This window comes from Gopherus evgoodei, unplaced genomic scaffold, assembly GCF_007399415.2.
Source record: "Gopherus evgoodei ecotype Sinaloan lineage unplaced genomic scaffold, rGopEvg1_v1.p scaffold_39_arrow_ctg1, whole genome shotgun sequence".
NCBI classification, from domain to species: domain Eukaryota; kingdom Metazoa; phylum Chordata; order Testudines; family Testudinidae; genus Gopherus; species Gopherus evgoodei.
This window is the reverse complement of record NW_022060060.1, coordinates 2,983,747-3,055,629: the sequence shown is the minus strand read 5'-3', so window position 1 is coordinate 3,055,629 and position 71,883 is coordinate 2,983,747. Positions and strand designations below refer to the sequence as shown.

General features: G+C 47.2%; 4 gene segments (V, D, J or C); all 4 read left to right on the top strand.

The window, feature by feature from the left end:
* Positions 1-17,880: 17,880 nt before the first annotated feature.
* Positions 17,881-18,565, top strand: LOC115642299. The segment is given in 2 exon segments: positions 17,881-17,995; positions 18,243-18,565. Coding segments are annotated over 2 exon segments (372 nt in total).
* Positions 18,566-38,395: 19,830 nt separating this feature from the next.
* LOC115642298 lies at positions 38,396-39,551 on the top strand. The segment is given in 2 exon segments: positions 38,396-38,470; positions 39,106-39,551. Coding segments are annotated over 2 exon segments (492 nt in total).
* A 446-nt stretch (positions 39,552-39,997) lies between these two features.
* On the top strand, positions 39,998-45,847 carry LOC115642356. The segment is given in 2 exon segments: positions 39,998-40,503; positions 45,285-45,847. Coding segments are annotated over 2 exon segments (372 nt in total).
* On the top strand, positions 42,552-44,263 carry LOC115642362. The segment is given in 2 exon segments: positions 42,552-42,915; positions 43,330-44,263. Coding segments are annotated over 2 exon segments (366 nt in total).
* Positions 45,848-71,883: the final 26,036 nt, after the last annotated feature.

Here is a 71,883-nt window from a genome sequence, read left to right as displayed (position 1 = left end):
GAGACTCAAGGGATTTGGGTCTTAGGGTCCCCAGGGAAGGTTTTTTGGGGGGACCAGAGTGCCCCAAAACACTCTAATTTTTTGGGTGGTGGCAGCTTTACCAGGTCCAAGCTGGTAACTAAGCTTGGAGGTTTTCATGCTAACACCCATATTTTGGACGCTAAGGTCCAAATCTGGGACTAGGTTATGATAGGTGCTTCCGCGCATGGCATGGCTGCCTTGGTGTCACACTGCCTTCAGGGCCACTAGGAGTTCCTGGTACCACTCTGTGGAGCCCCCCATCCACCACACCTCATGAGTCCTCTCGCCCCACCGCAGTAACATCCCTTACTACATACAAACTTTTAATGAACACAACAGTGCAAACAGAATTCAAGGTATAACAGTAAGAACATTTTTTGGGGGAGGCTGGGGCATAAAGTTACAGGTGAGTTTACACCTGCCTCTTCTTGTTCACATGGGTTCTGGGATAGAGTACCATGGCTCAAAATTTTCAGGGGCACTGATGCTTGACAAATCCAAGGTAGAGAAAAGGCTCAGTTTTTTCACAGTGCTTCCATCTTGTAAAACAGCAGTTTTAAATAAGGACAGCAGTTGGGATTTTCTTTTCCCTTTCAAAAATGAGTGCTGAAAAAAAAAGTGGACAGTGAGTGTCAGGTTTTCAACAAAGAATGGAATGCAAAATACTTTTTCACAAATCTGAACTCGAAGGCTGTATGCCTGATATGTCAGGAGAGCATTGCAGTGTTCAAGGAGTACAATTCAAATCACCATTTTTCAATGAAACATCCTAATTATGGCAGCTAACAACTGAGGAAAGGGCAAGAAAAGCTGAGAAACTCACCACGAACTTAAAAACTCAGCAAAATATTTATGTGCAACAGTCTGCAATTCAGGAAACCACTACTAAGGCAAGTTACGTTCTGGTCTTTAAAATCTCTAAACAAAATAAGCCTTTCGCTGAAGGGGAGTTTTTTAAAGAATGCACGGTTAATGTTTCTGGCATGCTGTGCTCGGAATACCAAACAAGTTTGAGAACATTACTTTGTCACGAAGAACTGTTACTCACTGTGTAGAAGTGATTGATGAACATTTGGCTTCTGAGCTGAACAAGAAAGCACAGGCCTTTCCATTGTTCTCATTAGCTCTCTATGACCACACTGACATTAAGGACACAGCACAGTTACTGATTTTTGTCAGAGGAATTGATAACAAAGTTGAAATCACAGAGGAATTTTTTATCAGTGGAATCAATGAAAGGCACAACTAGGGGATTGATTTATATGAGAGGGTGTCTGGGTGCCTTGAACATCTGAAGCTCCCCTGGAGTAAACTGGCAAATGTAACCACAGATGGATCACCAGATTTAACTGGGAAAAACATAGGACTTTTAAAAAGAATTCGGGAGAAAGTAAAAGAAGATGACCCTGATATGAGGTGATTTTTCTGCATTGTATTATACATCAGGAGGCCCTCTGCAAAAATGTCCCTGACATGGATCTCCCCACTTTAAAAGAAGTTCCGCACAGGCATCTTTCAGGTTTTTTGGAAAATAACAAACTTGTGGTTCAGGTACTGGCCTTATTACCCACCTGAGGACCCATAATTCCCGTGGAAGATGATCATACTTGGTAAGGAGTGATCGTCCATCATCATCATTCCACTCTGAGGACGGGCATGACCCCCGGGCTCAGGGATTGTGCTGCTTTTTGTTTTGAGTGAGTGAGGTTCCCGTTTCCCCACCTCTCTCTTTTTCTAGCTCCATCTGCCCCAACACACACACCGACTTTCTCTCTCTCAATCTCATAGACTCATAGACTTTAAGGTCAGAAGGGACCATTATGATCATCAAGTCTGACCTCCTGCACACTAATACCTTCATAGGAATTACTAATCATAGGTATAGTAATAGGTATAACTATTCTAACTAATATAACTAATATAGTATATATTATATAGTATAGTACAGATCCCGCTGGGGGAAAAGGAGGCAGCACTAAGGATGTGTGGCTTAGAGCCCCAGAGGAACAGACTTTGCACAGCACCAGTGGAGTTAGTGAATCCCATCCCCAGGGTGTAAATATGCAGAGCTACACAGGAGTCAATGGGCCAGATCCCAGACTGCTGGAACTGGGTGGAGCTCAGAGGAAGCAAATGATCCAGTTCCTCAAAATGTTTAAAATCAGTGAGGAATTGCACAGGAGTCAGCTGAGCTGCACTGGTTCATATCAGCTGAGGATCTGAGCCATTAAAATAGGACATTGGGGTCTCTAAAAATTGAAATGTTCTACATTCCTAGAGAAAACAAAATATAAATCTCGTTTAATTTTTCAACAATTTCTGCCTCCCATAACTGCCTTTGTGTCTGTTGTGTGAAGGTTTTGCTGGTTTCAGAAATGTAGTGATTCAGAAATTGAAGTGAAGTCAGGAAAGATAGAAATATTGAAATTACAGATGTGCAGCAGACCAGACAGCCATCAAGCACAGTATTTGCTTTCTGACTGTAGTTACTACCAGCTACTTCACAGGAAGGTGAAAGGCGCTCTAGAGTGGGTAGTTATGAAGTAACTTCCCTTATAGCAGGTTTTCCCTTAGCTTTGCGTAATTATAGACTCATAGACTCTAGGACTGGAAGGGACCTCGAGAGGTCATCGAGTCCAGTCCCCTGCCCTCATGGCAGGACCAAATACTGTCTAGACCATCCCTAATAGACATTTATCTAACCTACTCTTAAATATCTCCAGAGATGGAGATTCCACAACTTCCCTAGGCAGTCTATTCCAGTGTTTAACTACCCTGACAGTTAGGAACTTTTCCCTAATGTCCAACCTAAATCTCCCTTGCTGCAGTTTAAGCCCATTGCTTCTTGTTCTATCATTGGAGGCTAAGGTGAACAAGTTTTCTCCCTCCTCCTGATGACACCCTTTTAGATACCTGAAAACTGCTATCAGGTCCCCTCTCAGTCTTCTCTTTTCCAAACTAAACAAACCCAATTCTTTCAGCCTTCCTTCATAGGTCATGTTCTCAAGACCTTTAATCATTCTTGTTGCTCTTCTCTGGACCCTTTCCAATTTCTCCACATCTTTCTTGAAATGTGGTGCCCAGAACTGGACACAATACTCCAGCTGAGGCCTAACCAGCGCAGAGTAAAGCGGAAGAATGACTTCTTGTGTCTTGTTTACAACACACCTGTTAATGCATCCCAGAATCACGTTTGCTTTTTTTGCAACAGTATCACACTGTTGACTCATATTAAGCTTGTGGTCTACTATGACCCCTAGATCTCTTTCTGCCATACTCCTTCCTAGACAGTCTCTTCCCATTCTGTATGTGTGAAACTGATTGTTCCTTCCTAGGTGGAGCACTTTGCATTTATCTTTATTGAACTTCATACTGTTTACCTCAGACCATTTCTCCAATTTGTCCAGATCATTTTGAATTTTGACCCTGTCCTCCAAAGCAGTTGCAATCCCTCCCAGTTTGGTATCGTCCGCAAACTTAATAAGCGTACTTTCTATGCCAACATCTAAGTCGTTGATGAAGATATTGAACAGAACCGGTCTCAGAACAGACCCCTGCGGAACCCCACTTGTTATACCTTTCCAGCAGGATTGGGAGCCATTAACAACTACTCTCTGAGTACGGTTATCCAGCCAGTTATGCACCCACCTTATAGTAGCCCCATCTAAATTGTACTTTCCTAGTTTATCTATAAGAATATCATGCGAGACTGTATCAAATGCCTTACTAAAGTCTAGGTATATCACATCCACCGCTTCTCCCTTATCCACAAGGCTCGTTATCCTATCAAAGAATGCTATCAGATTAGTTTGACACGATTTGTTCTTTACAAATCCATGCTGGCTATTCCCTATCACCTTACCACCTTCCAAGTGTTTGCAGATGATTTCTTTGATTGATTACCTGCTCCATTATCTTCCCTGGCACAGAAGTTAAACTAACTGGTCTGTAGTTTCCTGGGTTGTTTTTATTTCCCTTTTTATAGATGGGCACTATATTTGCCCCCTTCCAGTCTTCTGGAATCTCCCCCGTCTCCCATGATTTCCCAAAGATAATAGCTAGAGGCTCAGATACCTCCTCTATTAACTCCTTGAGTATTCTAGGATGCATTTCATCAGGCCCTGGTGACTTGCAGGCATCTAACTTTTCTAAGTGATTTTTTACTTGCTCTTTCCTTATTTTCTCTTCTAAACCTACCCTCTTCCCGTAAGCATTCACTATACTAGACATTCCTTCAGACTTCTCAGTGAAGACCGAAACAAAGAAGTCATTAAGCATCTCTGCCATTTCCAAGTCTCCCGTTACTGTTTCCCCCTCCTCATTGAGCAGTGGGCCTACCCTATCCTTAGTCTTCCTCTTGCTTCTAATGTATTGATAAAAAGTCTTCTTGTTTCCCTTTATTCCCATAGCTAGTTTGAGTTCATTTTGTGCCTTTGCTTTTCTAATCTTGCCTCTGCATTCCTGTGTTATTTGCCTATATTCATCCTTCGTGATCTGACCTAGTTTTCATTTTTTATATGATGCCTTTTTATTTTGTAGGTCACGCAAGATCTCAAGGGTAAGCCAAGGTGGTCTTTTGCCACATTTTCTATCTTTCCTAACCATCGGAATAACTTGCTTTTGGGCCCTTAACAGCGTCCCTTTGAAAAACTGCCAACTTTCCTCAGTTGTTTTTCCCCTCAGTCTTAATTCCCATGGGACCTTGCCTATCAGCTCTCTGAGCTTACCAAAATCTGCCTTCCTGAAATCCATTGTCTCTATTCTGCTGTACTCCCTTCTACCCTTCCTTAGAATTGCAAATTCTATGATTTCATGATCACTTTCACCCAAGCTTCCTTCTACTTTCAAATTCTCAACAAGTTCCTCCCTATTTGTTAAAATCAAGTCTAGAACAGCTTCCCCCTAGTAGCTTTTTCAACTTTCTGAAATAAAAAGTTGTCTGTAATGCAGTCCAGGAACTTATTGGATAGTCTGTGCCCCGCGGTGTTATTTTCCCAACATATATCTGGATAGTTGAAGTCCCCCATCACCACCAAATCTTGGGCTTTTAATGATTTTGTTAGTTGTTTGTAAAAAGCCTCATCCACCTCTTCCGCCTGATTAGGTGGCCTGTAGTAGACTCCCAGCACGACATCACCTGTGTTTTTTACCCCTTTTAGCCTAACCCAGAGACTCTCCACACTTCCATCTCCTATGTCCATCTCCACCTCAGTCCAAGTGTGTACATTTTTAATACATAAGGCAACACCTCCTCCCTTTTTCCCCTGTCTATCCTTCCTGAGCAAACTATACCCATCCACACCAACATTCCAGTCGTGTGTATTATCTCACCAAGTTTCAGTAATGCCAATAATGTCATAGTTGTATTTATTTATTAGCACTTCCAGTTCTTCCTGCTTATTACCCATACTTCTTGCATTTGTATATAGGCATCTAAGATACTGGTTTGATCTTGCCTCCCAGCTTTGCCCTGACCCTCCTTCCTCTCTGCCATTATAGCCCGTGCTCCCTCCTGTTTCCAACCCATCTCCCAGGTCTTGTTCCCCACTTACCTGTGGGCTTTACTCACCTGTCCCCGTTGAACCTAGTTTAAAGCCCTCCTTACTAGGTTAGCCAGTCTGTGCGCAAATAAGGCCTTTCCCCTCTTCGAAAGGTGAACGCCATCTGTTCCTAGCAGTCCTTCCTCAAATAGCATCCCGTGGTCGAGGAAGCCAAAGCCCTCCTGGCGACACCGTCTTCGCAGCCAGGCATTCACCTCCACGATGCATCTGTCTCTGCCCGGACCCCTACCTTCAACAGGAAGAATCGAAGAGAATACCACCTGCGCTCCAAACTCCTTAACCCGTACTCCCAGAGCCCTGTAGTTACTCTTGATCTGCTCAGTGTCACACCTCGCAGTATCATTTGTGCCCACATGGATGAGTAGCATGGGGTAGTAGTCAGAAGGCCGGATAATCCTCGACAATGCCTCTGTAACATCTCGGATACGGGCCCCTGGCAGGCAGCATACCTCCCGGGATGAATGGTCAGGGCGACAGATGGGTGTCTCCGTCCCCCTCAGCAGAGAGTCTCCAACCACCACTACCCTACGTTTCTTATCAGTGGTGGCAGCAGACCTCCCAGCCTTAGGGGTACGAGGCTTCACCTACTTAACTGTGGGGGTGATTTCTTCTCTCCTGTATCAAGAAGAGCATAATGGTTATCTTTTACCACAGCAGGAGGGTTCACAGCAGCGGTGAAGCACTGCCTGCTGCTAGAAGTAACCAGCTGGCTGTGTCCACCCTGAGCCTCCTCCTCCACTGGTGTGTCAGATACACCCTGAGGCATCTCCTCCTCCACTGGAGTGTCGGTAGTCCTGTCAACTGGGACAGCACTGTCAGCTGTCTCCACATGGATACTGTCCAGGAATTGCTCATGGATATGGATGTTCCTCAGCCTAGCCACCTCCTCCTGTAGCTCTCCCACCTGCTGCCTGAGAGATTCCACCAGTAGGCATCTTTCACATTGGATGCCACCCTCAGCCTGGATATCAGTAAGTGGAAATTGCAAATTACAGTCTTTGCAAGCCCACACCAGAATCTGGGTAAAAGCATCCATGCTTTGGTAGTCTGTCTGGCTACAGGCGCAGGTGGAGGAGACAGAAGCAGTGCTGGCACAGATGTTGCGGGTCCTCCTCACCATTGCAAGCCTCCCTCTGTCAAACTCTCTCAAATTCCCGTCTACAGCTCCCTGTCCACTCTGCTCTGCTGTAAACAGAAAGGTTTAGGATGTGGCTCAGTTTACAGGTTCAGGGGACCAATGGGTCACAGATGAGACCGACAAGGGACACCCCCCCTTCCTACTCCCCTGCCAAACTCCCTGTTAGCAGCTCCTGTTCGCTAAGCTCCCTGGTCGCTTGTGCGCAGCTTTATAAAGCCCTGGCCTGAGTGAATGCCCCGCCCACTGGTTAAGGCTCAGCCAATTACCAGAGGCTTCTAGCTTTCAAACCTTCCTAGTAGCTCCACCTCCAACTGCCAGCTACAGCACACGGTCCTTCAACCAAACAAACCAAACAGACTGACAAACACAAGCTCAGCACACAGCAAGTAACCCCCAAACACAAACATAAACACTGCAGACAATCACTTACCCCACAGATGCTGTATGTGCTCCTCCTTCACCTGGAGAACTCCCTTGCAAAACTCCCTGTTAGTGCTCTCTATTGATTTATGTCTTGAAGAAGGATTTATTTCACCATACAAATTTTAAAGTTCTTTTAAAGTAAATTTGGAAAGTTTATGTTTAAAATCTCTAATAACATCCCAAGGTTTATTTATCCTGGCACGCTCACTTACATGGGCATGTCTACACTACAAATTAGGTTAATTATATAGAAGTTGATCTTTATCAACCGATTTTTATACAGTCAATGGTGCATGTCCCAGCGAAGTGCATTAGGTGGGCAGAGTGCCTCCTTAATACTGTGGGTAGCATCGAGTCATAGAGCGGTGCACTGTGGGTAGCTATCCCACAGTCCCTGCTGCTCATTGGAATTCTGGGTTAAGTTCCCAATACCTGATGGGGGCAAAAACGTTGTCACGGGTGGTTTTGGGTACATGTCGTCAGTCTCTGCTGCTTCCCTCCCTCTCTCCTTGAAAGCAATGGCAAACACTTGTTTTGTGCCTTATTTCCAGGAACTTTTTACTCCATCTATGACAACACCCCGATTCCCATGCTTTGGTGGTACGAGCAGTACCCAAATGAAGCCTCTTGCAGACACAATATGAAGCATTGGATGAGGAAGAGAGAAAGATCAGGCAAGGGTTCTCTGCCACACCTAATGAACAGGAGAGCTTCCAGCTGAAAAAAAAATCCAGTGAACTGAGCGACTCTGCCGTCTACTACTGTGGCATGAGTGACACAGTGATTGCATCCAGCAGGGTCACTGAAGAAAAACCCTCTAGGGGAAGATGATGAGACACAGATTATTGTGGCCTAGCTGACCGAGTGATATACATTTGTATGGCAACTATGGAGTGAATATGTCAGATTCCTAGTGGTGGAAATTTGCCTGTCTGTCTCCCCTGGAGTGATGGGGCAAAGCCCAAGCTGGTGTTAACTGGCCATAGCTCCACTGAAAAATGGTCCCATTTCTTATTTGTTTTGAAGCAGTGCACTTCACAGGAAACAGTTGAGCTACTCCAGTTCACAACAGCGGAGGCTCTGACCAATTAAATTATGTGACATTGTGAATGAATTGCAATTCATTCCTCCTGTAACTCTCCTGGTGTCTCCTATGTAAAGGCTTTAGAAATGGAATGAGGTAGAAATTGGGAAGATAGGAACACTGGATTTACCACACTGGATCAGGACAGAGGGCCATCCAGTTTAGTGTTCGCTCTTTGACTATCTTCTACCAGCGGTATCAGCGGAAGGGATAAGACACCTTCCAATGGGTAGTTGTTATGGGATTATCTCTGATAGGGGTGTTTCTCCCCTAAACCTGGACAAATATCAGTTTGTCTGAGATTGGAAAGTTTATCCATCTTTCAACTTTTAAAGTCTTCATTAGGGAAACTCTGAATTTATCCATAAAATTATCCCACTTTTTTTTAAAAACAAAAACAAGGTCTGGTAAACTGTTGACATCACTTATATTTTTTATACCAATGAGTTCCAAAGGGTCATTAGCTAACATGATAATGAATTTCCATGAACCATTTACCAGTTTAAACAAGACTTGTTCATTGGAAAGCTACAATTTAAGGGCCAAACTATGAACTTTCTACTCAAATGTTATTTCTACCTTAACATATAAATCTGAAATCTGAAAATCTACTGCAGTTAGACAGACATCTAAATGCTTTGAAAGGGCTATTCCTCGGGGAACTACTAGGCATCATTTGTAATAAATGACTAGATTGGTAAGGAAGCTGAACTTGTTATCTCACAAGATACCAGAAAAGAGGGAAATGTCTGGGACATGAGTGAATAATGAAGCTGGAGCTTGCATGAAGTAACACATAAAAAGAACTGAGCAAAATAATTCTTCCTTTGAACACTACTGGGGGGGGATAACTTAAGGCATTTAACAACAGAGGCCACTAGCTAAAGAATTGCCCCCATGAATCCCTTTCCGTAACACAAGTCAGGTTTTGCAGCTATTAGACATGAGAATAGGTAGAAAAGTGTGACAGAGGCTCAGACTCACAGTGCTGGTGCCTTCTGCTGGCCTTCCTTGAGAATTAGTTCTCACAGTCCAGGAGTGCTCTCTTCTGGCAATGTTTCACCTGCCATTACCTGTCCTTTCCAAGTCTCCACCAGCTTAGGCCCCGTGTCCCTCTCAGACCACGGTGCCCTTCCCCAGGTTACTGCTCTCTGGCAGTGCCTCCCCTCCAGGGAATCAGCTACCCCTAATCCCACAACTCACCTCAGTGACCCATTGCCATTCTTCCTCTAGCCCCTTGCCTCAGGGGTAAATTGCAGTCTGAATTGGCCCCTCATCATTGGCAAGGGGGGTAGACCTGTTGCCTATTCTTATATTTAGAAAAATGTTCCTATTATCTAACCTTAATCTCCCATCCTGTAGATTAAGGCCTGGGCTACACTAGTGGGGTTGGGGGGGTTCGAACTAAAATATGCAACTTCAGCTACACTATTAGCATAGCTGAAGTCGAAGTATCTTAGTTCAACTTACCTGGCTGTCCTCACGGCGGCGAGTTAACCGCCGCGGCTCCCCCGTCAACTCCACGTACTCCTCCTGCTGAGGTGGAGTACAAGCGTCGACTCGGGGATTAATTTATCGTGTCTAGACAAGACATGATAAATCAATCCCCGATACATTGAACACTACCCGCCATGTACCCTTAGATGATTACTTCTTGTCCTACACTTGATGGACATGGAAAACAATGGATTACTGTCCTTTTTATAAGAGCCCTTAAAACATATCTGAATACTGTAAACAGATCCCCATTCAGTCTTCTTTTCACATGATTAAAGACTGCCACTTTTAACATTTCCTAAAACTTTTATCATTTTTGTTGCTTTCCCCTGGATTTTCTCCAGTTTGTCCATTTTCTTCTTAAAGTATGATGCCCAAAACAGGACACATCAGTTTAGCTGAGGCCTCACCTTTGCAGAGTAGAGCAGAACAATTACCTCTAATGTCTGTTAATTCATCCAAGAACGATATTAGCCTTTTTCGCAATTGCGTCATATTGTTGACTCGTATTCAATTTGTGATCCACTATAACCCCCAGACATTCTTCTGCAATACTACAGCTTAGCCTGATAGTCCCCATTCATAGTTATGTATTTGATTTTTCCTTCCTAACTGTAATACTTTAAACTTGTCTTTACTTAATTTTATCATGTTTATTTCAGATCTGCTCTCCAGATCAATGTACAACTATGATCTTACCAAAAAATTGCACTAATGCTAACCCTTTTGTATCTAAAATCTAAAGTTTTATTCTAAAAAGAAAGAAATAAAAGTGAGAGATAAAATTAGTTGAAGGGATCAAATACATACAATAATTGCAAAGTTCTTGGTTCAGGCTTCTAGTAGAGATAGTATAAACTGCTGGCTTAAGTCAAGTCTCTGGAGTACATCCACAATCCTTTGTTTGAAGCTTCAGGTTTGTAGTCCAGTTCCTCCAGAAGAAAGAAGCAGGATTGAAGACAAAATGGACATGTTCCCAGGGCCTTTTATATCTTCTCCCATGTGGAGGGAATCCCATTATTCTTATTGTGGAAAAGTATAGCAGAAACCATTACCCACGTTCCAGTTTGAATATTTACCTGACAGTCCACTCAGTGTGATGGGCGTCTCCCATGGTCCATTGTGGGTTAAGTATCCTTTGGATGGGCCACTCAATTTGAATGGTTCCATGAAGATGTGCAGGCTGATTACCTTGTTAGTTACTCCAGGAGCAAATATTTGAAATACAGATATAGAGCCAATACTCATAGATTGGTTATTAATGACCTCTGTTTCACATGTGTGGGTCCCCGCCACTCCCTGGGGGTATGCACATGTGTGAGTCCCAGCTGCTCCCTGCCCCTCTCATTGAAGCAGGTGTGCAGGGTTACTGCTCTGGGAACTGCAGGGCACCAGTGGACATGGGGCTGCTTCGAGGCAGGGCAGGGGCTGACTGGAGGCAGGGTCTGGCTGCAGGCAGGGCAAGGGGTGCAGGGCTGGCTGCAGACAGGGGTGTGTGGGATGGGCTGGCTTCAGGCACAGCTGCAGGGGGGTGCGGCAGGGGTTGGCAGGGCTGTGCGGAGGAGTGCGGGACTGGCTCGCGTCAGGCAGGGGCGTGCCACAGGGGTTGGCTGAAGACAGGGAAGGAGGTGCGGGGCTGGCTGCAGGCAGGGTAGGAGGGTGCAGGGCTGGTGTGGGCAGGGCAGGGGGTGCAGGGCTGGTGCAGGCAGGGTGTGTGTGGGGGGCTGGCTCTCTTGGGCAGGGCTGCAGAGGTGTGTGGCAGGGGTTGACTGGAGACAGGGCAGGTGGTGTGGCAGGGGCTGGCTGTGGGCAAGGGGTGCAGGGCTGGTTGCAAGCGGGGGGGGAAGGGCTGGTGCGAGCAGGTAAGGGGGTGCAGCAGGGGCAGATGGAGCCCCCACCCTTAAATAGCCCCCAAGCTCCCAGTATCCCAGAGCCCTGGGGGCTATTTAAAAGGCCCAGAGCTCCCCTGCTTCTACCCCACCCCAGACCTTTTAAATAGCTGGGGGAGCCCTGGGGAAGCGGTAGTGCTCTGAGGGCTATCTAAAGGACCAGGGTGGCAGAGGCAGCTGGAGCCCCAGCCCTTTAAATATCCCCCGGAACCCTTCCCCACTCCAGGGTTCTGGGGACTATTTAAAGGGCCAGGAGCTCCAGCCGGGAGAGCTGGGTCTCAAGGCAGGGCTTGCCGCGCTCTGGATGGAGTAGTGGGGCGCAAGTCATGGTGTGCTTTGGTCAGGGCCGGGGGGGGGGCTTGCCGCGCTTCGGCTGGAGCTCCGGCCGGGGCCGTGTGGCCGGGGGCCTTGCCGCGCTTGGACCCAAGCTCCGGCCGGGCCCGCGGGGCCAGGGGCCTTGCCGCGCTTGGGCCCGAGCTCCAGCTGGGGCCACGGGACTGGACGGAGCTGAGGCCGGGGCTCCTGCCGGGATCCTGGGATCACAAGGCTTCCACGCTCCAGTCGGCGCTCTGGCCAGGGGAGCGGGACCGCGGAAGACCCCAGGGGTCCGCAACCGGGGTAAGTAAAACAAATTGAAAAGGCACCTAAGGCTTGGGGCCCTCTTAGGCCCGAGGCCCTATTCAGGGGAATCAAGCGAATAGGCCTAAAGTGGGCCCTGGCCCCAGGCCACCTGAATCCTCTGGGGTCCCTGGTTCCCTGGCAGGGCCGGCTTTAGGAAGTGCGGGGCCCAATTTGAACAGTTTCGATGGGGCCCCAACAGGGATGACTTAAAAAAAAACCAAACCAAAACAACAACAAAAAACACCTGTAGAAAAACAAGTGGGGCTTGTATTCACCAGGCAGTGCTCTGAGTCTTCGGCGGCACTTCGGCAGTGGGTCCTTCACTTGCTCCAGGTCTTTGGCGGCACTGAAGGACTCGCCGCCGAAGTGCCGCTGAAGACCCAGAGCAAGCGAAGGACCCGCCGCCGAAGTGCCGCTGGAGACCCAAAGCGCCACCAGGTGAGTAAAAATTAAAAAGGCGCCTCTAGCCACGGAAGGGATTCTCACTGGGTGCGGGGCCTTCTTAGGCGCGGGGCCCGATTCGGGGGAATTGGTGGAACTGGCCTAAAGCCGGCCCTGTTCCCTGGGCAGGACTGAGTCACCGAGCACAGCACCTGCAACAAGAAATAAAATGTACTAACTATATGCAGTCTGAGCGCTCACCACTAGATTGAGAGAGAGGAGATAGGGAAACAGAAAGAGAAACTGCACAGAGAGGGAGAGAAAGATGGGAATAGAGAGGCGGTGTGTGTTTGTGTGTGTACAGAGAGAGAGAGAGAGAGATTCGGGCTCAATGGGACAATCTGTACGACCAACTACCTGGACATAGAGTGAAAACAAGAAGTCCAAAATCAAACGTTTGCTCATAATTTTAAGCAAAGTGGCTCCCATTTCAATTCCGCCCTGAACTCTTCAGCCCTGAAGAGACAGAATCCTTCCTGAATGTGACGGACTCGCCCAATTTCTGCAGCCACTGGCCTAATGAGGGGCGTATGTGAAACTCAGAGCCCTCGGAGCGAAGCATGGTTGGTTTCGCTCGTGAACGGCGTCCTCGCCTTCCTCAACCCTTCTTTAACGTGTCTTGATTTGCTGGTAAGTGTGACTCTCTTTGCAGGCTGTTACATTAAGTAGGAAGCACAGTGACTGGTTGTACATAGAGTAAATTACATGTCGGAGAAATCTAGGACCCACCTCCCTACGACCATTTTCTCAACAATTTTTGGTTACTGGTCCACAGTGAGGAGAAAGTCCCATGGATTTTTTTTCTCAGTAGAAATTGTGCTTCTAGCTTTCGCGCCTTGGAAAATCCCTGCTTCCACAAACGTCACATTTAAAGATTAAAATTGAATCACTCTCCAAAGACCCCCTCCCCCCGAGGATAAATTACATCTGAGTGCGCACAGGGAGCTCATTCAGGGAAAGTCTGGGTTAATACACAATGGCTTCAAAGGATTTCCCGAATATCTGAAAAACAAACAAGCAAAAAAACCCCAAACCAAGGAATAGTCCCATGGCACCTTACAACAAACCCCAATAAGTTTCCAAACAGCATTTTTCTTAACTGAATTTTACAGCTAGGCAAAGGGTTATCAAGGGAAGTACTTGTACCCGAGCTTGTCTGGCACATGGTGAAATGCACATTTTTTACTTCTACTGCTAAAATCGAATCCTTCTAAGCCTACATATAAGGCATATAGAGGACTCATTTCATGGATTTATTTGGCAAAGTTTTATGGCTGGCTGCCAGCCTGATGCCAACTCTCCAGCTTTTCCAACCCAGCTTGGGACTGGCTATGGCAGAGTTGCAACCACTGATACCGACAGTAATTTACACTAAGCAGGTTTTAAATGGTGAAGTCTAGTGAGAAGACTTTTTTTTCCCTTAGGAAGCAAAGAAACACTTTCTGCACTCTTGTAACTAAGGAATGACTTGTAGAAATAACCAAGTTCTTAAAATAACCTCTTCTGGAGACAAGTAACACAGAGTTACACAGATTTTCAAGGTCAAAAGGAATAATTATGCACATGCCATTTAACATCATGCATAACAGGGCCAGAACATTTCTCTCAATGTTGCCTGCACCAAACCAATAACTGATGATTCCTCTGGAGAAACATGAGAAATTAATGTGAAAATAACCCTCCCCTCATCTAGAGAAACATTTGAATGGCTCATGGAGGAGAGGTCCATCGGTAGCTAGTAGCCAAGATGGGCAGGGATGCAGCCCCATGCTCTTGGCATTTAATTTCAAAAGAGGGAACTATGCAAAAATGGGGGTTAGTTAAACAGAAATTAAAAGGTACAGTGACTAAAGTGAAATCCCTGCAAGCTGCATGGATGCTTTTTAAAAACACCATAATAGAGGCCCAACTTCAGTGCATACCCCAAATTAAGAAATACAGTAAAAGAACTAAAAAAGAGGCACCGTGGCTTAACAACCATGTAAAAGAAGCAGTGAGAGATAAAAACATTTTCTTTAAAAAGTGGAGGTCAAATCCCAGTGAGGCAAATAGAAAGGAGCATAAACATTGCCAAATTAAGTGCAAGAGTGTAAGAAAAGCCAAAGAGGAGTTTGAAGAACGGCTAGCCAAAAACTCCAAAGGTACTAACAAAATGTTTTTTAAGTACGTCAGAAGCAGCAGGGCCAGCTTAAGGCCAATTCAACCAATTCCCCTGAATTGGGCCCTGCCCCTAAGAGGGCACCGCGCCCAAGCCCAAGTACAGTGTACCGGCAAGAGCTGGTGCACTGTACCGGGGTGGCCTGGCTTCCCCAGGGGCCAATTTAAAGGGTCTGGGGCCTTCCCCAGGCCCTTTAAATTGCCACCAGAGCCCCACTGCTGGAGCCCTGGGGTAGGGCTGTGGGGCTCTGGGGGCTGTTTAAAAAGTCTGGGGTCCCATTGCTTCTACTGCCCTGGCCCTTTAAATAGCTGCTGGAGTCCCACAGCTTCCCAGGGCTCCTGTGGCTATTTAAAGGGCCTGGACAGTGGAAGCAGGGGAGCCCCGGGCCCTTTAAATAGCCCCCAAGCCCTGTGCTGCTGCTGCTACCGTGGTGGAGGAGGGAGGAGGAGAAGGGGGCACTCACTATACAGTAAGTCTAACTTTAGTACCAGGCAAATTAGTTGAAACAATTGTAAAGAATAAAATTGTCAGACACATAGAAGAACATAAATTGTTGAGCAATAGTCGACATGGTTTCTGTAAAGGGAAATCATGTCTTACTAATCTATTAGAGTTCTTTGAAGTGGTCAACAAACGTAGACAAGGGGGATCCAATGGACATAGTGTACTTAGATTTCAAGAAAGCCTTTGACAAGGTCCCTCACAAAAGGCTCTTACGTAAATTAAGCTGACATGGGATAAAAGAGAAGGTCCTTTCATGGACTGAGAACTGGTTAAAAGACAGGGAATAAAGGGTAGGAATTAATGGTAAATTATCAGAATGGAGAGGGGTAACTAGTGGTGTTCCCCAAGGGTCAGTTCTAGGATCAATCCTATTCAACTTATTCATAAATGATCTGGAGAAAGGGTAAACAGTAGGTGGCAGTTTGCAGATGATACTAAACTGCTCAAGATAATTAAGACCAAAGCAGACAGTGAAGAACTTCAAAAAGATCTCACAAAACTAAGTGATTGGGCAACAAAATGACAAATGAAATTTAATGTGGATAAATGTAAAGTAATGCAAATTGGAAAAAATAACCCCGACTATACATACAATATGATGGGGGCTAATTTAGCTACAACGAGTCAGGAAAAAGATCTTGGAGTCATCGCGGATAGTTCTCTGAAGATGTCCACGCAGTGTGCAGAGGTGGTCAAAAAAGCAAACAGGATGTTAGGAATCATTAAAAAGGGAATAGAAAATAAGACGAAGAGTATCTTGTTGCCCTTATATAAATTCATGATACACCCACATCTTGAATACTGTGTACAGATGTGGTCTCCTCACCTCAAAAAGGATATACTGGCACTAGAAAAGGTTCAGAAAAAGGCAACTAAAATGATTAGGGGTTTGGAGAGGGTCCCATATGAGGAAAGATTAAAAAGCCTAGGCCTCTTCAGCTTGGAAAAGAGGAGACTAAGGGGGGATATGAAAGAGGTATAGATAATCATGAGTGATGTAGAAAAAGTGGATAAGAAAAAGTTATTTACTTATTCCCATAATAGAAGAACTAGGGGCCACCAAATGAAATTAATAGGCAGCAGGTTTAAAACAAATAAAAGGAAATTCTTCACGCAGTGCACAGCCAACTTGTGGAACTCCTTACCTGAGGAGGTTGTGAAGGCTAGGACTAAAACAGTGTTTAAAAGAGAACTGGATAAATTCATGGAGTTTAAGTCCATGAATGGCTATTAGCCGGGATAAGTAGGGAATGATGTCCCTAGCCTCTGTTTGTAAGAGGATGGAGATGGATGGCAGGAGAGAGAACACTTGATCATTGCCTGTTAGGTTCACTACCCCTGGGGCATGTGGCATTGGCCACTGTCGGTAGACAGACACTGGGCTAGATGGACCTTTAGTCTGACCCAGTACGGCCGTTCTTATGTTCTTGATGTCCCTAAGCCACTTTGACTTCCAGAAGCTGGGACTGGATGACAGGGGACTGATCACTCGATAATTGTCCTGTCCTGAAGTATCTGTCACTGGCCACTCTAGGCTGGATGGACCATTGGCCTTACTGGGCCTGACCATTCTTATGTTTTCTAGATAGTTTTTCAAAATTACTTGCATGATTTATTATCTCTACAAGGGGGCGCGCCTTCCGTTCTGGGAATTACATTTTACGTTGTGTTTTATTCTGAATCCAACACTCCCCTGGATAGCATCTCTTTCGGGACTGTTGTGTCATACAGAGGAGAAGGAAGGAGGGAAATCACAGAGAGGGCTCTTTTACAGCATATACTTTCTTTTAATACACAAAAGAGGAGGAAGAATTATTTTCATAATTGGATAAAGGGACTAGCTGTTATCTTTATAACACTGCCCCGCCAAGTTCAGTTCCTTCTGCTCATATCACGTCTGGGAGAATCTTTCCGTTTCTTGCCCTGTGTAATGTTATACCCGCTGTGCTGTGCAAACCACACCCGATGGGTTATTATCTCAGTTATGTAAATGTGAGTTAATACATGTATGAATTTACAACCTTTAAATATAAAATATTTGTTGTCAATAAAACAAATCACCCCACAAATCTTGGAAAATCGTAACAGGATTTCCTGCAGCCGGAAACATGCTGTAGAAGACACTGGGCGAGGTTTTGATCTCTGTCCCATCTCCGCAACTCTGGCCGGGCTCTCAGCTGCTGTGTGAAGTGTTTCAGTTTCTCTGAAATCAGCATCCATCCATCCAGCTCTCTCTTTCTGTCGGTCAGGCTTTCTGTTTAACCGGCTTCTCATGCAAGTAAGTCTCTCTGATTTCCCGATGAGGCATAGAAGTCCATTTCATGTCTAAACATTGTATCCATTGCATAGTCACAGCTTCAAACAAAACTTTTTGAAAACTCGAGTGATTAGAAGAGCCAGCTAGCAGACGGTTTCACAGAGGAATCAGAAGCAAACACCACTCCCTCCCTTCATTTCCTCTGGGTTTGGGCGTTGGGTTCAGACTCGCCCCTTTGCACTTTTCAGGGAGGCATGTGGGTCGGTTTATAACATTCACCCGACAATCCCCTTGCTTCGCTGTTGTGTTTTCACCGCCTCTTTGTGATTCTAAGCGCAGAGTCCTCTGTACAATGGAAATGAGTTTTCTTCTAACCCTTTTTATACTCACTCTGTATCCAGGTACTTGAGCTGCTAGCTTTGTTCATGCAGCCTGGCTCGCTGCTAATTAAACCCTCTCTCTCTTCTCCCGAAAACCAGAACCAATCCACCAGCTGTCTCCGTTTCTTTGCAGCGCTCCCTCCTTTTCGGTCTGCCTCTCTACGTACCTAGTTTTATTCTCTCTCTTCCACAGTCTCTTTCCCTCTCTCGGTTCGGCACCCCGCTTGTCTGGAACTGGTACATTGTATTCATTTATTTCTTGTCACAGGTGCTGCGCTGGGTGATTCGGTCCAGTCCAAGGAACCCCAAGTGTCTGGAGTAGGAGGAGGCTCGGTGACATTCAGCTGTTCCTACGAGACCACCGATTCTTCGGGCGTCTCTCTCTGCTGGTACCGACAGTCTCCTAACCGAGCCCCGCAGTACATTCTGCGGAGAGGGACGAAGCTGTACGCGTCTGTCAGCGGAAACGCGGATTTCGCCCAGGAGAGGTTTTCTTCCCACGCTGCTGACAGCTCCACAGTTCTGAACATCACCTCCCTGGAGCTGGCAGACACAGCGGTGTATCTCTGCGCCCTGCAGCGGGCACAGTGACAGAGCCACGCAGCAGAGCTGTACAAAATCCCTCCCTTCCTTCCCATTCACAGGCCCTGCACTGGGGAGAGACCAGAGACAGGCGTCCGCAAAGCCCCGCAGTCTCCCCCAGTCACAGGTACAAATGCAGCTCTGCTGTAGGTGACAGGCAATTACAGACAGGGGCTGTCCCAGCCCCACATCCTGCTCGCTGGCAGGAAAGCTTCGGGAAGAGGAATCTGGTTAAATTATGTTTCACCCATACAGACTTGGGCAAATGATTAGCTGCGAGATTTTAAAGGTTTTAACTGCTTAAAGATGCAGAGAAGCACCTAGGGGAAGGATTTAAAAAAGGTATTTAAGTGCCTCCTGGGATTTTCAAAAGTATCTAGGCACCTAATACCCATTGAAGTCAATGCGATTGAGACACCTATTTGCTTTTGAAAATTTCACTAGATGCCTAAATGTCTTTAAGATCCGCCCCCTAAGGCAGTGTCCCTCAACCTTTCCAGACTACAATACCCCTTTCAGGAGTTCGATTCCTCTTGGGGACCGCCAAGTTTCACTTCACTTAAAAACTACTTGCTTACAAAATCAGACATAAAAACACAAAGATGTCACAGCCACACTATTACTAAAAAAATGTTTCACTTTCTCCCTTTGTCTGTGTGAATTTTAGTTTGTACTGACTTGGCTCGTGCTTTTGATGTAGCCTGTTGTAAAACTAGGTCAAAATCTAGATGAACTGATGTACTCCCTGGAAGGTCTCGGTGCACGCCTGTTTGAGACCCACTGCCCCAAGGGGATTTTTGAAAGCACGTAGGGTAGATTTATAAAAGGTTTTTAAGCATATTAACAGGCAGACAGTTGCTATCTACATAGCTATACATCCAAATACCATCAAAATCTGCTCTTTGGTGGGATTTTCAAAATTTCTTTACCAGGTTAGGTGCCTAGTTCCCCTCGGCTTTTCATTGGCGTGTCTAAGCGCTATAGTGATCTATAACAATAGCTTGTTTATCAGCACCCACCACAAACACTGGGGAATCTCTTCTGCCTTAATAATAAGGAAATGACCTAAAATGGTGGTGAAGCCGAAGGGTATGAATTATAATGCTCCCTGAATGACGGTCACTGACAATTAACTGCAGAACGTGTACTTATGTCAGGGTGATTACAATTACCTGCCAACGAACACAGCAGCAACAATTCATCCAGACAGGTGAGAAGTCTTTAGGAGAGGGGTGACTCTTTTATAATTCTGTGTTTGTACGGTGCCTGTCACAATGAGGTCCTGCTCTAAGCCCAGCCCTCCTAGAATACACTTAAATAACGCAGAATTCTTAGCATAACCGGGTCCGGCCCAGGACAGGGGCTGTGTTGTCAATAATCAATCATAACCCTGATCTTATAGCACGAACGTTCTGTGTAGAGAGGAACAGTGAGATGATTGTTTGTAAAGAAGCGATAAACCAACACTTTGTTCAAAGCGCGTAATCAGGACTGGCTGTTAGGAATCATCTATTTAAAGCAGATGCCTAAAGCAGCTAAATATCACATCTATAAACACAGATTTTAACGGCAGGGGAGGACCATTGTGACCTTGGAGTCTGCTCTCCTGTGTAACACAGGTGAGAAAATGTCACCCAACAATTCCTACTTGAAGCCCATCTTTTGCGGTTGATCTTGTGCAACATGAGAAATTCCATTTAAAAACAAGACTTTGTGGTCTGAGAAAGGTCTCTGAAATGGCTTTCCTGCTGGCTTTTGGTATTTTATTGCAGAGTTTCTTACATCCACTAGTGGGCGCCCCTGGCTTACAGATGGTGACATTTCACATGCCATTAGATATTTCTTTCTAGAACAATATCTGAGTCAGAAACTGAGAAGTTCCCGTGTGACTTCAGCATTATTAGGCGGGCGAGAATCAGAGGAGGAGGTCACAGAAAGAGCGGATCTAAGTTGGAAAACCGGAATTAACATTTAATAAAAACGAAGAGGAATAACTTTATAATTAACCAAAGACTCTCAGAAACAGAACGAAGATAACCTTATGCTGCAAAATGTTTTACTGCTGGGCTCTACAGCTCTATTTTCTGCTCGATTACTCAGGTGAGAAATGTTTAGTTTGGCTGAATTTATATATAGTTAAGGTTTTATAAAACGTAAGACCTACAGAATTCCTGTTGTTACAGGATTTCGAAAGACCTAAAGAGAGTGAGGCACCCAGCTTCCTTATGGGCACACAAAATATTTAAGAAAAACAGAATATTTGAAGTATCAGAGGGGTAGCCGTGTTAGTCTGGATCTGTAAAAGCAGCAAAGAATCCTGTGGCACCTTATAGACTAACAGACGTTTTGGAGCATGAGCTTTCGTGGGTGAAGAAGTGGGTATTCGCCCACGAAAGCTCATGCTCCAAAACGTCTGTTAGTCTATAAGGTGCCACAGGATTCTTTGCTGCTTTTACAGAATATTTGAACTAGCACAACAAAATTCATCCAAATTATCTGTAGGAAATCCTTGCCCTCTTAAAACACAATACTTGATTTAACAATGGAAACCAGTTTCTGTATAAGATATTATTGAAATTACAGACAGGTAGAAAGGAAATGGAAAAGGAAAGTTCTTTAATGACTCTTTATTGCCTTTACAGGTTTTGTTCAAGGTGATTCTGTGTTTCAGTCTCCTATGGAGGTGACAGTCTCAGAGGGACACGATGTATTATTACAGTGTAATTTCACCTCCATTTCTAGCAGCCCGAATCTCTTCTGGTACCGCCAGTATCTGAACCAACCACCCCAGCATATACTAACAGCCTATAAATCTCCTGCTGAGAAGAACACGTTCACCTCTGAAAAATTCTCAACAGTTCTGTTCGACGCTAATAAGACGGTGCCCTTGAAGATTGAGGCTGTATCCGTCCAAGACAAAGCCATATATTACTGTGGTCTGAGACCCACACTGGGGCAGAGCTGCATCTCCGGCGTTACAAGAAGTGATCGAGGTGCTTACACACACCGATGTCTCGGAGACTGTTTTTCTACACGATCCTTTTAATGACACTTCTCTGACAAGTTGAGTGCCTTCTGCTCTTCCCATGTCTGGAAGGATCTGTCCGTTTCTTCCCGTGTAGTGTTATATCCACCACGCTGTGCAAACCAAGCCCGATGCATTATCATCTTATATTTATGTGAATTAATAAATGCATGAATTTACAACCTTTAAATAAAATTTTTGTTGTCAATAAAAGAAATCACCCCACAAATCTTGGAAAATCGTAACAGGATTTCCTGCAGCCAGAAACATGCTGTAGAAGACATTGGGCGAGCTTCTGATCTCTGTCCCATCACTGCAACTCTGGCCGGGCTCTCAGCTGCTGTGTGAAGTGTTTCAGTTTCTCTGAAATCAGCATCCATCCATCCAGCTCTCTCTTTCTGTCGGTCAGGCTTTCTGTTTAACAGACTTCTCAAGCAAGTAAGTCCCTCTGATTTCCCGATGAGGCAAAGAAGTCCATTTCATGTCTAAACATTGTATCCATTGCATAGTCACAGCTGTAAACAAAACTTTTTGAAAACTCGAGTGGGTAGATGAGCCAGCTAGCAGACGGTTTCACAGAGGAATCAGAAGCAAATACCATTCTCCACCCCTCATTTCCTCTGGGTTTGGGCATTGGGGTCAGAGTCGCCCCGCCCCCTCGACTTTTCAGCCAGTGGTCCTGTTGCTTCACTGTTGTGTTTTTCGCTGTCCCTTTGTGACTCTCAAACCAGGATCCGCTTTGCTCAAACCATGAGCATGAGTTTGATACTAAGCTTTTTTATCATTACTCTGTGCCCAGGTAACTGTGATTTTTGGTTTTGTTCAGGCAGCCCGTCCCACTGCTAAATAGTTTCTCTCTAAAATAGAAACCATTGCTTTTAATTATCCGCCCGGACCCCCACCTGCCTTTTCCTCTGCAGTACTCTCTCCTTTTCTCTTTGTCTGTCTGTCTGTCTGTCTCTCTCTGTTTAGGCTGGACACTCTGACCGTGTATAACTGGTATATTTCTTGTTGCAGGTGCTGTGCTGGGTGATTCGATCCAGTCCAACAAACCCGAAGTGTCTGCAGGAGCAGGGGACAATGTGACACTCAGCTGTTCTTACAATACCAGCTATTCTGATGTCTATCTCTACTGGTACCGACAGTTTCCTGACCAAGGCCCGCAGTACGTTCTCCAAAGAGGTGCCAAAGCCTACAGCTCTGTCCGTGATTTTGCAGAGTTTGCCAAGGAGAGATTTACTCCCCAGGCTAATGACACCTCTACAGTTGTGACTGTCACAGCCCTGGAGCTGGCAGACACAGCGGTGTATTACTGCGCACTGCAGAGGGCACAGTGACAGAGCCTCATCCCAGAGCTGTGCAAATTCCCTCCCTTTCTTCACATTAGATTGTCTTCTGTATCTTTTCTCTCTCCTCTTCAAACTCTTTGAGGCAGAGGTACCATTAATAGGTTGCATAGTCTGGGACCTAGTACAATGGAGCCCCACTCTCCTCCGCGTCTGTCTCCTCCTGTTGTCCCTTGTCTTATACTCAGACTGTGAGATCTTGGGGGCAGGTACTTTTTTGTTTTGTATTTGTACACCTGGCACCATGGACTGGAGGGTTCTACACATCCTCCTACTAACTAATAGAACCCTTCACTGGGAGCAAGGGAGGCCACTCTGTTTTACAGAGAAGAGTTGTCAGCAGATCCTTCACTCACCAGGAGCAAGGAACAGGTAAGGAGGGGAAATGCTGGAAAAGCCTCTTTGGAAAACTGTCTGTGCCAAAGCAGTGAGACAGTTAAAATATCTCCCAGCTTGGGTGAAGCTTGAAAGATACCCGAAGAAGAGAATCCTGGAAGAAAATTATAAGCCCTCATGGAGAAGCAGACCCTGCCCCTAGTCATTGTGATCCTCACACTGAAGTAATTGTGGCAAAGTATGTTTAAAGGGAGAATGAGTCAATGGGTGTTAGGCACCTTTTAAAATTGAACTAGGAACCTGTTTGTATCTTTAGGTTCCCAAAAGTCTTGGAAAGTCTGACTCTAAATGACTTGTCCAATGTAAAATGGGAAATCTGTGGTAGAACAGGGAACTTAACCCAGATCTCCAACATCCCACGCTAGTGCACTCAGTGACAGATGACAATTTCCTGCATTTCTGGGGAGCTTACTGTATTAAATGTATCCATCACTGTGAACCAGGGGTTGTATGCAATTCCATGGGGGGAGGGAGACCACAGCTCCCACAGGATCCGAGAACAATGGGGAGCGGGGTGGATGAGAAAAATTCCTTCTGCTTCTAACACATCCCTGTAGGCACCAACTCCAAGAGAGACTTGCATGTACTGATTCAAGCTGGATGCTGTGCAGATCACCACCCAGAGAATGGATTTTTTTAATAAACGGCCTGAGTTTAAACTGACTCAGGGCCCTTTAAAAAAAAATTCTTGGACAACTTAAGTGTCTTCAAGTCACCAGAGCCTGATGAAATGCATCCTAGAATACTCAAGGAACTGACTGAGGAGATAGCTGAGCCTTTAGCTATTATGTTTGAAAAGTCATGGAAGACAGGAGAGATTCCAGAAGACTGGAAAAGGGCAAATATAGTGCCCATCTATGAAAAGAGAAATAAGGACAACCCAGGGAATTACAGACCATTTAGCTTAACTTCTGTACCCAGAAAGATAATTGAGCAAATAATTAAGGAATCAATTTGGAAACATCTAGAAGATAACAAGGTGATAAGTAATAGTCAGCATGGATTTGTCATGAACAAATCATGTCAGACCAATCTGATCGCTTTCTTTGACAGGGTAGCAAGCCTTGTGGATATGAGGCAAGTGGTAGATGTGTCTAGACTTTAGTAAGATTTTTAATATAGTCTTGCATGATCTTCTCATTAAGAAATTAGGGAAATGCAACCTAGATGGAGCTACTATAAAGTTGGTGCAAAACTAGTTGGAAAACTGTTCCCACAGCGTAGTGATCAGTGGTTCACAGTCAGGCTGGAAGGGCATAATGAGTGGGGTCCTGCAGGGATCAGTTCTGGCTCTGGCTCTTTTCAATGTCTTCATCAATGATTTAGATAATGGCATAGAGAGTACAGTTATAAAATCTGTGGATGATATGAAGCTGGGGAGGGTTGCCAAGTGCTTTGGAGGATAGGATGAAAATTCAAAATGATCTGAACAAACTGGAGAAATGTTCTGAGGTAAATAGGATGAAATTCAAGAAGGACAAATACAAAGTGCTCCACTTAGGAAGGAACAATCAGTTGCACACATACAAAATGGGAAATGACTGCCTAAGTAGGAATTCTGCAGAAAGGGATCTGGCGGTCATAGTAGACCACAGTGTAACACTGTTGCAAAAAAAAAACAAACATCATTCTGGGATATATTAGCAGGAGTGTTTTGTAAGTAAGACACGAAAAGTAATTCTGCTCTACTCCACACTGATTAGGCCTCAACTAGAGTCTTGTGTCCAGTTCTGGGTGCCACATTTCAGAAAAGATGTGGACAAATTGGAGAAATTCCAGAGAAGAGCAACAAAAATGATTAAAGAAAACCTGACCAAGAGGGAAGATTGAGAGAATTGGGTTTGTTTAGTTTGGAGAAGAGAGGACTGAGAAGGGACATGATAGCTTTCAAGTACCTTAAAGATTGTTGCAAGGAGGAGGGAGAAAAAATATTCTCCTTAACCTCTGATGGTAGTACAAGAAGCAACTGGCTTAAATTGCAGCAAGGGAGGTTTAGGATGGAAAAACTTACTAACTGTCAGAGTGGTTAGGCACTGGAATAAATTGCCTAGTGAAGTTGTGGAGTCTCCGTCACTGGAAATTTTTAAGAGCAGGTTAGATAAACACCTGTCAGGGATGCTCTAGATGGTGCTGGTCCTGCCATGAATATAGGGGACTGGAGTTGATGACCTCTCGAGGTCCCTTCCAGTTTTATTATTCCTCCACAATGCTTTTACCTTAAGAATAAAACATGCTTGCTGAGTAAAAAGGCTGCATCGTAATTTAAGACTATGGTCAATTACCTTCCAAGAGAATGCAAAGCAGTGGTGCTGGCCTTTTTCGGCAGTCTGTCTAATAGGGGATATCACAGCATAGACAGGGGTCTGTTCAGCCTGGAAATACCCTGGTTAGAGGGGAGAGAGAGAGAGATTTTTCTTTGCCCACAAGAGGTAACAGTTGTGGAGCCAGAAGCCTGAGAGGTGTGCCTGGAACATGGAGGGGGAATATAGGTGCAGTTGCCCAGATCTGTGACCTAGTCGACCATCCTTCTTTGCTTAGAAATATAGCTTAGGATTCACAAGGGGGCCCAAGGGAGTTAAGCACCGGTGTCCCATTGCAGATTTTACAGCAGGCAGGTTTTGAAAGATACATGGAAAATATGGTAAGAAGAATGTTCTGAAAGTGCTACATTGTCAATTTCATCCAAGCCCCTTAGCTCTGCAATGGCTTTCATAGAACAGCTAAAGGCTGTATATAGTGATTCTCTAGAAAAACACCATCCATGAGAAATGCCACCAGAAAATAAATTATTCTCCCTCTTCAGTCTTGGATTTCAAGACATCCTCTGTCAAAGAGTTCCACAGTATGCAATTGTATTTTCACTTGCAATCATATTTCTTCCTGCTATCACTTCATACGTTGCTTCATCTGCAGGGCCGGTGCAAGGATATTTTGCGCCCTAGGCGAAACTTCCACCTTGCGCCCTCTGCCCCCACCCCTCCCCCCAGAGCATTGCATATTATAAACTTTCAAAAATGAATACTGCATAATGTGGCATTGTTCATTAGAATTAATACATATTCGGCTTGAAAATTTATTAATTTCATTATTTAGCCTACATATTTAATGAAAATAGTTGAATAACCTGACAGGGTGTGGGGCTCGCTGGCTCTGGGCAGGGCAGGGAATGCAAAGCTGGTTGGAGATGGGGTGTGGGGTTGGCTGGAGACAGGGGGTGCGGGACTGGCTGCGTGCAGGGCAGAGGGTGTGGGGCTGGCTGCAAGCAGGGCAGGGGCTGCAGCAGGGGCTGGATGGAGACAGGTGGTATGGGTCTGGCTATGGACAGGGCAAGGAGTGCAGCAGGGGCTGGCTGCATGCAGGGCAGGGAGTGAGGGGCTGGCTGTGGGCAGGGCAGGGGGTGTGGGGTGGCTGGAGACAGGAGGTGTGGGGCTGGCTGTGGGCAGGGCAGGAGGTGTGGGGCTGGCTGCGGGCAGGGGGTGAGGGGCTGGCTGGATACAGGGGTGTGGGGCTGGCTAGAGACAGGGCAAGGGGTGTGAGGCTGGCTGTGGGCAGGGCAGGGGGTGCAGCAGGGGTGGCTGCGGGTAGGGCAGGGGGTGAGGGGCTGGCTGGAGGCAGGGGAAGGGGTGTGGGGCTCACTGGAGGCAGGGCAGGGGATGAGGGGTTGGCTGTGCAGTCAGGACAGGGGGTTCAGCTGCCGTGGATGGAGCTGGAGCACAAAGAGCAGCTGCAGAAGGAAGAGCTGTTGGACAGAAGCTTCTGTGAGGAACCGGCTCTGTCCTATGGAGAGGTACCACTGCGGGATCTGCATTTTAAATAGCAGTGGGGACGCCCCTGCAGCCCCTTGCCCTCTCAGCCTCCTGGGCACTGGTTCTCTGCGGTTCACTCCCTAGGGGCTCACCCCGCCCTGCTCCTCTTGCCCCCAGTCCCTCATTAGGCCTGGGGGCACGGAAAGCATGCAGCATATCTTTGTACTGTGTTAATGACTCCTGAACTGGTGGGGGCTATGTCTAATTGCTGCCACTATCTCTTTCTTTGCTGGGCAATTAGATGACAATTAACTTGGAATAGCCCAGAGGGGTCAGAGCAGAGAAGAAGGGAGGAGAGACCTTTAGGTTTCAGTTCTGTGCCAAGCCGGTTAACTTTTCTTTTCAGCTGCCTATAAACAAACCTAGTAGAGAAAAGAGTTTCTTCCCCACATCCCCTCCCCCCAAAAATCGGTTATGATTTTAATGGATCCAGAAGCAAAATAATTCTGTAATCAAAAAGACAAGTTTCCTGCTTTCCCTTCCACAAAGATCTATTTCCAACCCAGTAACTTATTATCTATTATCTGCAGTAACTATGTTCTCACGTTTGAATGATACACTGTAGTGGGGTCGGAGTTCTTTGGAAATCCCTCAGCCCTTTTGCGGTGTTGGGAGTGAATGCTAGACTCTCAGTTAATTACTTTTACCTTACTTCACGTGCCCATCTTTTGATCATTAATTTTTAAAATCTGTCAATCTATTATATCAGTCCCTGTTCATTTTTAATGGGAATCTGGTGTTCAAAACCCAAAATCATTTTAAAATGCGGATACCAAGTATTTCCTAGCACACAGTTGGGAAAATTGATGGCCATGGTGATGGCACTTAGAGCAGGGTTTCTCAAACTGGGGTCACTGATTGTGTAGGGAAAGCCCCTGGTGGGCCAGGCCAGTGTGTTTACCTGCCCCATCCACAGATCCAGCCAATTGCGGCTCCCACTGGCAGTGGATTGCCAGGGAACTCCTGGGCTGCTGGCTGCCGTGGCGGCACCCTGACCCAGGGGACTCCCTGGACTGCGGGCTGCCGCGGCGGCGCCCTGACCCAGGGGACCCCCTGGACTGCGGGCTGCTGCGGCGGCGCCCTGATCCGGGGGACCCCCTGGGCTGCCAGCTGCCGCGGAGGCGCCCTGACCTGGGGAACCCCCTGGGCTGCCAGCTGCCGCGGCGGCGCTGTTAGGTAATAAAGCAAGTCCTCACTCACTTCTCCAGCACCCGAGTTCGTGCGGAGTTGGAATGGGGCACACAATTCTGTCAGAGACCAGACACCAATGCGTTGATCAACGGGCTCACACTATCCTTAGCTCTCAAAGCTTTAGATTAAGTGTGGCCCCTTTATTAGGGGTGAGCATCAATATTTATACACAGAAGTAAACAAAGTGATTAACAAAAGATAATGGTCATGCATAATCAATCAAGATTTTACAGGAAAAGCAAGTTTAACAAGTAAATGCATAGAGATAAAGGCTAATGGCTACTTGAGAAAGGGCGTGTCATGAGTAGTTTGCAGGTCAGTGCTTTGTTCGATAAAGGGTTCAGAAAGGATTATGCAGAGACGGCCAGTCTGGGTGTGTTTTGGCTCCCCAAAGTTCACCAAAAGTTTAGACCCAACATTCCTCCATTTGTAGCTTTGAGATAACTATTAATCAAAAAGATACACCCTATTTCAAGATCTCAAGGGCCGCTTGGCAATTTCTGCCTGGGCCAATTCGAAGAGAGAAAGGCTTTTAGCTGAAGTGGGAAAAGAATAAACTGACTTACATGAGTTTATGAGGGAGGGGACACACTGAATACAGCAACACAGTATTATAAGGACTACTATGGCCCCAACAACACCCACCAAGAGGTTTTTAACCCACCCAAGTCCTGGCAGCCAATTCCATAAGGCTCCCCACCAATCATAAGGTGGCTGGCCAGAGGAGTAGTTTTTAGCCATTTCCCTTAGGTGTTTGGTACGTTGAAAAGTGTCAGAGTAGGTGTCATTTACAAAAACACAGCATTCTTCATTTATGAGGGCGCAAGTTCCTCCCTGGGCTGCTAACATCATATCTAAAGCCATTCTGTTGTGCAAAGCTAACTGGCGCAGCTGGGACATTTCCCCAGCCTGATTTTCAAATAGGGTTGCAGTTTCATTGGTCAAAGATTCTAATAGTCCCTGTAGACGGATGATAGCACCCTTCAAGCTAGTGTGACCAGCCCACCGCTGCCAGGACAAACCATCACGGAGATTAATAGCTCTGTCAGTTTCACGGATGTTACGAACGTGGGAAAAATGAGGGGGAGTGAGGGAGATGCGAGAAGGCGGTGCTAGCCATGCCAAATAACATGACCCTGCCCAATCAGGGGAGAGAAAATAATAAGCCTTGGGCCCGCACACCCAGTATGTTCCATATAATGCGTTTTGGGTATTCCATTTCTCAAAGTAGGAGGTAACCCACCACCCGTTGTACCACTGTTCCCCTGGTAACGCAGAGGGGTCGTTGTGTGAACTGCAGAGGCACAATTTGGTAGTGTTGTCCTCAAAGGGCAGTGTAGTACAGCTTGAGCAGTTGTAGAAGGCAATTGTGTATCCTTTAACAATTAGTTGGACACCCTCGAGATCTGAGCAGGGCTTTTTAAAAACTGACTCTGAAAATCTGCCCCTCCATGAAAAAGTTGAAAAGGTTGGATCGGGGTGAGGGATCCACATATGGGATAAGTGGGATGCGCAAGGCTTGAAGCCAAGATTTTTACTAAAGGCGGTGCCATTAAAATATATGTTGCATTTACTTGTTCCCACCAAAGTTGACCCTTTTTCTTTAACAAAACACAGTGATCCTGTTTGATTGGTTACCCTGAGATATTTGTTAATTGGCACTCCTGTTTTGTCCCATGTAAGATTGGGTTGGACTGGATCTTTTATTTAGTCGGTGGCATCCAAGTCATATTAGCAGTGGTTAGGGGAATGGGTGTGAAGGGGAGTCCCTGTGCTGCATTTACTGGAAATTGAGTACATACCCAGCAATCACTTCTATTTCCTAAAATACGAGTTTTAACCTCGTGGGAATATCTAATAAAAGCATTATCTTCATAAGCAGAAAATAAACTAAAAAAGCATAAAAAAAACATACAGTTGTCAGAATAAAGGGTCCTCTCATTTTTTTTGAGTCAATTTAAGTCTAATGTCTGAGAGAGGTAGGCTGGTCCACTGGTCGAAGGCAGTGTCCTCAGTGGTGACAAGAGCTGCTGGTCCGTCACTGTGGTCCACTACGGCTGGCTTGACGTGGGAGTGGTGGATCCAAGATTTGCGTCCTTCCAGGAACACTGCAGTCTGGGTTGTCAAAAGAACCTGGTGGGGTCCAGTAAACCTTGGCTGGAGGGTGTCGTCACGAACGAACTTTTTGGCCCAGACGAAGTCCCCTGGTTGGAACGGGTGGATTTGTTCCTCCAGCGGCACGGTCTGGGAAAACTGCGAGGCCTTCCAAAGGGTACGGAGGCGAGCCTGTAGGGAGAGAAACTGACACGCGGTCATATGATCCCCTCCCAATAGTGAAACATCAGCACGTGGTAGCGCCCCGCCTTTGAAAGGGGGGTGTCCATAGAGCAGTTCAAAGGGGGATAATCCCAATGCGTGGGTTGGGCGAGTACGAAGGTGAAACAGGACCAAGGGAAGTACCTGAGGCCACTTTAATCCTGTTTCCTGACAGTATTTAGCCAATGTAAACTTAAGTTCCCTATTCATACGCTCAACTTTCCTGCTAGACTGGGGGTGGTAGGGTGTATGAAAGGAGTGTGAAATGCCCAGTCCTTGTTCTAAACGGCCAAGGACATGACCAGTAAAGTGAGGTCCGCGATCCGAGTCGAGCACAAGAGGGATGCCAAAACGGGGTACAATGTCTCTAAGGAGAATCTTCGCCACTGTGGCAGCAGTACAATTAGCAGTAGGAAAAGCTTCGACCCAGGAAGTCAGAGGGCAAACCAAAACAAGGAGGTGCTTTTTCCCAAAAGCCTTTGGCATATCTGCAAAGTCAATTTGAAGATGTTGAAATGGAGCAGCAGGCGGAGGTCTTCCACCCTTAATTTTGTTAAGAGGCGGAGCAGGTCCATTACGCTGACATGTGCTGCATGCTTTCACTATTGATAGGCAATAGGGTTGAATGCCTGGAGCATACCAAAAGCGAGCGATAGTGTCCACGAGGGCGTGCGTGCCGTAGTGACCCCCTTTATCATGGTGCCAGCGAACTGCCACGGGGTATGTGGAGCGAGGGAGGCAGGCTCGGCCATCTGGCATAAACCAGGTCCCTTTGACCAGAGTGGCCCCGAGGCTTTCCCACGATTGTAGTTCAGCAGCGGGTACTGGTACGGGGTGCGGTGGAGTAAAGGAGGAGGTTGCAATAGCCAATGTGGGCATGGCTAAAGGTAAGGTGGCAGCCTTCTTGGCGGAGGCGTCAGCCAGGGCATTCCCACGGGTGACGGGGCTACTATCTTTAGTATGGGCCCGGCAGTGAACTACAGCCAGGACAGAGGGTTTTTTGGAGGGCGTCCAAAAGCTTGTGGATGAGGGGGAGGTGCTGAATGGGTTTACCGGCAGCTGTCTGGAAACCTCGAAACTTCCAGAGGTGGATATGACAATGCACAACTCCAAAAGCATATTTGCTATCAGTAAAAATGGTAACGGTCTTACCAGCGGCCAACTGGCAAGCTCGGGCCAGGGCATAGAGTTCAGCGGCTTGGGCTCCCCAGTTGCCTGGCAGTGAGGCGGCCTCTTGAATGTCCCATTCAGAGGTGACAGCATAACCTGTGAAACGCTTGCCATCAACATAGAAGGAGCTTCCGTCCGAGAAGAGGATGCAATCGGGATTGTCCAGTGGCACGTCAAACAGGTTGTCCCTTATCTGTAAGATGCTGGAAACTACTTCCACACAGTCGTGCTGATCCTGGAGGACTGGCAGGTCAGGAAGCAAGGTAGCTGGATTAAGGGGTCCACACCTTTCAAAAATTAGGTTAGTGTCTTCTAAGAGTTCGGCCTCTAGCTGTTGCTGACGATGGGCTGAAAAGACTTGGGTTGTGCCCCTACGCAGAAGGGCTGACAAGGCATGAGAGGTCCAAACCGTGGTAGAATGACCCAGGGTTAGGCTCTTTGCCTTTGTGATCAGCAGGGCAGCTGCTGCCAGAGTCCGGGTGCAGGATGGGGTTCCCTGAGCGACAGGGTCGATTTGCTGAGAGTAAAAAGCAAGCGGGAAATGGTGGGGCCCGCTCAGCTGGGTAAGGACACCACTAGCAATTCCGCCCCTCTCGTGGACAAAAAGGTGAAAGGGTTTGCTGTAATTGGGGGGACGGAGAGACATGGAGGAGGCCACACTGTCCTTGAGTAACTGAAAGGCTTGAATAGTGTCCGGGGACCACTGCAAAGGGTCAGGAGCAAGGTTAGCAGTGAGTCGGTGGAGCGGTTTGCTTAACTCCCCGCAGGATGGCAACCAGGGGCGACAGAAGCCAATTAATCCTAAGAAACCTCAAAGTTGTTTCTTGGTGTTCGGTAGAGGGCAGTTTTGAATAGTCTTTATGCGGGCTGGGTCCATCTGTCTTCCCTCTGGGATTAACAGGAAGCCCAGATATCGGACCTTCTGTGAGACCCACTGAATCTTTTTAGGGTCTACCTTGTGGCCTCTGGTGTGTAGGTATAATAAAAGTGCCTTACCATCGATGCGGAGGGCAGCTTCTTCGCGATTACCTAATAGGATGTCATCTACGTATAGGACCAATGTGGATCCCTGCGGACTGGTGAAACCTTCCAAGTCGTGGCGGAGGCACTGGCTGAAAATCGTGGGGCTGTCTCTGTAGCCTTGAGGAAGTCGTTGCCAGACATAACTTTGTCCCTCCCAGGTGAAACCAAAGAGATACTGAGAGTCTGGGTGCACAGGAATGCTGAAAAAAGCTGATTTTAAGTCAATAACAGTGAACCACTCAGCATCCCAGGGGATTTGGCTGATGATAGTAGCTGGGTCAGGAACTACTGCATGAAGAGGGACCACATACTGATTAACAACTCGTAGATCCTGTACAAAGCGCCAACGAACAGTGTCTCCGTCCTTTTTAGGAGGCTTTTTGACAGGCAGTATAGGGGTGTTACAGGGAGTGCGCTGAGGGCGGACTAGCTTTTGTGCAATGAATCCCTCGATAATGGGGCGGATACCCTCCCGGGCTTCCAGCGACAGGGGGTATTGAGGGACTGACGGGGGGGTTAAGGAAGGCTTCACCTGAATCCTTACGGGTTCTGCCGAAAGGAGCAGGCCAACATCAGTGTCAGAAATTCCCCAGAGGGTTGAAGGCAAGTCAGTGAGGTCAGGGGAGAGAGAGGGGGGTGTTCCCCAATTACCCTGAGTAGGGGCCGAATCTCCTAACACTGTCATCAATAATCCTACCCCTTCAGGAGTGCAGGTTAAAGTAGCCTCAAGCTTACAGAGTAAATCCCGGCCCATCAAAGGGATCGGACAAGCTGGGGAAAAAAGAAAACGGTGAGGAAAACATTTATCAGCATAAACAACATTCAAAGGCAAAGTGAGTTCCAGAGACTGTGGGTTGCCCTCCACCCCAGTCGCAGTTTTAACCTCAGAGGATAGCCAGGGAGAGGGGGCATGATTTAAAAGAGAGAAAGTAGCCCCAGTATCAATGAGGAAAGAGACAGGCAGTCCCTGGACTGAAAGGGTTAAACGAGGCTCTTTGCTGGGAGGGGAGAAAGTGAGAAAGGAGCCCTAAAGACATTAAGGAAATAAGACCATCACATTGTTTGCCTTCGCCCCCGGGGTACCGTCATTGAGGAGGCTGAGTTTGCTGCGGCTGCTGCTGTTTCCCGTAGTTGATCCAGGCCTGGGGAATGGGCTGAGCTGGTGGTGCAGGGGTGTATTCCTCACTTGTGTAAGCATCTGCGGATGCAACCAGACCCTCTGGGCGTCCCCAGGGGCATTCACGTTTAAAGTGACCGGGCTGTCCGCACTGAAAACAATTTCCTGATGGCTGAGGTCGCCAGGACCCTCTTCCCCGAGCACCCTGGAATCCCCTGCCACGGCCACGGCCTTTGCCTCGAACACCGCCGTGAAAAGCTAAAGCCATCAGCTTATATTCTTCCTTTTTCTCTTTCTTTTTACTACTTTCCCTTTCTTTCTCCCAGGCAAAATCAGCTACGTCCAACACTGAAGTGACTGACTCACCTCCCCAACCAGGGCGAAACTTTAAGAAGTAATCCCTTACAGGGGGCACCGACTGATTCACAAAAAATGAAATAAGAGTAGGGTGGTCTGCTTCTCTCTCAGGATCCATGTGAGTGAACATTCGGGCCCCCTCCAGTAGCCTCGACCAGAACTTTCTGGGCGGCTCATCAGATTCCTGCCGAATCTGCATGAACTTAGCCTGATTAGGCGAGCGGCGAGCCATTTCCTTGAGTCTCTCTAACAATCGCTCTCTATCTGTTCGCAGCTGAGTCAGCCTTGGCTGAGTCCAGTCTAGGGGATTCCAGCCAGCGGCCAGATCCCGCCTATCCATCCAAGTACGATTAACTGCTATCTCCCCATGTCCTTTCTGCCATCCACAATCTACTACGTTCCTCTCCGGTCAAAACTCTACTTAACAACTGATCCACATCCGTATAAGTAGGATTATAACTTAAAAACAATCTTTCTAGAAGTTCTATGATCTTTCGGGGATTTTCCCCAAAAGACCCTGACAACTGTCCCCACTCTTTCAAGTCCCATTCTAGCCATCCTTTATATTCCACAATATTAGCATGTTGTAACCGTCCATCATTGCCCATATAAGGTTGATCGTGCACCTGTAAATGCATCTCTCTAACTATACTTTTATTACTCGCAAGAGATTTGACGGTGACATCCTCTGGGCTATCCTCGGGGGGGGGCATGCACCCTGCTGTACCTGCTTGGACAGTAGCCTAGTAACCACTCCTCCCGAGGTTTGCCCCTCCATTTCCTCCTCATCCTTCTGCAGAAATTCCAATCTGGTATCCTGCATATTCCCCTCTGCTACAAGGAGAGAGTCCCCCTGCAGAGGAATAGGGGCAGGTGCAGAGGGGACCAGCTGACGAGTCAAAACACGCCGTGGTCTACACCCTTCATCGAAATAACCTGGAGGGGGTTCACTCTCGGGAGAGTACCTGACTGCCATAATTTTTAAAGATTTCCACAGCTCTGCTGCTGTGTCCCAACAAAACCAGTAACATAACTGTCCCGGATGGTCTTTTTCGATCTGGCTCTTTACTCCTCTTAAGGCAGCCTGTTCGAAAGAGCCATACGAAGGCCACCTCATCTCCGGGTCGGCCAATACCGCGGTATACCCAGTCCAATTCCTTACACATAGTGTGTACAACTTCTTCCTAGACATTCCTGTCTGTACTGGGAGTTTCCCTTCGTTCCATAACTTATTTACAATCCCCAACGGACTCTCAAGAGGCACGCTAGTCCCTTGACCCATGGTGTCTGACAGGAGCCCTCCAACTGGCGTTTACCCTGCTGTCCAATACACGACCCCTCAATATTGAATTGGCTGGGAGAAATCTCCTGTGGCGCCTTGCCAATTCATATATGAGTGGTCCGACCACTGGACAGAGGTACCGCACCAGAAGGAAACCCGGACGAGCCCCCAAATTGTTAGGTAATAAAGCAAGTCCTCACTCACCTCTCCAGCACCCGAGTTCGTGCGGAGTTGGAATGGGGCACACAATTCTGTCAGAGACCAGACAGCAATGCGTTGATCAACGGGCTCACACTATCCTTAGCTCTCAAAGCTTTAGATTAAGTGTGGCCCCTTTATTAGGGGTGAGCATCAATATTTATACACAGAAGTAAACAAAGTGATTAACAAAAGATAATGGTCATGCATAATCAATCAAGATTTTACAGGAAAAGCAAGTTTAACAAGTAAATGCATAGAGATAAAGGCTAATGGCTACTTGAGAAAGGGGGTGTCATGAGTAGTTTGCAGGTCAGTGCTTTGTTCGATAAAGGGTTCAGAAAGGATTATGCAGAGACGGCCAGTCTGGGTGTGTTTTGGCTCCCCAAAGTTCACCAAAAGTTTAGACCCAACAGCGCCCTGACCTGGGGGACCCCCTGGGCTGCCGGCTGCAGCAGAGGTGCCCTGACCCAGGGGGCACCCTGGGCTGCTGGCTGCCACGGCGGCGCCCTGACCCAGGGGGCACCCTGGACTGCCGGCTGCAGCGGAGGCGCCCTGACCCAGGGGGCACCCTGGACTGCCGGCTGCAGTGGAGGCACCCGGACCCAGGGGACACCCTGGGCTGCTGGCTGCCGCTGGCAGCTCAGACTCCCTCTCTGTCCCAGCAGCAGCCGCTGCTCAACCATTTAAAAAAAATTGGGGGGCGCTTTTTGGCGCCCTCAAATCTCGGCACCCTAGGCAACCGCCTAGTTCGCCTAAATGGTTGCACCGGCCCTGTTCATCTGTTCATCTGTTGTTGACTACTATAAATGCTCCTAGACTTGAAGGGCCCAATCCAGGAGAACACGTAGGAACTTGCTTCACTCTTGTTGAAATGAATGAGTACAAACATTCCTTAAAGTTAAATGCGTTTAAGGGCTTCACTAGGTCAGAGATCTTAGTTTAAAATACTTAAAACAGAGTTTCTCAAACAGCGGTTGCCGCTTGTGTAGGGAAAGCCCCTGGTGGGCTGGGCCGGTGTGTTTACCTGCCCCATCTGCAGGTCCGGCCGATTGCAGCTCCCACTAGTCACTGAAGCGGTGTGGGCCGAGGGACTTACTGGCCGCCGTTTCCAGCAGCTCCCATTGGCCCAGAGCAGCAATCCACCACCAGTGGGAGCCGCAGTCGGCTGGATCTGTGGATGGGGCAGGTAAACACACTGGCCTGGCCCACCAGGGGCTTTCCCTACACAATCAGTGACCCCAGCTTGAGAAACCCTGCTCTAAGTGCCATCACCATGGCCATCAATTTTCCCAACTGTGTGCTAGGAAATACTTGGTATCAGCATTTTAAAATGATTTTGGGTTTTGAACACCAGATTCCCATTAAAAATGAACAGGGACTGATATAATAGACTGACAGATTTTAAAAACCAGGAGGAAGCTGCATTATTATCTGTTTGACTCTTGCACGGCATAGAACATCATCACATAATTCCCTGCATTAAGAAGAACATTTTCAAAAGGCTCTTTTGAAAATGGGACTTAGTGTCCTACCTCACTGAGGTACTTTTGAAAAATGTACTATAAGTTCATAACTTCTATCTAAGTTTCTTTTATGGGCCCCATTACCTGAGCTCCTCACCGCCTTGATTTTTTGTTTAATTTTCACAACACATCTGTGATATAGGGCAGGGTCATGGTCTCCATTTTAGGGATGAGGTCTTCAAGAGCAGAGAATTAACAAGTCATCCATCCAAGATCACAGAGATAGTGTTTGGTAGAGGATGGACTAGATTCCCAAATCCTAGGCTCCTGGCCTAACCACAGATCCAGCTTTCCTCTCAAACCTTCCTTACAAACAGAGAAGCTAGTTATTCCCCCCTCCCCTTCCGTGGCACAGCTGAGAGGTGGGAGAGGGGAGGGCAGCAGCAGCTGGAGTAGCAATACTTGGCTGTACGTTAAAAATACCTATTCCTCATATCAGTATTTCTCCTAACACTGAATCCCTTAATGAGCCACTTGTAATTATGGTTAGGATTTTCAAGAGAGTTAAGCACCCAGTTTCCTCTGAAAATGCCAGTGAAATTCAACTCTCTTGGGCCCTTTTGAATATCCCAGCCCCAATCGCCAGCCAACAACAACAAACACAGAGTTTTCCTGCAAGTCTGAAGTTTGTAGGCCAGGGGGAATTTGAATAATGACTGGGCATAGTGAGAAGTTGTTTTTTAACATGTGCTAAGGTATCGCCTTCCTTAAAGTCTCACAGCTCAGAAAATAATAATGAATAATTACCGGTTTCCAAAAATTCTCCTCTGGAGAAACATCGCATCTGAAATTCCATGCGAATTTTCCCCTTCTGGGTGGTCTCTAATAGTTTTTATTGGCTGCTGTCAATATCTACTAAGGGGCGCTCCAGACCTGCATATTTAACCTTTGACTTTGTATTTTGTTGATATGTACAGTACAATAGCTTTAATGTCACAAGGCAGGAAGGAAATGAAGATTGGCTTACAGAAAAAGCAGGGCTCATTTTTACATCGTGCACAATCATTAAAATAAATAAAGGAAACAACAAACAAATTAACAAAAGCGGAAGAAATATTCTCTTGCTCGTTATAGACACCGAGTAACCAAGAGGTTAGTTTGGAGCTGCAGCCAGCATGCTGTGTCTACGAATACAGCTCTGTATTCTACTTTTGTTGTCAGGTGAGTTCTATTTTTGTGATGTTCATTATGAACGTGTAAAAGTATGAAAATCGAAATGTGTTTGTAAAGGCCAGGCAGGTCCTGCTGTTAACATGTTCCGGGGGAAAAAGAAATTCCCTAAACGGTGACATTGAATATCGCATGGTATTTAGGGAAGAAAATCATTCTCCTTTTACAAAGAAAATATATCATTCTGTATTCGGCTGGAATTAACAGAGCTGCCTACCGGATTTGAGCAGCCAGTTCCCACCCATTTTCAGACATCTGATCTGCTTCTCTTAGTCAGTTTTGAAGATCTCAGCTGGAAATGAATGAGAAAAAAATACAGAGATAAACAAATAGATATGTCTTGCAGAGCGGGAAGGACAAATAAATAGAGAGGGTATATGAGGATAGGTAGATAGAGGGAGTGTGTGGGGACAATGAGCTAGCTAGCTAGAGAATGTGTGTGGGGATAGATAGATAGATAGATAGATAGATAGATAGATAGATAGATAGATAGATAGATAGATAGATAGATAGGGTGTATGGGGACAGGTAGATCACGTGTATTGGAAACCTTCTGGGAACCTCAGTTGACGGCACACACTGCTGTGCTAATTTTTTATCCTCAATTTGCATCTACTGTTTTTCAGGACTAAGTACCGAGAAGAACCGTGTCACCCAAAGACAAGGACAGCTGACCGGGGTACAAAATGACTGTGTCACACTGGGCTGTACTTTCTCGACTGAAGATGCAGGTTATGACATATACTGGTACAAACAGGGCAGCAGCGGCCAGACGAAGTACCTCTTCCGAAAGTCTGTCGGGAGAGAGCACAACGGGGCTGGGAGCCAGTTCTCACTGGACTTCAGGAGAGCCGAGAAATACGTGGGTCTGAAAATCACTGAGTTAGAACTGAGCGATTTGGCGATGTATTTCTGTGCTATAGCTGAGAGGGCCTTAGGTTACCATGGAGGGTGGGTTAATAGAGGGGCCTATGGAAAATCCAGTGATCAGTTTTCTCTTGACTCGGAGACAAAACTGGGGCAGATAGAAATCAGTGTAAAGAGACACAACAAGCCTCAAGCAGGGGTTTGAATCAAACCATGCAGGTGTGACTGAAACCGCACAGGCACTAACTGTGTGGAAACGTTACCCTTTTCCAGAAATCTTCCCCCCACCTCCCCCAAAATACCCAGAACCGCATGAGCCCGATGTCAGTATCTGTCACACCGCAATTCCCATGAATAGCTCTGTCTGCTTTTGGGGCCAGACCCCAGCAGGTAGGAATCAGACCTCGCTCCAGTAGCGTAAATGGGGCAAAGTATCAGCTGATGCAAATCAAGGTTGCCCCATTGAATTCAATGGACCAGACCCCAGATGGTGTAAAGCACCATAGGGTCATTGACGTCAGTGGCCCAGATTCACCACGTTGTGAATCAGTGAGCTTAACTTTGCCTCACTTTGGAGAAAGAATCCCAAGGACAATGTCCTCTGGGCTGTGAGCAGGAAGAGTCCTGACCAGATCTGGGGCAATGGAATCCACGTGCAGCTCTGTGTGTGTGTGCGTGCGTGCGTGTGTGCGTGCGTGTGCGTGTGTGTGTGTGTCTTTTAGCCTTTGAAAAAAGTAAAAGCCGCTCGACTCTGGTGTGTTTCTCGCTGAGCTCCCGTTTCCGAAGATGAGACAGAACTAAGTCGCTCCTATAAGTTGCTAAAGAGCTTTGGAGGTTTGAAAGGTGCCACGTGACAGGAAGAAGCCAAAGCCACCGTGGGCAGGTAAACGCTACCGCAGGGTATTAGCTGTTACATGGTGAGGGAAACAGCCTTCAACTGGGGTCTATAGGAGAGGACGAAATGGTCTTGCCACAGATTTAATCTCTCAGGTTTGATTCTGTGAGAGAAACTTCACCATAAGATTCTATTCTATCCAGGTTCCTGTATTCACCCATCATTGTGGTGACTTTCGCCCCTGAAGATCTAGAAACAACATATTTAACCATGAAGGCTCCAGAAATCCTGCTTTGGACAGCAACAGCATTTCTATCTTTGAGTAAGTGTCCGCTAAAAGGGAAAACGAAAGTTAGAACTTCTGTTACCTAATGGGTTTGAGCAGGGGGTGGAATTATAAGCCAGGATGACTGGGTTCTACTCACAGCTCAGAGAGGGGAGCAGGGGTCTAGAGGGTTAAAGGAGAGGGTCTGGCCTCCTGATTTCTAGTCCCACTTCCGGGAGAGGAGGAAAGTCTAGTGGTTGAGAGCAGTTAGACTGAGCATCAGGACTCCTGGGTCCAATGCCCAGCCCTGAGTGGGGATCATGCTGTAGTGGGTAGAGCATGGACCATTAGGACTCAGGATTCCGAGGTTCCATTCCCAACTTCACTGCTGCCTTACCCCGAGCGTGGGGCAAACCCATTGTGTGCCTGCATCATTCTCTTTGTACAAGATGCTTAAAACCAATCTTTCCATTTCTGGGAGGCCGTGAGTTCTAAAGGGATTCTGTTCTTCTCACACGAGAACGGCTGTAAATGTGCGACAGTTTACATGCTTATTTAAAGTGAACTTTTCCTGCATTTCTTTCCTTCCCTGCAGGTTCTAGCTAGGGGCAAGGCAGTGTCACGCAAACACAAGGAAAGCTGGAAAAGTTAGGGGGCCAGACTGTCACCCTGGAATGTACTTTCTCCACTGGATACCAGAACTATTACTTATTTTGGTACAGACAGCAACGATCAGGGGCAATGGATTTCCTCTTCCGAATATCTCAGAGTAACGCTGAAAAGAATGGAGCCGGGAGACGGTTTTCTGCAGAATTCAGGAAATCCTCAAACTTCTGCAGTTTAACGATTAAAGAGCTAGAGCCGACGGACTCGGCGATGTATTTCTGTGCTCTATGGGAACACACTGTGAGGCGTTTAATAGGGAGCCCTGTACAAAAACCCATCCCCTGGGCTTTCTCACCGTGAAAAACACAACTGCAGAGTAGTATCCCCACGCCCAGACAGATGGTTAAACCAGATGATGGGGCTGGTATAAACCACACTACCTGACACCTTTGAAGCCTTCTGGGTCTAATTCATCGTGTGTTACCCCAGAATAATGTCAGTTTACTCACAGTGGGTCTGCTCTTCAGCTGCAGTGAATCACTGTGGGGCAGATGGAGTCAACTGGACCAGGTCCACCACAGATCTCAATCAGCTCTACTTCCATTGGGGCTAGATTCCTCTAGCTGGAGTAAACCAGCATGGGGCCAATGGGACAGATACACACAGACACAACGCACAGAAGCATGCAGACACACACGCATGTGCAAACATAAACATAGAGACAGATAGAAAGACATCAACACCAGGGCCGCCCAGAGGATTCCGGGGGCCGGGGCCGTCGGCGGCAGGCAGCTCCGGTGGACCCCCCGCAGGAGTGCCTGTGGAGGGTCTTCTGGTCCCGCGGCTCCGGTGGAGCATCCGCAGGCACGCCTGCGGGAGGTCCACCGGAGCCATGGGACGGGCAAGCGGCAGGGCGTCCCTCGCATGGCGAAATGTCTAAAGCCGGCCCTGTTCGGCGGCGGGGGGCCCTTCCGTTCCGGGACCCGCCGCTGAAGTGCCCCGAAGACTCGCGGCGGGGGCCCCCCCGCAGGCGAATTACAGCGAAGCGGGATCCGCCGCCGAAGTGCAGCCCGCTCTTAGGCGGTAATTCGGTGGCGGGGGGGGGGCCCTGCGGGTCTTCGGGGCACTTCGGCGGCGGGTCCCGGAACAGAAGGGCCCCCCGCAGCCGAATTACCTCCGAAGACTGGGTTGCACTTCGGGGGCAGGTCCCGCTTTGGCTGTAATTCGCTGGCGGGGGGGTCCTTCCGCCCCAGAGCGGAAGGACCCCCCCGCCGGCGAAGACCGGGAGCGGAAGAAGCTCCAGGGCCCGGCCCTGCAAGAGTTTTCCGGGCCCCCCGGAGTGAGTGAAGGACCCCGCTCCAGGGGCCCCAAAAACTCTAGTGGGGGCCCCTGCGGAGCCCGGGGCCTGGGGCAAATTGCCCCTCTTGCCCCCCCCCCGGGCGGCCCTGATCAACACCCACAAAACCGGCACACACAACACAGGGCTTTTCGGTCTTTTCACAATGTCTTTAATTCACTTCTCACCACGTAGAAAGAAGAACAATAAAAAGGAAAATGAATTAGAAAAAAAAAAGACATGAAGCCAGAAACCGACCTTCCAGGAAGTGCAGAGGAAGGAATTTGTCCCATGAGTTCTCACCTGGGCTTCAGTTGCAGAACCCAGCCCTTTTCCTGTGTCTGTCACGCATTTCCGGAACACCGCGCTCCTCTGCTAGGCTGCTCTCGCATTAACCTCTCCCAGTGCTTCCGAGAAGTTGCCTTTAAATTGTTCTCGTAGCGACCTCTCAGCTTGTCCGGGCTCCAGCTGTCTGAGCACCATGGAAACGCGGTTCATTCTCAGCCTTTGGGTCTTTAACCAACTAGGTAACCGGGGCTCTGGGTTTTAGGAAAAAGAATCATGGAATTCGGCTCCCAACTCCCGTCCTACCCAGAACCCGAACTCTGGTCCTAACCCTGACCCAGATCCGAACGCCCCTGCTATCCTTAAATTTAATTTTTGCGCTAACCTTAATTTGTTTGAAATTAGGCGGATAAACCCCTTGGGCTCTTTTGAAATTCCCAGCCAGGCCTGCCAATACACCTGGACAGGGCCCACGCTTCCATTTAGGCGACCGCCGCCAGGATTTGGGAGGGCGGCAGACTGCTCCGGTGGACCTCCCGCAGGCGTTCCTGCGGACGGTCCGCTGGTCCCGCGAGCCGGCCCTGCGTCTAGGGCACCAAAAACCCTCGCGCCGCTCCTGCACCTGGATGTTCTTGAACCCGAGTGTGTTGTTTCAGGTGCGGTGGTGGGTGACTCGATCCAGTCCAATGAACCCGAGGTGTCCAGGTCAGAAGGAGACACCGTGACCCTCAGCTGTTCCTACGATACCAGCTACACTGGCGCTGTCTATCTCTACTGGTACCGTCAGTATCCGAACCGAGCCCCGCAGTACATCCTCCGGAGAGGAGCAAAAGGAAGCACGTTCAGTGATACTGCAGGTTTCGCCCAGGAGAGGTTTTCTTCCCAGACTGATGACAGCTCCACGGTTCTGAACATCACAGCGCTGGAGCTGGCAGACACAGGGGTGTATCTCTGCGCCCTGCGTCTGGCACAGTGACAGAGCCTCACAGCAGAGCTGTACAAAAACCTCCCAGCCCTGCTGCAGGGGATGGTACAGGCATTAAAACGGGCACCAGAGCCTTGAAAGAGAGTATTAGCGCTGGTTAAATATACAACTCCCCTTAAAAGTTAAATGTTTATTTAAAGAGATGTTTTAAACATCACCCTTGGATAAGATAATAGGCCTGATCTTTAATTAGGAAACTATTAACACCTCTTTTCCTGGGATGATCTTTATCGGTGTAGAGTTTGTGTGGGAATCATCTATAGTAAAACAAGGGTTAAAGGTGAGTACAAATGTAGATGAAGTGACCTATTGCTGAAAATACAAAATTGAGATGAAATGCGAATGAAAAATTTCCTTTAAAAAACGAACAATAGACTGTTGAATTGCTCATTTATGGTTGGATGGGGGTAAAATAGGCGAGTTAAAATGAGGGGGAAATTGTTGGAGATACCTATTTTTAAGTGGTGGGGGTCAAGCTGAAGTTACTCTCCCAGAGTCAAATCAATGCTCTTATTGTATAGACAGTTGCAATTTGGAGTAGATTTGCTTGGAAACTATTTAATTGCAAGGCAACTATTCCGGAGACTAAATGCTGAGAACCACGAACTCTTAACATGACAAAGCGTCGGCATCTGCTGGAGGAAAATATAAACACAGGTTGTCTTTTGAAACCCTTCCGTGCTCCTTAGATCTCCGCTTCAACTAAGGCTGTCGGCAGAGGCAGTAGAGGATAGACGAAAATAATTATTTCAGGAGTTCTGGCTGGGCATTTCAAAGGAGGTTAATGGAGTTGAGTGCCTCATCCCATTACATTTTTTAAGCGAGCCCCAGACATTGGTTGCTGACAAACACACTCATGTCCAATCCCAGTGATAGGAGTGTCAAGAAATCTCAGCAGTCTCTATAGGAGATGGGAACCCCCACTTTTTTTACAACTAGGGAAACTGAGGCATGGAGGATTACCCATCGTCGCACTGAGTCCCAGAGCAGACTCTTGCCCACAAACCCCTCCCCCGCGAAGCACACTATGTCAGCAGCAGGCAGACCTGAACCCACTGCGTTTTCGGATCTCCGATGACTCCTCTCTCTTCCTCTGCGCTTGTTTCTAATTAATCTTCCACTGTTGTAGCTGCCCTGACAGACGGGTCGTTTATATTCCTCTAAGGCAGCGCCAGTAGCTGGGCGTTTGAAGCTGAGTCGCTAAAGAAGATACTATGGAGATGTGTTTTCTTCTCAGCATTTGGATATTCAGTCTCGTAGGTAACTGGGCTGGGATTTCAAAGAAACCTAAGGAAACGAGACACTCAATAACCATTAACCACCTAACCCTACACCGAACCCGAACTCTGAACTGTAACCCTTACCCTAAGTTGTAACCAAAAAGTGAATGCTACAACCTGACAGTTCACCTTCATCATAACCCTAAACCCTTATTCATACATTAGCCTTAATCCTAATGCTAAATCCCAACCCTTTTCCTGCTCATAGCATTAATTGCTATGGACTTAGGCGCCCAAATCCCTTAGACGCCTTTGAAATTCCCTGAAACTGTAATGCAGGTGGAATCTTTTCCACGGGTTAGCTCCAGGGGAAATGTTGTTCTTGAATGTGTTTGTCTTTTTTCAGGCTCTGCGCTGGGAGACTCGGTCAAATCTAACGAACCCGAAGTGTCTGGATCAGTTGGAGGTTCTGTGACACTCAGCTGTTCTTACACCACCAGCGATAACTCTGTCTCTCTCTATTGGTACCGTCAGTATCCGAACCAAGCACCGCAGTACATTCTCTGGAGAGGAGCGAAATCCTATAGCGAGTTCAGTGATACCGCAAATTTCGCCCAGAAGAGGTTTTCTTCCCAGGCTACTGACAGCTCCACAGTTCTGAACATCACAGCGCTGGAGCTGGCAGACACAGCAGTGTACCTCTGCGCCCTGCAGAGAGCACAGTGACAGAGCCTCATAGCAGAACCGTACAAAAACCCTCCCTTCCCAGCTGCAGATAATGTTGTGCACATTGAGGTTGGAAGCGGAACCCCTCGGGAGTTTTGCTGCACCATTAAAAACACATATTCTGGCTCGGATGTTGTGCTGTCAGATGACTCCTTCCTAATCTCTCCAAATCAGTTGTATTAAAATAGTGGTTTCCATATGAGGAAAAATGAATAAGACTGCGACTTTTCAGCTGGGAAAAGAGATGACTACGGTTGGATATGTTTGAGGTCTATAAAATCATGACTGCTGCGGGCAAAGGGAAGAATAGCTCAGTGGTTTGAGCATTGGCCTGCTAAACCCAGGGCTGTGCTAAGGGGGCCATCTAAGAAACTGGGGGAAAATCTGTCTGGGGATTGGTCCTGCTTTGAGGAGGAAGTTGGACTAGATGACCTTCTAAGGCCCCTTCCAACTCTAATCTTCTATGATTCTAAGGAAGTGTTATTTACTCCTTCTCATAAAACAAGAACCAGGGGTCAAACAGTGAAATGAATAGACAGCAGGTTTAACACAAACAGAAGTATTTCTTCACACAGTCAACCTGTGGAACTCCTTGCCAGAGGGTGTTGCAAAGGCCAGCAGGGTTAAAAAAGGAACTAGATGGACCTTTGGTCTGACCCAATATGGCACCTCATATTCTAACCCCCTAGTATACCCAGACAAGATGAAAGGCCCAAGCTATATAAAGGAAAGACTGGATTATTTGTTCTGGATCAGAGACAGTTATAACCCACAGGTCTTCCAGTGGATACATCAACTCATCTAGATATTTGTCTAGTTTTACAACAGGGCAGGCTACAAAAAAGCACTAGCAAAGTCAGTACAAACTATTTCATAGGGACAATGACCTACTACTACTGCTGTATATACTATACACTGAAATGTAAATATGATATTTATATTCAAATTGATTTATTTTATCATTAATGGTAAAAATAAGAAGTAAGATTTTTTTCAGTAATAAGGTGGCTGTGAAACTTTTGTATTTTGATTTCTGATTTATTAAGCAACTAGGTGAGTTGTAACTTGGGGTATGCAAGAAAAATCAGATTCCTGACAGGGGTACAGGTAATCTGGAAAGGTTGAGAGCCATAAGAACGGCCATACTAGGTCAGACCAAAGGTCCATCTAGCCCAGTGTCCTATCTTCTGACAGTGGCCAATGCCAGGTGACCCAGAGGGAACGAATAGAACAGGTAATCATCAAGTGATCCATCCCCTGTCACTCATTCCCAGCTTCTGGCAGAGGCTAGGGACACCATCCCTGCCCATCCTGGCTAATAGCCATTGATCGATCTATCAGCCATGAACAATGCTGCACAGTCCTTGGACCATTCTTTCTATGGATAAAAATTTCCAGTGGAAATTACTAGGAATCTGAGTAAAACTGATGATGGGGTTGGAATAAATAAATAATAATAATTAATAATAGATATTTGCAATAATCAGCTGCAACATCCCATGTGCAGCTGATTCTTATAATTTCCACCTAGAGGTAGGTGCTGTGCAAAGAACAATAAGGGATCATGCCTGATCCAAAGTAACAATGAAGAAGAGGGTTATCAGGATAATCAATGGCAACATTCTACAACGAACCTCTTCTTCACCCCCTCTTTGTAACAGGCTCCAGCATGGAAGATGCTGTAACGCAGACCCAGCTGGCAGTGGCAGGCATGGAGGGTGGGTCTGTGCAGGGTTGGCTCTAGGTTTTTTGCCACCCCAAGCAAAAAAAATTTTGGCTGCCCCCCAGCTGAGACCTGGGCTCTCACCTCCGCCCCACCAGTGCCCCCCACCCACCCACCCACATACCCTGCCACCCCAGCCCTGGGCTCTCTCCCACCAGTGCTGACTCTGCCTGCTCCCCCCTCACCTCCAGTTGGTCTGGTGCTGGCAGGGTCGGGGTAAGCAGCGGGGCTCCTGGGCCGGGCCTCAGCCCAGGGTCCCTCCAGCCAGGGCTCCCACCTCCAGGAGAGGCCGGGACCTGGGAGGACAGAGCCAGGGGACCACCCTGGCAGGTGGCTGAGGATGCGGGGCAGGGTAGCCCCAAAGGGAGTCGAGCCCCAGAGAGGTGGATGCAGGCCCCTCATGGCAGCGGCCGACCCTCTATGGCCCTGCCGCTGCTGCTGGCCACCATGCCCCAGTCCCTGGGAGGCTCGATCTGCTTTGCTCAGCCCGGCTGCTGCACTGGGGGGCGGCCACCCTGCAGCACCTGCAGGCAGCTCCGTGTGCCCCAGGGGGCAGCCCCCAGCTCACGTGTCCCCCGCTGAAAGCCTGCCCAGCCCAGCCACAAGTGTGGACGCTCCTCCCTGCTGAACCTCAGCAGCCCCAAGGCACACCCCCTCGCTCGATGCACTGCTGCTGCCAGGGCTGGATCTAGGCTTTTGCCGCAGGAAGCACAAGAAAAAGGGGGGGGATGGCTGGAATGCCGCCCCTGAAAATGTGCCATTCTAAGCAGGTGCTTGGTTTGCTGGTGCCTAGAGCCGGACCAGGATCTGTAACTGTCATAAACAGATAGTTAAGGGTTAATGTCTCTTTTACCTGTAAAGGGTTACAAGCAGTGAACCCGGAACACCTGACCAGAGGACCAATCAGGAGACAAGATACTTTCAAATCTCAGTGGAGGGAAGTCTTTATGTTGTGTTGTTTGTTTGTCCGTTGTTCTATCTGGGTTCTGAGCGTGACCAGATGTGCAACCAGGTTTCTCTCCAATCTCTCTGATGCAGTCTCTTATATGTTCAGAATAGTAAGTACCAGGTAGATAAGGCAGTTTTAGTCTTTTATTGTTTTCTTTGGTTGCAAATGTGTATTTTGCTGGAAGGATTTTAATTTGAATTTGTGCTGGGGGGGGAGGCTTCTCTCTAGTGTCTATAAGCTGAAAGACCCTGTAACAGTTTCCAACTGATGTTACAGAGACTATTTTTACTTTTTCTTTCTTTTATTAAAAGCTTTTCTTTTTTAAAAGACCTGATTGATTTCTTCCCTTGTTAAGGCTCAAGGGAATTGAGTCTGTACTCACCAGGGAATTGGTGGGAGAAAGGAGGGAAGGGAGGGGGGAAGGTGGAATTTCTCTGTGTTTTAGATTCATGGAGCTTGAATCTGTATTGCCTCTTGGTGAGGGGAAAAGAGGAGGGGGGAAGGTGACATTCCTCTCTGTTTTAAGATTCAAGGAGTTTGAATCACAGTGATCTCCTAGTGTACCCAGGGAGGGGAGGATCTGGGAGGAAGAAAGGAAGGAGGGGGAATGGTTTATTTCCCTTTGTTGTGAGACTCAAGGGGTTTTGGTCTTGGGGGTCGCCTGGGAAGGTTTTGGGGGGACCAGACTGTACCAGGCACTGGAAGTCCTGGTTGGTGGCAGCCTATCAGATCTAAGCTGGTAATTAAGCTTAGAGAAATTCATGCTGGTACCCCATCTTTTGGACGCTAAGGTTCAGAGTGGGGGTCATACCATGACAGTGACTTTGGACTGCATTTAGGAAACTGACGCTAGCTATAATTCTGCATATTGGTACAAACAACTTCGGGTGGAAGAGCTTGTTTTCCTACTTTTCGAATATTCCACAGGATCAAAGAAGAATAAAGCTGGGGAGGGATGCTCTGCGGACTTCCAGAAATCCTAAAGCTCCATCAGTTTGAGGATCATGGGTTTGGAGCTGAGGGACCCAGCAGTGTACTTCTGTGCTTTCTATAGACACACACGGTGATGTGATTAACAGGAAGCCCTGCACAAAAATCCTACAGCTTTTTCCTTCCCTGAGAAACTGACTCCTACATGCGAAGTTAGAAGGAGACCACAGACAGGAAAGGGGAGGGGGGACGGAACTGCTGCAGCTGGGTTCCTAGAGATGAAAACCTCTATCTGATTTCTGGGAATCAGCAGCACAGCTGTGCTCAGAAATTCACCACAAAGGAGAGCTGGAAGGAGACACAGCAGAATGTGATGCAAGGACCATAAGGACCTTTATGGGTAGAAGATCTCTGGTAGCAGGGGGGTCTTTAATCTAGCAGAGAAAGTCAGAAATAGATCCAGTGGCTGGAAACTGAGGCAGGACAAACTCAGGCTGTCAAGGCTGATTCCTCACACTGGTACTTCCAGTACAGAAGGTGGGAGCCACAAGGACTCCACAAATTAATACTGGCCACTCCAGGCTGGCAATGCTGCCACCATCCAAGTGAAAACTGCCTTTTACCAATCCAGAAAAACCTCACTTGGGAAGATTTTTCTGAGGCGTCTCGGCTTTTCCACTCCTCCCTCGGGGGCAGCTGAGAAGAAAACAAAAGAAAAGGGGAGCTCAGCTGTTGTATCGCCTGATTAACATAGGCACAGCCTCTTTACCTCCTGAGACACAGAAACCTAATCATGTTCTTTACAAAAGTAAATTTTATTGAAAAAAGAAATACAACACATCTGAAAACGCAGGCTGTTAGGGATCAAACACCAAACATGACTTTCTTGAGGTCCATCTTAAAGGTTACAAGCAAACAAAAACAAAAATAAAACAAAAGCACCTTGGATTAGCACAGAGGAATCCGAAAGCCCAAAATGACGAATTAAATCTAATCACATCTAACCAGACATTCCTGATCTACTTACTTACCTGTGGTTTCAAATGAGTAGTTTCTAGGTATGATGCTGATGATCATTATACCTGGCCCAAACCTTACAGAATGTTGCTACCCTGTCTGCTTCTGCTCGAGAGAAGCAAAGACCCCCCACACTCCAGGCAGTTTTTCCCAGTTTCAAAGGGTACAGCTTCCCTATTGGTTTCCCTGGTCAGGTGCCAACTCATTTTAAGTTTACCTCTTAACCCTTAACAGGTAAGGCAGTTCGGGTACATCTGCTAAGGAGGATTCTGCAGCTAACTGAATGGCTCGGGAGTTACACAACCTACTCCCCTCACATATCACACAGGCAAAAAAATATAATTTTTCTAACGATTCTTCATCACTTGGATGGTTCAAACACAGATTAGATTTCTCTTTCTAAAAATATACTACAGCCAAGCCATACATTATGGGATTGGTTCAGGGAGCATTTGCTGAAATTCTCTGGCCTGTGTGATACAGGAGAGCAGACTAAATGTTCATAATGGTCCTTTCTGGCCTTACAAATCTATGAGTCTGCTCAATAAATTCCTAGTTTTGAAGGTTGGAATTGTCACAGGCTACTCATGGTGTTAGGCACCCAAATTCTATTGGAACTCAAAAGAGATTTAAATGCCTAATTTCCCAGGGATCATTTGAAAATCACAGCTGCAATTGTTCATTTGATCAGCAAAAAGGTCTATGCAACCTTTAAGTCTTGCTTTAGCCCTCAGTGCATGTATATAATCTGTGCTGGCCCCTCTGAATAAGAGTTTAAGCAGAACTGAAAAAAAATAACTCCCAGAGTTATATTGATACTAGAATTTTCAAAGGATGATCAAATCCCATTTAAATTAAAAGGGATTTGGGCACCTAACTCTCTTATCTGCTTTGGAAATCCCATCCTGCATGCCCAAACCCCATTAATTTTAGCGATTAATTACCCTGCCTACCCTTAGTCAGGCTTCACAGCTGCAGTGTGCAATTGCAAATCACAGGGAAATATAAACTGGATTGAAAGTAGCAGGGTCCACATAATCCCAAAACAAAAATGAAATAATAGAACTGTTTGAGGACCCAGTGTGTTTATTTGTACAGAAAATGTAATAAAAGTGTGACCTGTCCTCGTCTGGAAGGAAATAGCAAGTTCATAATGAAGTGCTGCCCCCTAATGGCCGTTTCATTCAGCGTTCACATCTACCAAAAAATGGTACAATATTGTCCTGAAGTTTTCCTGCACTGTTCTACTAAATTGATGTCAAGCATCATCATAAATCCTCGTGTCATCCTGGACATTTGACCTGTAAATATAATCCATTATATTGTAGACTGTCATAACCTAGTCCCAGATTTGGACCTTAGCGTCCAAAATATGGGGGTTAGCATGAAAACCTCCAAGCTTAGTTACCAGCTTGGACCTGGTAAAGCTGCCACCACCCAAAAATTAGAGTGTTTTGGGGCACTCTGGTCCCCCAAAAAACCTTCCCTGGGGACCCCAAGACCCAAATCCCTTGAGTCTCACAACAAAGGGAAATAAACCTTTTCCCTTCCCCTCTCTAGGTGTTCCTGGAGAGATACACAGAAGCAAGCTCCATGAATCTAAACAGAGGGATTCCATCCTCTTTATTTCCAGTCCTGGAAACAGAAGTACTTCCCTCTTCACCCAGAGGGTATGCAAAGTCAGGCTAGTAAATTTAACACACACAGATTTCCCCCTGACTTCTTCCTCCCACCAATTCCCTGGTGAGCACAGACTCAATTCCCTGGAGTCCCCCACTAAAGAAAAACTCCAACAGGTCTTAAAAAGAAAGCTTTATATAAAAAGAAAGAAAAAGTACATAAAAATGGTCTCTCTGTATTAAGGTGGCAAATACAGCGTCAATTGCTTAAAAGAAATATGAATAAACAGCCTTATTCAAAAAGAATACAATTCAAAGCACTCCAGCAACTACACACATGTAACTACAAAAAAAAAACAAACCTATCTTTTTGTACTTACAACTAGGAAACAGAAGATTAGAAAGCAGGAAATAGAAAAATCCTTTCCATAGCCAAGAGGGACAGATACTAGACAAAGAACTCAGACACAAACTTCTCTCCACCCAGATTTGAAAAAGTCTGGTTTCCTGATTGGTCCTCTGGTCAGGTGTTTCAGGTTACTTCTTTCCAGGTGTAAGAGACATTAACCCTTAGCTATCTGTTTATGACATAGACACAACCACACACCACATGACTCACCCACACAAAGTTACTTATACAATCAAATTTACACACATTAAATTTACTCCCACTCTCTTGGATGAGGCTGCTGGAAGAGCCCCTATGGTCAGGGTTTCAGAGCGGCAAGAAGGCAGTTTATCTTGGTGCCTAGCAAGCAGAGGCAGATATGGAACCTCAGCCTGGGTTATGTGATGAGCGTGAGGCGAAAACACTCAGGCGGAGATGAGACAGGAAGCCAGTGTATCTCAGTGCCTTGAATGTCTGAGCTACCAATAAATTAACACCACTCAACTCAGAGCCACGAGGTTGAATATTCCCTTGGGTCTTTCTTCACTTCTACTGTAAGTCTCTGTTCAGAATACTCCGCTCTCTTCCAACCCAGCTTCTTTGCTTGTGGGATGTTGGACCATAATGACTGAAACAGCATTTGTTTCAGTGTATAGCTCTGTTTGAGTGAAACGTACTACACACATAAAAAGAGAGGGGGCTGCCAACTGGACACGGTTCTGCTGTATTTCAGTACTTGTAGTGATAGTATTAATTAGCATTTCTTACCTCCTTTTTTCAAGACTTCAGAAGAGCAAAGAGAGAGAGAGATGGAAACTGCATTTTACAGCAACATAACATAAGAACAGAAGAACAGCCATTCTGGGTCAGACCAAAGGTCCATCTAGCCCAGTATCCTGTCTACCGACTGTGGCCAATGCCAGATGCCCCAGAGGGAGTGAACCCAACAGGCAATGATCAAGTGATCTCTCTCCTGCCATCCATCTCCATCCTCTGACAAACAGAGGATAGGGACACCATTCCTTACCCATCCTGGAAAATATCCATTAAAGGACTTAACCACCATGAATGTATCCAGTTCTCATTTAAATACTGTTATAGTCCTAGCCTTCACAACCTCCTCAGGTAAGGAGTTCCACAAGTTGACTGTGCGCTGCGTGAAGAAGAACTTCCTTTGATTTGTTTTAAACCTGCTGCCTATTAATTTCATTTGGTGGCCCCTAGTTCTTCTATTATGGGAATAAGTAAATAACTTTTCCTTATCCACTTTCTCCACATCACTCAGGATTTTATATACCTCTATCATATCCCCCTTACTCTCCTCTTTTCCAAGCTGAAGAGTCCTAGCCTCTTTAATCTCTCCTCACATGGGACCCTCTCCAAACCCCTAATCATTTTAGTTGCCCTTTTCTGAACCTTTTCTAATGCCAGTATATCTTTTTTGAGATGAGGAGACCACATCTGTACACAGTATTCAAGATGTGGGCGTACTATGGATTTATATAAGGGCAACAAGATACTCTCCGTCTTATTTTCTATCCCCTTTTTAATGATTCCTTACATCCTGTTTGCTTTTTTGACCACTGCTGCACACTGCGTGGACATCTTCACAGAACTATCCATGATGATTCCAAGATCTTTTTCCTGATTAGTTGTAGCTAAATTAGCCCCCATCATATTGTATGTATAGATGCGGTTATTTCTTCCAATGCGCGTTACTTTACATTTATCCACATTAAATTTCATTTGCCGTTTTGTTGCTGTAGGGGGGTGGTCACCTGCTTCTACCCTGAAGGACTTAAAACAGCCCTGGGAGAGGGATGTGGCAGGGAAAAGCTAGGCTGATTGGGGGAAGCAGCCACAACTGGGGCCACACCCCAATCAGACCATACCTGACCCTATAAACGACCGAGGGCCAGAGTCTGTAAGAGTCTCTCTTTAACTGTGGAGAGAGAAGGACCTGGCTGCTGGGGAGCAGAGCAGAGTACCTAGAGTGGAGCAGGGCTAGGGGAAGGCCAGAGGAGCTAGAGACCTCCAGCCTGATAAATACCCAGGCTGCTGGCCTTGCTAAAGGCCAGGAAAGGTACTGGGGCTACAGAAGTGTAGCCTGGGAATAGGCAGAGGGAGGGGCAGCTCCAGGCCCCAGCACGCCAAGCGCGTGCTTGGGGCGGCAAGCCGTGGAGGGTGCTCTGCCGGTCGCCGCTGGGGCAGCAGGTAGGGTGCCTTCGGCGGCATGCCTGTGGGAGGTCCACTGATCCTACGGCATCGGTGGACCTCCAGCAGGTGTGCCTGTGGATGGTCGGCTGGTCCTGTGGCTTCGGCGGACCTCCCACAGGCACGGCTGCAGGAGGTCCGCCAAAGCCGCAGGACCAGAGGACCCTCTGCAGACAAGCCACCGAACGCAGCCTGCCTGATATGCTTGGCTCGGCAAAATGCCTAGAGCCGCCCCGGGCAAAGGCAGGTGGTTCAACCCCCCTTGATGATGATGAGTGGTTTAACAACTGCTGTCTGCCCCAGTGAGCAGGGGCTAGATGGTGATTGGCAGTAGACACTGAGGCAAGGTGGGTATAGAGGGTTGGGGGTTCCCTTGGGCGGAGACACCCAGACTGTGGGTTACTGGTGGGGGCAGAAGCCTGACATAGAGGGACACTGGGATCCGGGAGGGACACAAGGGACAACGGCAGGTGAGACACTGGCCTGCAGAGGGTGCTCTGGGCTGGAAAAGCTAATTCCCAGGATGACCAGCAGGATGTACTGCATGGATGAGTCCTTGCATTGCTACAGTTGCCCAATCACTTAGTTTTGTCAGAACTTTTTGAAGTTCTTCATGTTCTGCTTTGGTCTTTACTATCTTGAGCAGTTTAGTATCATCTGCAAACTTTGCCACCTCACTGTTTACCCTTTCTCCAGATCATTTATGAATAAATTGAATAGGACTGGTCCTAGGACTGAACCTTGGGGAACATTACTAGTTACTCCTCTCCATTCTGAAAATTTACCATTTATTCCTACCCTTTGTTGCCTGTCTTTTAACCAGTTCTCAATCTGTGAAAAGATCTTCCCTTTTATACCACGACAACTTAATTTACGTAAGAGCCTTTGGTGAGGGACCTTGTCAAAAGCCCTCTGGAAGTCTAAGTACACTATGTCCACTGGATTCCCCTTATCCACATGTTTGTTGACCCCTTCAAAGAACTCTAATAGATAAGTAAAACATGATTTCCCTTTAGAGAAACCATGTTGACTTTTGTCCAACAATTTATGTTCTTCTGTGTGTCTGACAATTTTATTCTTTACAATTGTTTCAACTAATTTGCCTGGTACTAAAGTTAGACCAACTGGTCTGTAATTGCTGGGATCACCTCTAGACCACTTTTTAAATATTGGCTTTACATGAGCTATCTTCCAGTCATTGGATACAGAAGCTGATTTAAAGGATAGGTCACAAACCATAGTTAATAGTTCCACAACTTCACATTTGAGTTCTTTCAAAACTCTCGGGTGAATGCCATCTGGTCCCAGTAACTTGTTACTTTTAAGTTTATCAATTCATTCCAAAATCTCCTCTAGTGACACCTCAATCTGTGACAATTCCTGTCACCTAGAAAAGCTGGCTCAGGTTTGGGAATCTCCCTAACATCCTCAGCCGTGAAGACTGAAGCAAAGAATCCATTTAGTTTCTTTGCAATGACTTTATGGTCTTTAAGCGCTCCTTTTGTATCTCAATAGTCCAGGGGCCCCACTGGTTGTTTAGCAGGCTGCCTGCTTCTGATGTGCTTAAAAAACATTTTGTTATTACCTTTGGAGTTTTTGGCTAGCCGTTCTTCAAACTCCTTTTTGGCTTTTCTTATTACATTTTTACACTTAATTAGGCAGTGTTTATGCTCCTTTCTATTTACCTCACTAGGAAATGACTTCCACCTTTTAAAAAATGCCGTTTTATCTTTCACTGCTTCTTTTACATGGTTGTGAAGCCATGGTGGCTCTTTTTTAGTTCTTTTACTGGTTTTTTTTTTAAATTTGTGTTATACGTTTAAGTTGTGCCTCTATTATGGCGTCTTTGAGCCCAAAAAAGTCTATGCTCATATAAATTTGTTAGTCTCTAAGGTGCCACAAGTACTCCTGTTCTTTCTTCTAAAGGAAAGTTCATTACCAAACATTTCCAGTGGGAAACCATCTTCCCTTAAGGGAGCCGAATGCAAAATATCTCTGGCTTCAGCTGTAAGATCACCCCCGTTTCAGTAGCAACAATAAACAAACAAAACTAACCTAGTCCCTCCCCCCACTCTCCTTCCTTTAGAAACCGCGACTCCGCTATGAAAGCCAGAACTTCTGCTCCCCCGTACCCCTGTGCAGCTCAGACAGGAGCCCGACAGAGGGCGCTGCCGCAGTGACAGGAACGCTCCAGAAATGAGACCACTTTCTGCTGTTTCTAGTAGCAGGGCCGCTCAGAGGATTCAGGGAGCCTGGGGCAAAGCAATTTTGGGGACCCCTTCCATAAAAAGAAGTTGCAAAACTATAGTAACATATTTGGAAATATAAAAAATAACCAGTGAAATACATTCAACAATTAATTTTTAATAATTTGAAAATACACAAAATACATTATTTAAAAAGATTAAATGCTTTAATACATTTTCAGTTACATAATGGGCTGTCGCTGGGTGATGGTTGGTGCCAATGGGCTGTTGCTGTCTGAGGGTCACGCTGCTGTTGCCCAGGGCTGGGTGGGGAGCTGGGCTTTGGGTCGGGGGGGGTACCTGGCTCCGAGGGGCTGTGCGCAGAGCTGGGAGTCAGGGCTGTGGGAGGATGGGGTCGGGGGTGCCCGACTCAAAGGGACTGGGCTCAGGGTGAGGAATCAGGGCAGTGTCCGGCTCAGAGGGGCTTACCATGCTACTTACTCCCACCTCCCCCCTCTCCCGGAGGCTCAGCGCACCGCAGCTAGAAGCAGCCCTGGACAGTGCTGCAGCTGCGTGGCTCCACGGGACTTGAGCTCCAGCCACTCGGCCGCAGCTTGCAGCCCTGCCCCCTTACCATAGTGGCTCCTAGAGGGAGGAGCTCAGGCCCCAGCGGAGCCACGCCGCTTCAGCTCTGTCCAGGGCCACTCCTGGAGGCCGCGCTCTGAGGTGCCAGGGGGATGGGGGAAGGCGAAGGGGGTGAGCCTCTGACATTCTCATGGGGGCCCCTGCGGGGCCTGGGGCAAATTGCCTGACTTGCCTCCCCCGCCCCCCCCCCCCGACAGCCCTGCACTGCCGCCTTGTGAATCTTAAGATGGGGACCGCTTTGCTGAAATCATGGGCCCCTGTTTGATTCTAAGCTTTTCTATAGTGACTCTGTGCCCAGATGATTGTGATTTTGTTCAAGCAGCTTGTCTCATTGCTAAATAAACCTTCCGGTCTCTCCCTAACACAGAAACCTTTGCCTTTAACTCTCCTTCCCGCCTCCCCCGGACTGACAGCTTTCATGTCTGCTGATGGCAACAAGTTTGATCTTGGGAAATTCTCAGCAGTTTTGTATTTGGAGGATAACGATTATTTTATTAATAAGATGCGTCTGACCTTGGAAATTGAAGAGGTGTCTCTCCAGGACTCCTCCGGGTACTACTGTGTTGTCAGACCCACTGTGGAGTAGGGTAATATCTGTACCTGTACAAAAAGTGAAAGATTGCTCAGGGCAACATAGAGTGGAAGGCACTCTGTTTTTCTGCTTGACAATTTTTTTTGGTCTAAATTTGATTCCATTCTGGTGGCCCCCCTATAGGTGGATCTTGTCTAGTTGTACTGGAAATTTTTTTGCTCTTTTGATTTAAATAAAATACATTTGAATTACTGAAGCCCTAAAGTGCAATAAGAACATAAAAACTGCCATACCTGGTTAGATCAAAAGTCCATTTAGATCAGTGTCTTGTCTTCTGAAAATGCCCATGCCATGTGCTGCAGAGGGAATGAACAGAACAGGTAATCATCACATGATCCATTCCTTGTCCCCATTCCCAGATACTGGAAGAGGCTAGGGACACCATCCCTGCCCATCCTGGCTAATAGCCATTGTTGGACCTATCCTCCATGAACTTATCTAGCTCTTTTTTTGAACCCTGTTATAGTCTTGGCCTTCAAAAACATCCTCTGGCAAGGAGTTCCACAGGCTGACTAGATCTTAGTTTTTATCTTCTAGGTGCCATTATCATCATCAAGTCCCAACTGTGTGCTATATAGGAAATACTTGGTCTCAGAGTTTTAAGATGATTTGGGGGTTTGGACACCAGATTCCCATTAAAATGAGCACAGACTGATATAACAGATTAACAGATTTTTAAACCAGAAGGCACCTGTCTGATTATCTAGGCTGACTCCTGCATAGCACAGGTCAGAGAATGTAATTCCATAATTCCCACTTTAAGTATAACATTTTCAAAAATGCCTTTTAAAAATGGGACTTAGTCACTTAGGTGCTTTTGAAAAATTGGCCACGATTTCTAAGTTACTTATATGGGCCCCATCATTTTAACACCTCACAACCTTTAATGTATTTATTTTCACATCACTTATGTGATATAGGACAGGGCCATTATCTCCATTTTAGGGATGAGGACCTGAAGCACAGAGAGGCTAACAAGTCACCCACTCAATGTCACATAGACAGTGTTGGGTAGAGCAGGAACTAGATCTCCCAGATTCTAGGCTCCTGGCCTAACCACTGGCCCATATTTCCTCTCAAAACTTCTTATCAAACTTATCTTTGAGTTACAATATGTGCAGAGGACTAACTTTCCCCCCACCCTCCAAGGCACAGCTGAGAGGTGGGAGAGGGGAGGGCAATAGCAACTGCTGCTAGAGTAGCAATACCTGGCTGTAGGTTAAAAAATACCTACTCCTCATATCAGTATTTCTCCTAATACTCTGTCCTTTAATGAGCCACTTGTAATTAGGGCTAGGATTTTCAAATGAGTTAAACACTCAGTTTCCTTTGAAAATTCCAGTGAAATTCAGCTCCCTTAGGCCCTTTTGAATATCCTAGCCCTAGTCACCAACCAAGAAACATAACAAACACAGAGTATTCAAACTAGCCTGAAATGTGTATACCAGAAGGATATTGAATAATGACTGGACAAAGACAGTGAAAAGAAGTTTTTTAAAATGAGCTAAGCTATTGGTTTCCACAGCTCTGAAAAAAACTGTGTATGAATAATCACAGGTTTCCAAAAAGTATCTGCTGGAGATACATCACACCTGAAATTCCATATGCATTTCCTCTTCCTGAGTGATCTCTGATAGTTATATAGATTGCTATGGCTATCTACTAGAGGGCTTTCCAGATCTACTCTATTAATTATATTTGACTTTGTAGATTTCTCTGATTCTTTTTTTTAAAAATTTATATTTATTTATAATTGGACAGATTCTAATTGCTTAGAACTGGAAGGGATTTTGAAAGGTCATGGAGTCCAGCCCCCTGCCTTCACTAGCAAGACCATGTACTGGTTTTCTTTTTAATTCCAGTTCCCTAAATAGCCTCCTCAAGGATTGAACTCATAACACTGGGTTCAACAAGCTAATGCTCAAACCACTGAGCTATCCCTCCTCTCTGTCACAAAACAGGACAGAAATAGAAGATGGGCCTGCAGGAAAAGCAGGGCTCCTCTCTACCTCAAGCAGAATAATTAAAAATAGAAAAAACAAACAAGGAACTAATACAAGCGGATGAAATCTTCTCTTGCTTGCTACAGACATTGAGTAACCACGAGGTTAATTTGAAGTTGCAGCATGCTGTGTTTTGTTATACAGCCCTACATTCTTCTTTTGTTATCAGGTGAGGTCAATTTTGGTGTTTGTCTTTATGAATGAATACAAGTATGAAAGTCGAAATGTGTTTTTAAAGGCCACGCAGCTTCAGCTCTTAACATATTTAGGATGAAAACGAAAATCCTTGATAATATAATGGGTCTGATCTTTAATTAGGAAACTATTAATACCTATTTTCTTAGCTGACGAGATGACCTGTATCGGTGCAGAGTGGGGGAAAATCATTTGTAGTAAAACAAGGGTTAAAGGTGAGTACAAATATAGATGAAGTGACCTATTGCTGAAAATACAAACTGAGATAAAATGAGAATGAAAACATCCCTTTACACATGGACAATATACCGTTAAATTGCTCTTTTTTGTTGAAATGGGGGTAAAAAACGCGAGTTAAAATACCGGGGAAAGAATTCGAAATAACCAGTTTTGAGTGGTGGGGTAAAGCTGCAGTTACCTATTCTACCAGAGTCAAATCAATGCTCCTGTTGTAGAGAAATTTGCATTTTGGGTAGATTTGACCTGAACCCACTGCGTTTCCTGGAACTCCTCCCTCTTCCTCTCCGCCGGTTTCTAATGTTTGAAATACAAATTGAGATAAAAGTGAACTGAAAGTTTCATTGACAAACGGACAATAGACTGTTAAAATTCTCTGTACTTAAACAGTCTACTGTCCGTTTGGTGAAACGGGGGGGGGGGGAAATATTCAAATTAGAATATGGGGAAATAGTTACAATACTCATTTGTGAATGGTGGGGTCCAGCTGCAGTTACCAATTCGCCAGGGGTCACATCAATACTCCTGTTTTACAGACATTTGCATTTTGGGTAGATTTGTTTGGAAACTATTTAACTGCAAGAGACTTTCCCCAAGAATGTGTGTGAGAACCGTGAACTCTAAAATCATGTGGTACGTGGTAAAATCATGGCAAAGCACCGCCACCTGCTGGTTGAAAATATAAACACAGATTGTCATTGGAAACCCTTCCACGCGCTGTGTCTTCGGTTTCTCTCAGGCTGTCGGAAAGGCAGCAGAGGAAAGATGAAAATGATTTTAAATAATCTTTCAGTTCTGGCTGGGAATTCCAAAGGAGATTAATGGAGTTGGGTGCCTCATCCCATTACATTTGTTGTGATAATCCCACACATTATTGCCGGCAAACATATTCATGCCCCATCCCACTGATACCTGAGTGCGTCAAAAAATCTCAACAGTCCCTCCATGAGTTAGAAAAAATCCTCCTTATTTTACAGCTAGGGAAATTGAGGCATAGAGGATTACACATCGTCACACGCACACAGTCTGTGGCAGAGCTGGTCTCTGAATCCCAGAACAGAACCTTGTCCACAAGCCCATCCCTCTCCGCTTAAGAACACCAGTATCTCAGCTACAGGCTGACCTGAACACACTGTGCTTCCTGGATCTGCGGAGAGTTCCCAAAACTCCTCTATCTTCCTTTCTGTCGGTTTCTAATTAATTTTCCACAGCTGTAGCTGCCCCTATAGACGTGAATTTTATATTTGTCCGAGGCAGCGGCAGTAGCTGGGAGTTTGAAACTTGGTCGGTATAGATAAAAGATACTATGGAGACGCGTTTTAGTCTCATAATTTGGATGTTTCTCATAGGGAACTAGGCTGGGATTTCAAAGAGGTCTCAGGAAACTAAACACTCAATTCCCATTGAACTGTAAACCTAACCCCATACTTAACCCTTACCCAAGACTGTAACCAAAATGCAAATGCTACAACCTGACAGTTCACCCTCACCATAACCCTAAACCCTAACCTAGGGGTGTAGAAATACAGCCCCCCCAGCCCAGTCTCTTCCCTAATGACTACAGTCTAAGGGTGACTACCCGTCTCTGCCACTAAGCTGCTATATGAACTTGGGCAAGTCCTTTCTACTCTCTGTGCATGTTTGCCTCCCATCCCCTTGCCTGCTTTTCCCTGCTGCACAGGCAATGTCTTAGAGGCAGGGAGCCTTTGTGGAGATCTGTTTTTAAAGCACCTATCACGCTGCTTAGGGAGGCCCTTGCTGCAATAATCACAGTGCAGCACCAGCCTGTTCTGGAGACGAGACACCAAGGCCAACGGATCGGCCAAGCCATTCTCGGCTGGGATACACCTGAGGGTAAAACCAGGCCTGGCCCCATATTCCTCACCCTCTGCTTCCCCCTAGCGGCTATTCCACTCCAACCACCTTCAGCTGCATCAATCGGCGATTCATAGAAATCCTGTTTTCAGTCGCTTCCCCTCATCATTTTTTTAACAAAGTTCCTGATACAATTTTCTGTGCCTGATAGTGAGACAGGCTGGCGCTTCGCTTTGTTACTCACTTCGGCCAGTGGCTTATAACCATCTTTTTGCTTCCTTGATATCGGTGTGCGCCTGCCACAAAAATATTGCTTAACCCAGGAGAGCGCAGCATAGGGGAAATCCATGAATTATAGGGACAGAGCCTTAATAGGTAGAAACCGGACCAACTGCCCTGGATTTAAATACGGCTCCACTGATTTACATCAGCTATGGATCTGCCCATGGTCTCCAGTGGAACTGTGGCCAGTTTGCTCCAGCTGGGGAACCGGCCCAGTGACTCTGATGGAACCCAATTAATCTGCACCAATGGAGGACCAGGCCCAGTGCACTCAGAAGGAAAACCCTTTCCCTCCCCCACCTACTTGAACAGGGTGAATGTACCGACTTCCTTCCAGCCTGAAGGCCACCCCTGGAGGCTGAGCAGTGTCAGAGCTTCACCTCATCCAGGTTCAGCTGCAGCCACTTCATTCTGCAGCTGAGTCCCTGACAATGAGCCTGGTCACTTTGCTGCTGGTGCTGGCTCCAGGTATTCGAGGCTCTGCTCTGAGCAGGGCACCACGGGTTTGGTTTTCAGGCTGTTGGGGAATGGCTTTTCTGAAAGAAAGGCGCTCAATACCGCGGGGATGGGTGCCCGCGGGTAGACAGATGGACAGTGCAGAGGGGAGGATGGGCAGAGGGAAGGGTGGATGGATGGACAGGCAGACAGTACAGAGGGAAGGGTGGATTTTCGTTTGCTTGTTTTCTCCTTTGTCTGCACAGAGGTGCATGTATTTTCCTGTCACTGCTGAGCAAGAAAACCTGGACTAAAACTAACCTCCTCCCCCCAGGTGCATTGGCCCAATACACCGTGACCCAGGAGTGGTCCCAGGCCGCTGTCAATGAAGGAGAACCCATCCAGCTCAACTGCTCCTACACGGGCACCGAGTCCAGCGTGCATTGGTACCGCCAGCCCCAGGGGGGCCAGCCGCGGTTCCTGGCACTCCTGTCCTCTAGTGGCAGAGACGCCCGAGAGAATTTCACCATAAGCCTGGACACCAAAACCAAAAGCAGCTTCTTGTCCCTGAACAGCAGCCGCCTGGAAGACTCTGCTGTGTATCTGTGCGCGCTGGAGCACAGTGCCAGGTGAGCACAGGCAGCCTGTCACAAAACCCTGGGTGGGGGCAAGGCACACGGACCCAAGAGAGGAGACAAGCAGAAGTAAGAACAGACCTGAGGATATGAGCACAGAAGAGAAGAAAGGAAAGTAGGACAGAGTCGGCGAGAGGCAACAAGAATAGAATGGAACAGAAGAGAACACACTGGAATGGACCGGAACAGGAGCGATGTGAACAGAATAAAGGGGAGAGAAGAGAAGAGGGGTCAGTAATTTAAGGAAGAACCTTGAAGAAACACCTGGGAAAATATACGTATTTTCACCTTTTCGCCTTCCCCAATTGCCTGGATTGAGTGGTTTTATGAACAAAATAGCTTCCTTGCCCCACAACACTAGCAGATGGGGAAGCATTCCTGGGGAGACAACATGGTAACTGAGCAATTCCCATGTGATTTTCCCTCTTATTCAGGTCAGACAGTGTCAGACTGGTAACATGCACACAGACATTCTCACATACAGCCACACGCACAATGACACACTGACACACACACACAAGCATTCTCACATACAGCCTGACATACACATACACAGACACATTTGCACAGACATACACACTCACCTCTCTCTCTCTCTCTCTCTCTCTCTCACACACACACACACACACACACTCACCTAGATTCACACACAGACAGATTCTAACACACAGCCATAAACCCACACACTGAAATCACACACACAGGCACACTCTCTAACATATCGACCCCTTCATACACACTCAGAAATATAGCTCTCTACTCAAACACACCATGACATACACACATTTAATCTTAGAGACAGATCCATGCACACTCTTAGATAATATCCTTTATTGGACCAACTTCTGTTGGGGAGACAAGTTTTCCAGCTACACGGAGCTCTTCTTCCACTGGGAAGCATGTCTCTCTCACCAGCAGAAGTTGGTCCAGTAAAAGATGTGACCTCACCCACCTTGTCCCTCCAATAGCGTGGGACCAACACAGCTACAAGAACATGGCACACTCCTAGATAAACAGCCTGGCCCCCAGAATGCATCCCACACCCAGAGAATTTCCTGTGTCAGACGTAGATCTCTCGGCAAAGGGACCCAGTCCTGCCAGGGTCTGACAGACCCCACAGCACCTATGAACTTCCTTCTCCTGCCAGGTATTACATCCTTTTGTACTCAGTCTTTGTTATTCTCTGTCTTACACGCACACTTCCCCTTCACCCTTAGGCAGGATTTAATTGTTTGGCATCCCTTGGTATTTACAAGCAAAGAACTGCGTTTACCCAGTCCCATCTCTTCCTGTCAGCTCCACTGAGGACAACAGAGACATGTGCAGTTTGTAAAACTCCATCTGTTTCCTGCTGACTCTTCTCTATCCCTCCACTGTAAGGAGCCTTCCAGCCAAATGCCCGCCCCGCCCTGGCTGTGTACTTGCACTAGTCAAAAATCCACTGCAGCCTGTCAGGGAAGAGATGGTGTGCACATGTGCAAAGATTTGTAGACCCCTCGGGGGCTAAGTGGAGGGGTGAAAGGAACTTACAGGACTTACCGGTACTGATGGAGTCCTGAGGGGGCATGGCCTCACCTGGAAGAGGTGTGGCCTCAACCAGAAGGGGCGGACCCTATCAAGATTTAAAGGCTGTGGAGCACCGGCTGTGGCTGGGAGCCCCAGGCCCTTTAAATCAGCCTGGGGCTCCTAGCTGTAGAAGTGGCTGGGAGCCCCCTGGGCTCAGGGGCAAATTAAAGGGCCCAGAGCTCCTGCGGCTGCGGGGAGCTCTGAGCCCTTTAAATCCAGCCCCAGCCCGGCTGCCGGAGCCACGGGCGAGATTCAAAGGGCTCTGGGCTGCCCGCAGTAGCGGGCAGCCCAGAGCCCTTTAAATCCCCGCTGTGGAAGCTGATGAAGTCTGGCACGGTGTACTGGCTCTTGGTATGCTGTACTGGACCGTACTGGCTTACTTTCACCTCTGGCTAAGTGTGAATTGATTTTACTATCCCTACTCACATGCCACGGAGATAAGTGTCAGCACAGACAGATATTGCAGCAAGAGGGAGGGATGGACAAAGCAGTGGGCTGGGTGGCTAAATGATGCATAAACAGACGTGCAGCAGGAAATCTAGCTGGCTATTTAGATACTGGGTCAGGAAAGCGAGGGAGCTCGATAATGAAGCATGAAGACTGCAGAGAACGAGAAGAGACATTTTTCCTTCCTCCATATTCTCATCAACAAACACTCAACTATAAGATTGTTTGGAAGGAATCGCGGTCATTTCCGACACAGCAGAAAACATCACTTCCTTGTGTATACGTAGCCTGCGACACTTATACTTGCGGATTATTCATTTTAACACATGAAATCCACTGACGACCATAAGAATGCCCAGACTGGGTCAGACCAAAGGTCCATCTAGCTCAGGATCCTGTCTTCCCACAGTGGCCAGTGCCAGGTGCCCCAGAGGGAATGAACAGAACAGGGAATCATCCACTGATCCATCCCGTCACCCATTTCGTTACCGTACTTTCACTGGGGTTACATTTCAGGGGAGGGAAAAGGCTCATCCTCTTCAGCAGTTTGTGGCACTGATATAATATAGGCAATGTGGCTGCCTCTGTCTGTAGTCCTGGGGGCCATTCACACCCAGCAGGGATGCACATTTCAAAGAGGCATAAAACAGCTGAGCACCCAACTCCCCTAGTCCCCTTTGGAATCTCTGCCGAAGTGAGCAGGGGAGCCTGCTGTTGAGAATGGACAAGTCCGATGGGCACAAGGAGTGAGATGCGAACAGGATGGTTCCTGTGCCCATGTCCCTCTGAATTTAGAGCAAAAAGTGTTTCTATTATCAAGGGGAATATTGAGGAGGGGGAGGGGCAGGTAACCTTCAGATTGTGAGACAGATTGCAGCCCAATTTAAGCTAGGCCGACAGCCTGAGCCCATCCAAGGCCCGTGCCCTCTCCAAATTGCACCCATCACTCAAGCTGCTCCCATAGCCCCGCTTTTCCCCACAACCCATCTGTGTCTGGAATCCAGGCTCCGCCTACCCACAGCACCCACTTGCTCAGAGCAGTTCTACAAAGTGACCCCCTGGGACTCATTTCCCAGCTGTGTTAGGCTACCCGGAGTTACAGCCTGCGGGTACCAAAGCGACTCCTAGTTCAGGAGGCGGAGCTGGTAAATTTGCCCCAGAGGGAGAAGTAAATCTACCTGTGATGGTTCTGAACCTTTTGTACTGAACAGGGAACACCCGGCGATACAGCTTCTTTGCTGCGGGACAATGGGGAGACCCTGGCAACTGTTCCCACACCTGCTGCTACTGCTGATGAACATTCCCTGTAAGTCTGGGGGCAGGAGACGTGACAGAAGATGCTGAACGTGCTGGTGGATTTAAGAGACAAGGACTAGTTCCCTGACTCTCCCTTTGCTTTGCTAGCCAGGCACCATTCTCTGTATTGGATGAGGATACAGGACTCCTGGGTTCAATTCCCAGCGCTTGCCTGCTGGAGTTCCTTCCCTTTTGTGTGCCTCAGTTTCCCCTCCCATCCTTTGCTTGGCTATTTAATCTGCAAACTCTTTGGGACAGGGGATGTCTCTTACTGTTCCTTTGGGAATCTCACTGACAGCAATAATCTAAGGAAAATAGGAGTCGTGGACCAGATGCAAAGACCCTGGAAATGAAGAGAAACTCCTCTGGGCTTTGCCTCTGGCCAGTGTGTGAACGGGACAGAGGTGCCCTGTCATCTATGGGATGTGTCTTTTCTCTTCTGCCCACAGGGGGGAGCTGCCAGGGCGAGATGCACCAGAACCTGTCTGCGGTCACTCGGGAAGGGCAGAACGGCAGCATCGCTTGCCACTACAAGATAAGCAATTTCAGGAGTTTGCAGTGGTTCAGGGAGCTTCCGGGAGGCCAGCCTATCTCCCTGCTGATTCTGGTGTCCGATGGGAAACAAACCAAGGAGCCCAACCTCAGCGCGGAGCTCGACAAGGGGAAGCAGCTCGACAAGGGGAAGCAGCTCGACAAGGGGAAGCACATTCGAGAATCACAGCTGGGAGATGCAGCCACCTACTTCTGTGCCATGGGGACACAGTGACACAGGAGCACTGGCAGCCTGTGCAAAAACTCCCCAGCTAGAGGGTAACTGTCAGGCTGGCTGGCGGCACAACAAGACCTACTTCTTACACAGTGCATCTCTGAGCGTGCTTCGCCTTCCTTGTCATGGTCAGACCCCAGCACTCTGGTGAGGCAGGGCAGTGAGAGGATCCGCATCGCACAGGTGGGGAGCTGAGACAGAGAGAGGCTGAGGAGAAAATGCACTTGGGGAATACCTGTTAGAGAAAGACCTCCAAGGCAGTGGCCCTCAACCTTCCCAGACTAGGGTTCCCCTTTCAGGAGTCTGGTTTGTCTTGTGGACCCCCAAGTTTCACCTCACTGAAAAACTACTTGCTTGCAAAAATCAGACCTAAAAATACAGAAGTGTCTCAGTCACACTAGTACTGAACAATGGTTGACTTTCTCATTTTTACCATGTAATTATAAAATAAATCAACTGGAATATAAATATTCTATCTACATTTCAGTGTATAGTATATAGAGCAGTAGAAAGAAGTCATTGTCTGATGAAATTTTAGTTGGTACCAACTTCGCTAGTGCTTTTTAGGTAGCATGTAGGCAGATAGCTAGATGAATTGGTACCCCCAAGAAGATATTTGTGTATCCCCAAGGGTAGGCACGCCTCTAGTTGAGAACCACTGTTTTAAGGAGCCTGAAGATTTGGAGGGAGGAAGAAAACTTAAAGATAAAATATAAAAACAAATGGAAAGAAAGAAAGAAAGAAAGAAAGAAAGAAAGAAAGAAAGAAAGAAAGAAAGAAAGAAAGAAAGAAAGAAAGTGATGGGTGGATTTATGGATACATAGGGAGGGAGAGAGACAGGCATAAGAAACAGAAATGGAGATACATTAGAAAGAACAATCACCTGTGGCACAAAATAGCCCCCTTTCTTGGGGGACCATTAGACACTGAGGATTAAACCGAGACTGATCTCCGGTTGCCACAGACTGCACCTCTGCAGCACAAGACTGAGACAGCAGCAGAGTGTTTGTGCATAGCTGGCACTGCCCACCCCCATGAAGTCCAGCTCTGGGGATCACTCCTTTGTCCAGGGGGAGGCAAGTCAGACTGTTAAACCCAGCAACAAGGGAAATATGGAGCAGAGAGACAAAATGTACCAACGGTGACAACCACAGAGAGATTCACTTCAGTGTGTACGTCTCTGGCCAGGAGGGGGCAGCATTTCTGACGAAGAGGAAGGAGATTGAGGTCAATACAGTTGCACCTGTCTATTGTGTCTGTGCCTGGCAGAGGGAAGACACCAGAGGCAAAGGGTTACTCCGGGGCATGGTTCTGTTTTTCTGAGACTAGGGGTTTGTCCCTGATTGGCTGGGCTCATTAATGTGTCTGATCCCTCCAAAAAAGAGGGACAGATTTTGCATCACTGTCCTGGAAGTAGGGGAAAAGCACCATCCCTTGGCCTCAGTGCGCTGAGGGGTAACCCGGAGCAGCAATGAAGAGGCAGCTGACAGCCTTGTCGGTGATACTGTCCGTTCAGTTCTACTGTAAGTCTAGGGGCAGTTTGTCTGTCTAGACTGTGAGTGTGTCAGGGCAGGGGCTTTTCCCCACGGTGTCTGTGCAGTGCCCGGAGTAACAGGATCTCAGTTCCTGGGGGTCTCTGCAGCGTCCGGCACAATGCCCCTCTCCTAGCTCAGTTCAGTTCTGTTGTATGTTTGTGGAGGTTTTGTCTGTTGAGCTCTGGGGGACAGGAACTGTCTTGTATTCGGTGTCTCTGCAGCGCCTGGCACAAGGGGCTCTGATCTCGGCTGGGTCCTCAGGTGCTATAATGATAACTCATGGAGTTTAAAGCCGGCAAAGCTCTAATCTGACCTCCTGTTCCCCGAACAGGCCACAGAGTTGCACTGAGTTACTCCAGTACTGAGATAATAATAATGTGGGGACGAGGAAGGTCTGGTGTTTTAGCCACCAGACGTGAGCTCATTTCCTGGCTCCGCCAGAGACTACCTGACCTTGGGCAAGTGACTTAGGCTTGGATTTTGGAAGGAGACCAACAGAGTCAGGTGCCCAAATCCCTTTGAAACTGCAATATGCGTTGAGTGCCTGGCTCCTATGAAAACACCCTCCCTGATCGCCCGGTGCCTCAGTTCCCCAGAGCAGGACCCTGAATTCACCCAGCAGTTCTAATCCCTGATGACCCAAGAGGCCTCTCCATTCCCCAGGAGATGTTGTGCTGAACATCACAGGAACGGAGCAGGCACTCAGCTGCTGCTTAACAGGGTAGGTTTGTTGTCTTTGATGGAGCCGCATAGATTTACACCAAGGCCCATGGTATTAAGAGATTCTGATTTATTTTGGCTGAAGAAGAAACAGTGATAAGGAGCAACCACTGGGGAAGATGAGGGGCTGATGAGAACAGAACAAGCTCATCTGTTGCTTCTCCATTTACCTTTGTCTACAGGGGTGAGCTGCCAAATTGAAGTGGGTCAGAGTCCTCCATCTCTGACCAGATCCCAAGGGGAGATCTCCATTCTGACCTGCAGCTACTCAGGAACAGTGTCCTACATACAGTGGTACAGGCTGTTTCCTGGGGAAAGTCCTGTCTTCCTGCTGAGCCTGTATGAGGATGGGAATGTTACCTATGGCCCAAATTTCATAGTCCAGCTCTTGAAAAGGGAGAGACGGAGCCATCTACACATTGACGGTTCTCAGCTCGCCGACTCAGCCGGTATTTCTGTGCTGTGGGAACACGGTGAAACAAAAGTGGCCGCCCTCCTGTACAAACCTTTACCTGCTAGGGGGCAGCGTTGCGCCTTGAAAGACGTGTGTTGGAGAGGATGGTAACTGCATGGGTCTCTGCAGTGAGTCTGTGTTTTGTCTGGGAGGGAAGGGCCTTGTTGCTGATAGGGCGAGAACGGAGGTGTCTTGCCTCTCAAGCAGGAGAAATGCAAGTAGATTAAGAAAGCTCCAGGAGAGGACGGAGGAGACTGCAGGTGATAAATACACAAGGATCCAGGAATCCTTCTAGGTCCTGGGTCACAGAAATGAGGGGCAGCGCAAGGAAGAGGTGTCCTGGGGCCCTACTAATGATCCTGGTCATTCGTCTTTACTGTAAGTCCCGCGGCTGTTTAAATCCCTTGATAATAACGGGAGCCAAGATTCTCAGAAGTGACGAGTGATTCTGGGTGCTCCCGTTTCATAGATTTTAAGGCAGAAGGGAAGACTGTGATCATTTAGTCTGATGTCCTGCGCCCCAGGCAACTTCCCCAGTGATCCCTGTATTGGGCCCCTGCCCTGTGTTGAGCTGGAGAAAGACATCCAGTCTTGATCTAAAGACTCCAAGCTGGAGAATCCACCCACTTCCCTAGGTAAGTTGCTCCAATGGCTAATTACCATTACAGAGGTGGCACCTTATGTCTAGCCTGAATTTCTCTAGCTTCTTCAGCTCCCTCCATTGGCTCTCGTCATGCCTTTGTCTGCTATATTAAAGAGCCAGTTACTCAGAAATCTCCTTCTCACCTAGATGCAGAGAGACTGGGATAAAGCTACGTTTTAAGAGTTATTACAAGAATGGCTTAAATCATCCTGTGGTCAGACGCTAGAGCATTGTCCTATAACTGATGTTCCTGAGCTGAAATCAGATGTCACTAGTATTTGTATTACCTCAGTGCCCAGGAGCCCGAGCCATGAACCAGGACCCCACTGAGCAAGGCACTGTCCAGACACAGGACAGGAGATTCCCTTTCCCAGAGACCTTACTGTCTAATTAGCCTAGACTACAGCTCACACTGAAATCCCATGCACACGTCATTCTTGGCATCACAGTCTCAATCATTCCTGTCGCTCTTTTCTGGCTGCCTGGTGACACAGCCTCTGATAATCAGACTCTACGGTGTCTCACGTTGGGCACCCAAGAATCATGAGTCACTTTTGTAAATCTTAACCCGGGGAGGTGATGAATGCCAGAATAATGTGAAAATGATGCTTTCTTCTGTTCTCCTGGGATTTCGGGATGACGGAGGGACCTGATTCATTGATCATTCTGTTTACAAATCTCAATTCCCTTTCCCACTAGGTGTAAGTTGCCAGGTTAATGTGGCGCAGAGCCCGCTCTCCCTGAGCGTCTCTGAAGGACAGGACTCCAGCCTGACTTGCAGTTACTCCGGCACGGTGAGAAATGTGCAGTGGTACCGCCAGGCCCCAGGGGAAAGCCCCACACTCCTGGGGATTCTGTATAAGGATGAGCGTGCCACGTGGGGGCTGAATCTCAGAGCTGAGCTCCAGACCACAGAGAAGCATAGTTGCCTGAACATCACCGAGGCGCAGCTGCAAGACGCAGCCACCTACCTCTGTGCAGTGGAGG